We start from the raw sequence: 72,089 nt of genomic DNA, 5'->3' as shown, positions 1-72,089 counted from the left end.
AGAAAATATGACTTAGACATGTTTGCATGCGTTTTTCCGACTTTACCCTCGAGCACCAACATCAGCATGAAGTTCGGGAGGCTCTCCAGATCGCATCTGATCTCCAAATTTTGCGTTCTTGTAGTCATTAGAAATTCATGGAAGTCTAGTTTCCAAAAAATTTTGAATCATCTTAATTGGACTTCTGTAGCTCTCGAAATCATCGAAATACTATACAAAAGTCTGATTTGTCAAGGCCCAGGCTGGCGGTTTAGGGAAACCTAATTTTGCAACCTCATAACTTTCTCTTTGGAGCTCCAATTGATCTGATTCTTGATGCATATGAAACCTCAACATGTATACTTCATCCCCACCAAGTTTTATTTTATTCGGACTGCAATGGGATATTCAATCTCCTTAACTCCATTCCTACAATAAAATCACCAAAATCAATTAAGACTTGGACACTTTGTGAAGTAAAGCTCAGATTAGAAAAATATTATAAAAATACCTAATCATGCTTAAGTCTTAACAATTTAGCCTAAAGTGGTAGTGTTAAAAGGTACATTTTCATGCACCTATCACACGTGTAGTTGCATGCCACTCTCTCATTTTTTTTTCTTTTTTGCAGCACGTGTAGTCACATGCGAGTTCCTTTTTTTTCTTTTTTTGGACCCGGGTTACCGGGTTGTGGGTAACGGGTTTAGAACTTACCCGTTTACCTTGACTCTTCTTCATCCTCTCGACAGTTCGGGAGGGCGTCGTCCTCTCCGAATGGTGTACGGGCAGAAGTGAGGAGAGCTGGACTCGAGGTAGCGAGCTTCCGTGGGGCTGCGGCGATCCCCAGTGGCGAGCCGAAAACATGGGACCGAGAGCAGCGGTGCTCCTCTCTTCGGATCCGACTGAAGGGCGGCGGAACCGTGGGATGGCGGGGTGGTGTTGGGGCCCTCGGAAGGCATTGCAGGCGGGTTGGACGGCGGAGCACTTGCAGTGGGTTTTCTTCTTCGCCGGATCATGAACGAACGTGGGTTTGGGCCTCCTCCTTTCTCGAGAGCCGGTTGGGGAGGATATCCTCTCCTGTTCTTAGGAACCACCGAGAAGGAAGAAGTAAGTATCTTCGGCTTGGGTAACACCCACGTGAAGAAGGAACAAAACACCCATGTGAACACAAGGCGTTTTCAACTTGGAGAGAAAAACAAACTCTTTAGACTCTCCCCTTCATGTGAAGAGAGGGAAACGAAAGCGAGAGAGAGGAAAAAGGGGGAGGAAGATGATGGGGTCGGAGATGGGCGTGGGCACAACCTAGGAGGCGGTGAAGATCCGGTGATTGGTGTAACAGCGCGAACCATAGGGCCGCAAGATCGAGGAGCTTTGGCGACGGAGGCAAAGCTCTTGGTCTGATACCAAGCTGATGGCGGACCACTGCAAAGGAAAGAGAGAAGAAGAGAGAGGAGGAAAAAGAGAAGAGGAGGAGGAAGAAGAAGAAGCAGAGAAGAAAGGAGGCTAGGGTTTTATTCAATCATTCAATTGCCCTAATTCATGGGCGGGGTGGCCCTTATATAGGCCTTACATCATGAATTGACCATGTCAAATAATTAACAACTAACCAAACTTGGACCCTTCAAGTAATTTACTAAGTCAATTAATTGATTACATACCAAATTAAATCTTACTAACATTAGACCATTAAACCAATTGATCACATCCAAGATTAGATCTTTATAATTAGATCTTACATTAATCAATTGATCGAATAACTTGACTCAACAACCAAATCGACTCCAAAATAACAGAAACACAACCAAATCAACTCTAACAAAAAAAACTAATGAGGCAATAAAAGAAACATGACACAGACTCAAATAGAGTCGATCTGGGCCTGACTCAATTCGGTGGCTCAGGATACTCTCATGGCCATAATGATGTCATCCTCTGGTGCGGGTGCGAGTAAGCGGCTCTGTTGGCTTGATCATCTGAACAAACTGCTCTGATGTCCCCATCACCAACCCCTCGGAGTAAGTAAGAGCTTTGAGTCTTCTCGAGAATTAACTACACTCTACTAGCTGTTGAGGAGATGACTCGCACTAAATGACGAGTTGCTTCTAAGGCGGCGGCCAGCCTCCCAGGTCAACACCTGGAAGCCTTGCTCTCTTTAATTGAAGCTGACCTTTCTCTTTCTCCTCTTCATTGCTTTGAAATCCCTCTTCTCCCCGTGATTTATCGAGCAAATCTGTTACGTGTTCTCTAGGATTTCTCTACTCGCTTACCTTCACCTTAGCATCTATCCCTTTATCTCTCTATAACCCCAAGAAAGATGCTTCCTTAAAGAAGAAAGAGATCAAAGTAGTTCGAGGAAAGGATAAGGTTGCCCAGTTATGCAGCCAAAGAGGCGAGGTGGGGGGGGGGGGTGTTAATTGGATTTTTCAAAAAGCTTTAAATAATGCAGTAGAATTGAGTCCTTTGTAGCTAAATGATGATTTCAGCAAGTAAGCAATAAGCAAGTATGCAAGAAACTAAAAGCAAGGAAAACAAGCACCGTAGACACACAAAGGTTATAAGTAGAATTATAATAAGCTTTGGAGACTCCAGACTTGTGAGGTACAAAACGTATATTCATTAAATTTAGAAAACTATTGCTGATCATAAGTCATTTGAATCCACATTTGGTATTTGAGATATTCTTGTACATTTTCATTGTAGCATGTCACATAGATATATAAGCAAAGATCATTTTAATTAGTAAGTATGCTACAGTAAACAGATGTCATTTTAATAGAAAATTTCATTAAGTCAAAATAGTTTAATTACAAGTTAATCACTTGAGTAGTAAATTCCATCTAAGGAAGATGAGTCATTCAAGTGAGTAGGCATGCTCGATGAAACACGATCCCAACAACTCCTAGTTCTACTAGAGGTCTAGTACTGGTGTTAAAATGAAAGGGTCTAGGAGAGGAGGGTTGACTGGATTGTGCATGAGGTCTGGCAAAGGTGGAGGCTCCAGGGATAGAAGATGAATTCCCAAGTTGCCCAATTAGTCTTTCTATGGCCTAAAGAAGAAATATTACTATGAAAGAAACAACAGTTGAAGTCCCATGAATCTCTTCTCCAAATTGTTGGCTTCCAAACTTAATTCTTGCTTTGAGTCTTCCAACTTCCAAAGTAAGCTCTAAAATCTGCACAATATCTTCATTTGAATCTTGACCTATTATTTCATGATTAATCTTTTCTTCCAACAACACCATCCTTTCACTTAGGTTGGTAATAGAGTTCTGAGTCAATGATAGTCTTGCACTCTGCTCTGTCAATAACTGAACAAAGTTAGATGTAGCTGCAGCTTGAGGATCCCTCGAGCTATCTCCTAGTTCAAAAATCCTAGCCACTAGAAGAATTGCAGCTACGGGATTAAAGATAATCTTCAGCTCGTCTTCATGCAGCTGAATGTAGACATATTGGTTTCTACTAGCTAACAGAATATCAGAATCTTGTTCTTCAGCAGCAGGCTACTTCTAAGCTTCTCCTTTGACAGAGGAAGGCTCAGCTGTGGCTTCATCTCTATTTTCTAATTCTTCAGGTTTGGCTTCTTTAGTTCTCACCCAACGACCATCTTTCTTGTTGTATCCCATGTGATGTAGAGAGTGTTCATTATAGATGTCAGAAAAGAATAGCTCACTGGTTGTTTCACCAATTAAGTTTATAATTAAATTCTTGAAGATTTTAGTGAGCATCAGATTGTATGGAGTGGAGCTTTTGTTCTTAGACAACTTCATGCATCCTCTGAATTATCAAGACTGAAAGGTTAATGGGATTCTGCTGATGATGTGGAACATGATGCATGCTTCCATTCTGATATGATCTGAAAACTCCCAAATTTTGGATAAAATATCTTGCCGATCATATGATGCAGCAATCTCATTTATATATTAAGCAAGCTTCCTTCAATTCTGGCATTCATTTCTACATTTTGTTTCTCCAGAATGCACTGCAGGGCTGTTTGCCTATCTTCAACCTTGTCTATGATAGCACCTTAGTTGGGCATCCAAAGGATTTGCTCGAGAATATTATCATTCAACTCAATGTTGACATTTCTGACAATAAAGGAGGCGCTTCCCAATCCAAACCTGAGATTTTGCTAGAATTCTTGAACAAGATCTGGGTAGATAGGTCCCTTGATTTTGCATAAGAACTCCAAACCATGGTTTCTAATAAGTTCTTCGATTGTGAAGCCTTCGTTCTCCTGAACATGAAGTCGATATTCCTTCCAGGCGCTATCTTTCAAGTGGAGAGGGGTACTGCACTCGGAATCCTTATAGAGGAGCTTGATATAGAGAGCATGGAAGAACGATTCTGCTACTCAATTCGAGATTTTTCTTTGTCGTCCTTTCCTTTGTTTTATTTCTGATCTCTTTCTTCTTTGAGGAAACATCTTTCTTGGGGCCATAGAGAGATAAAAGGCAAGATGAGAAGGTGAAGAGAGGAGAGCAGATTGATTCAAGGGAAGATGGAGCAGATTTGCTAGGTAAATCAAAGAGAAGAAGAGAGATTTCAAAGCGATGAAGAAGGGAAAGGAAAAAGTCAGCTTCGATAAAGGAGAACAGGGCTTCTAGGTGTCGACCTAGGAGGTCGACCGCCGCCTCAAAGTCGACTCATTGTTTAATGCGAGTCAGCTCCTCAACCCCCAACAGAACTTTGAGTTAACTCTTGAGTCGACTCAAGGCTCCGTCTTATTTTGAGGGGTTGACCCATAAGACTTTAAGTCAACTCCTCACATTAAGAGTCAGCTCACATAGAAAGAAAATTCAAGATTTTCAATAAAAAGCAATTGTGTTAAGATGATAATCAGAAAATTAACAGAAGGAGATTATCAAAAAGGATCACAAACTTCTACTATATTTCTAAACTCTCAAAAATTTCTTTTATTAATGGTTTTGTAAAGATGTCAGCTAATTGATCATACAAATTCAATTATTATTATTTTGCATAAGATTTCTTGGGACAATCTTCACACTTTATGAGATAGTTTTGAATATCATGAGTTAATGTTTTGTGTCTCACTTAACACATCCAGAAATTCTTCTTGCTACAGTTTAAGGGTGATTCTTTAATATTAGACTGATATTTAGCACAAAAGTACACATTGAATCATGAAATCAAGCTTATTAGCAGTTAAAAATTCTATTGTACCATTATAAAGTTTTCGCTCAATGCTATTGTCATGCTCATCTAATTTATATGAGGGGTCTATGGAGAACAATATATTTTGCATTCTCCAAGCCAAAAGTCATCAGGATTTCCTTGTTTTCATGGCACATGATAGTATATGACCTATACCATGGAACGGAAGACAACCAGAGTATCAATTGCGAAATTTTGAAAGTTCGATGATCTGATTTTACTAAATTGAAGTTAAGAATATGAATAGAAAAAATACATAAGTTTTCAAATTTTTTGGCATGATTAATCCTTCAAAAACAATATATTAAACTTGTGGAGGACGGAGGGGCACATCTCGAGTTTGCTCTGCAATAATAGAGATAACAGCCAAATCCTTAACAAGACCTTATTGTACCTACAATTAAAAAATTACCACCTAACATGTAATGGATAATGAGTGCTGTTCCAACGCTACAGATATCAGTGGCATTACCAAAAGCAGGACGTGCAATCTTAGAAACCTAAGATTAAAGCCAAAGAATTGGCCTCAACAAATGCAATCCGCTCAAAAGGCAGAAATGAAAAAGCATTCTATCTTCCAGTGATGCCTTGGACGAGATGGAGGAAGGGAATCTTTCGCATGATAACACGAAATCAAGAAAAGAGCTCAAGAATAAGCTTAACAAGAAAGAATTCTATTGGTTGCAAAGATTACGGATACAGTGGCTACGAAAAAGAGACAATGATGCTTCGTGTTTCCACAAAATTGTCAGCGCACACGATTAGAAATCATATTCATTCTTTGCAATCAGAGGATGGAGTCATTTCTGAGCGATGTGAACTCTTACCCTATTCTACATCACTTTAAGTCCATCTTCAAGGAAGAAGATTCTTCTCCTATAGATCTAGATCGGGTATTCTTTATTTCATAGTGCAACTCGCTTCGAATTTGCTCCTCTTGTTTCCCCATTTACATAAGACATTTTTTTTTTAAAGATTTGCAAGGGTTAATCTCCACTTTCTACTCTACACCCACCCCATCCCTTAAGGGCTAATATCATAGGATTTTTTTTTTTTTTTTTTTTGAGATTTACATAAGTCATTTGAATACACCACCCTCTTACCTAAGTGGCAAGGGATGATGCTATCCAAGCAAGTTCTCGGTGGGCAAAAGAAATTAACAGTGCTATTTTCATTACAAGATGATTAGCCACTGAGACTAGGATGAATTTTAAATCAAAGATACTAGAAGCAGTTTGAAAATGATTTTATTGTTGTTTTCAACAGCTTTCATTTTGCCAGCTTGGATATGGCCATTTAAAGGGTAGTTCTATATACACCCCCCCTATTGCTCAGGACACCCCCCAAAAACCAAAAAAAAAATACCCAAACTAACCTTTAGTGTAATTACCATATTGCTCTTGAGATTTTCTCATACACCCCCCCTTCCTCCTCCTCCGTTTCATTTGGAAAAGAAAAAAAAAAAACCCCCTCAAACCCCCCTTAAACCCCTCGATCCATTTACATCGTTTAGGCGATCTTTGAAGGAGATTTAAGCCCCATTCGAAGCATGGACAAGCAACTAGTGATTTGGGACGAAGAATCGGCCGCAAAGGTACGTGTTCCACCTTGTTTCGAAATTTTTTTTTTTTCACGGTTCGTGCTCCGTTCGGCACTGGATCGCCGAACAAAAGGCTTCTGTTCGGCTGAACAGTGCCGAACAGAAGCCTTCTGTTCGGCAACCCTCAACCGAACAGAAGCCTTCTGTTCGGCTGCACGGTGCCGAACAGAAGCCTTCTGTTCGGCTGCACGGTGCCGAACAGAAGCCTTCTGTTCGGCTGCGCAGTGCCGAACAGAAGGGTTCTATCCGGCTCTGTGCAGCCGAACAGAAGCCTTCTGTTCGGCACTGTGCAGCCGAACAGAAGGCTTCTGGTGCCAAATCGCGTGCCGTGCTGAATTTTGTGCCGAACAGATCCTCTGATTCATTAATTCTTGGTGATAAATTATTTTATATGTAGGGCTATGCTACAACCGAATCGAGTATAATTGGATCAGAATTTGTACTGGATTATACAAGCGAATTTACAACTTACGAGGTATTATAATGTATTGTGCAATTTTGTATTAGTTTAGCGAGCTATTTTTACAACTGTGTACTTACATAAATTGTTTAATGTATAGATCTTCAAGAGTAGAGAGGACTTGTGTAATTGGTGTCGTGAAGCTGGGAGGCGAAATGGTTTTGTTGTTGTAATCAAATCATCTGATGCAGGTACCATTTCTAAGAAACCCAGAATTACGTTAGGTTGTGAGAGGGGTGGGACGTACCGAACCAAAAAAGAAAAGCGAATAAAGACTGCCTGTGGGACAAAGAAGTGTGGATGCCCTTTTGCATTAAGAGGAAAGAAATTGGATACTGCGGATGATTGGATATTACTGGTCGTATGTGGAGTGCACAATCATCCCGCTGCAGAGAATCTGGAGGGGCACTCATATGCAGGGAGATTATCTGAGCAGGAGACGGAATTGTTAGTGGATATGTCGAAGAGTTTGGTTCGTCCAAAGGACATATTATCCACATTGAAGGAAAGAGATGCCCTCAATGTTACGACTATCAAGACTATCTACAATGTACGTCAACGGTTTAAGGTTGCAGAGAAAGCCGGGAGGTCTGAAATGCAACATCTATTAGGTAAATTATCAGAGGCTAAATATATTGAGTGGCATAGGAATTGTACTAATATGGATGTTGTGCATGACTTATTTTGGGCACACCCTGGCAGCATTGATTTGTTCCGTGCATTTCCCCGTGTGTTGATAATGGATTGCACGTACAAGACGAATAGGTATCGTCTTCCGCTCTTAGAGATTGTGGGGGTGACATCTACTGACATGACATTTTCAGTTGCTTTTGTATACTTAAATTCTGAGGGGGAAGAAAGCTATACTTGGGCATTAGAGAGATTGCGCAGTGTCATAGCTGATGATGTTTTGCCTGAGTTGATTGTTACAGATAGAGACTTGGCTTTGATGAATGCAATTCATAGAGTATTTCCTACTGCTAGACATTTATTATGTAGATGGCATATTAGTAGGAATGTTTTGGCCAAGTGCAAAAAATTTTTCGAATTGAAGGAGAAATGGGATAAATTTATTATGAGTTGGAATGTACTAGTGCTGTCCTCCACGGAAGACGAGTATAATGATCGCTGGAGTGCACTGCAGAGAGAGTTCGGTACCTATCCAGATGCACTACAGTATGTGTCAGATACTTGGCTGAGCAAATACAAGGAAAGATTTGTTGCGGCGTGGACGGATACATGCAGGCACTACGGAAATGTGACGACAAATAGGTATCACAAATAAAGACTCATTTAATTTTAATTTGCCTCAATTGTTATATCTAACTTTCATTTGTTTACTAGGGTCGAGAGTGCACATGCAAAGCTCAAAAAGCAGCTTGGATCAAGCCAAGGAAGTTTCGAGTCATCTTGGATTAGAATACATGGATTGATTGAGTTGCAGCACAGCTCCGTTAAAGCCTCATTGGAGAAGAGTTTATTGGTAGTGCAGCACAACTTCAAGCCAGCTGAATTCAAAGAGTTGCGAGGTTTCATATCTATAAGTGCGTTAAATCATGTCCTCGCCCAATCGAAACGAGCCAATTCAGTTGGGTTTGATGATTCAAATTGTGGGTGCGCTATTCGACGCACACATGGTATACCATGTGCTCACCAGATTGCGCGGTACAGGGTGGAAGGTCGGCCCATTCCTCTCGACTGCATAGATCCTCATTGGAGGAAACTTGATATTCTGCCTACCCCCCCCCCCCCCCCCCGTGCAGCCAATTCAGTTGAGTTGTGATGCAGAGTTAGATTTGATTGCGCTACGATTCAAGAAGTTAGATGGGGCTTCTCAATTGCAGATGATCAAGAAGTTACGAGAGATTGCAAGTCCAGATAGTACACCTCTTTTAGAGCCTGCAAAACGGAAGACCGGTTCACGTGGGCGCACTTCAATGAAGGTTGATACGTCTACTCGACGTGACCCGTCTGCGTTTGAGTTGGTTCTATCTGGACAGGATAGTTATTCACCTGGTGTTGAGAAAGTTACCATCCGCAATCCATCTACTCAGATTCAAAAGAGGCGGCCCAAGCAAAAGGTAAGTACCAAATATTTATTTCCTTACAATAGGTATCACAACGTCTACGGGACGGTCCGTGCCGTGCCGGTATGTCATGTGCCGATACGGGACATGTCGGGACGTGCCGTGCCGAGATGTGCCGATACGGGACATGTTGGGACGTGCCGTGCCGAGATGTGCCGGTACGGGATGTGCTGAGACGGATAACTATTTGGATATTTCTGCCATTGTTACATATTTTCTATCATTTGATATTATTTACAGGTTTTTCGTACTAGAGCCCAGTCACATACGCCCATTATCTATATTGATGCTATTCCTTCTGCCTTGAGACCATACATCCAGCATATCAAGGATGTAAAAGCTGATGGGAATTGCGGATTTAGGGCAATAGCTGACTTACTGGGATTTGGAGAAGATGACTGGGTGCGTGTTAGGAAGGATTTATTGCAAGAGTTGCAATGTCATTCGGACCACTATCGCACATTATATGGTGTGGAAGGGACGATTGCTGAGATCACTCATGCATTATCATATTATGATGATTGTCCATCATATGACAGATGGATGACTATGCCGGACATGGGTCATCTTATAGCATCCTGCTATAATGTTGTTCTATACCATCTCTCGTTGCAACAATGTCTGACCTTCCTACCTCTCCGTTCTGTGCCAGTACCTCTTCTATCCCGCAAAGATATCGCTATCGGATTCGTAAATGGAAATCATTTTGTTGAGGTACTACGTTCACAACATTTTGTCGAGGGATGGTCTGAATACGACCAAACTGTCTAAGAACCCTTTCTGGATGATAGGGTTCTACGATATCAAGGCACTTGATGGAGCCACTAAAAAATGCGACGGGTATATATGGGCGATCTCCCCGAAGCCGATGATGGGGATCCCAAATAACCTGCAAAACAAAAGGTCCATTTCAGTTTTATACTATATCGCATATTAAAAGTACTGACAAACACAAGCAAATGGTAATATGATACGTACCTCATCGATGCTCAAAAGGTCCAATGACTCACGTAGAACCACTAAATGGTCCATTGTGGTACGGGATGGAGTACCGGGCATCCAGCGGTGCACGCGGGGACTGGCATCAGTATACTCGAGCGACGGGTGAGGACTGAGTGCTGGAAAATGCTCATAAATCCATGCCTGCAGAAGCGTCATATAACAACTGATCTGTCTCACTGATGACCTCGACGCAATCCCCAACTGCCGATACAAATATGCTAAGGCAGCTGTACCCCAGGCATATGTGCTCACCCTATCCAGATCCCGCAGTAAACACAGATACGCTATAGGCACCCTGGTCCCACTCTTATCAGCAAAGAGTGTGCAGCCTAACAAAAATAACAAATAGGCTCGTGCTGCACACTCTATCCTCTGCTGCCTGTCTCTATCAGATACAGAGTGAAACTGAGTCCTCAGCCACTCCATCCTCACAGACTGACCGCGCGATGACAGTACCTCCTGACGCGCGTCTCCAGCTGACACCCCCAACAACTCCACAAGTAGCTCCTCAGCATCCCGATCACTCATCCTCTCAGGAGAAACTGATACTGAGGAACCTGCGACAGGAATCCCTAAAATGGCGGATACATCATCCAACGTGATAGTGATCTCGCCAAATGGTATATGGAAGGTGTTCGTCTCGGGCTGCCATCTCTCTACGAAGCCCGAAATCAGAATCTTATCGATGAATCGATAAGAGCACTGTACTAACTCTACGAGGCCCGACTGCCTCAATAGTGCTCTGAACCTGGTATTTGGTTGGTTTGAAGACCACCACTTCCATTCACCAACCTTGGCAGTATGGTTCATGTACTTTAGTGGAGCTCGTTCCTGTAATATAAATGTATAATTACTACTACTCTATAAAACATCAATAAACAAAATATAATGCTATAACAAATAAACAATACCTGTTGCCTCCAGATGGAAGCTGCTATATGCGTCCTGAAACTGATCAGGACGGACTCATCCTCTGGACCTCCTGGACATGGTCCAACGGACTCATCATCTTCGCCCCTAGCGGGCATATCATCATGCTCTGACTCAGGAGAGTCCGATGGCATATGAGCAGGCTCGGGAGAAGCAATCCTAGCACGACGTCTCCTAGCTGACGCCGTAGGTCTAACTCTGGCGGGACGGGGATCCATGTCTGAAAATATAGAAATTCAATGTTAGGCTATATCAAAGAAAATAATTCAATTGCATACATAAATGTTCGGCACAAAATTCAGCACGGCACGCGATTTGGCACCAGAAGCCTTCTGTTCGGCTGCACAGTGCCGAACAGAAGGCTTCTGTTCGGCTGCACGGTGCCGGACAGAACCCTTCTGTTCGGCACTGTGCAGCCGAACAGAAGCCTTCTGTTCGGTTGAGGGTTGCCGAACAGAGGGCTTCTGTTTGGCACTGTTCAGCCGAACAGAAGGGTTCTGTTCGGCGATCCAGGGCCGAACGGAGCACTGGAGGCGGGGGGGGGAGCTACCTCGAGGTGGTCGTGGAGGCGCCGGCGAGGTGCTCGTTGCTCGGGAGATGGCCGGGGAGGTGGTTCCGGGAGAAGCCGGCGAGGTGGTCGGAGATCGGGAGAATGCCGGCGACGAGAGGGAGAAGGGGGAACGGGGGGGTTTTGGGCGTTGGTGAGGTGCACTGCACCGACCGGCGACGAGAGGGAGAAGGGGGAGACGGAGGGGGTTTGGCCGCCGGCGAGGTGCTTGAGGCTGGTTTTTTGGGCGGAAGGGTTACGGGTGTTTTGGAGGGGAAGAGCGGGGTGGGGGGGGGGGTTTGGGGGGTGTAGAGAGCAATTTAGGTGAGGGGGTGGGGAGGGTGGGGGGTAATTTAGGTATTTTTAATTTTTTAGGGGTGTCCTTAGCAAATGGGGGGGTGTAGAGAGTATCTAATTTTTTTTTAATTTTTGGGGGGTGTCCTGAGCAATAGGGGGGGTGTATATAGAACCACCCCCATTTAAATTATACTTCCATGGCTTCAGTTCCAATAAAAGGGCAATTTTACCCCTTGACTTTTGTCCTATTCAAAGTCTCCTTAAAGGCTAGAGTCTTGGTGTGTAGGTTAGCTCTATTTTTAGATGTTGGGGTTGGCAAGTCCTCGATAATTTCTTAAATGCATGTGACATTTTTTATTATTGTATAAAGAAAAAGAAGGATGGTTTTCTCTAGAAATTGGACTTTGGAAAAGCTTCTGATAAAGATAAAAGTGAACCATCATCTGAATCTATTTTTCTTATCCAAATCTATCCAGCTATGGATAAAAATTTAAGCATTTGACTAAAAGTCTATATCCATATCCATATCAATCAAAGAAAAACAGATATGAATATGGATAGACAACTATCCGATCTGTTTCCAAATATTCGAATCTATTTGTAATCTTATTTAGTTTTATAAAGCACTCATAAACTTTTGAAAAGAATATATAAAATGTTAATAATTTGACTTACCATCTAATCAGTAATATATCTAATCTATAGTTATAAAATTTAATTATCCGACTTAGATCCGTATTTATATCTATACTTCTATATTTCGATTAGTATCTATATCCATCTAAAATAAATATGGATATAAATTTTTACATCCACCTAATATCCATATCTGTATAACTATTTATTTACACATAGATATGAATATACTAGTATCCGATTATGTTTGCAGCCCTAGATTTTGATAAGCTAAACTGAAAAGTTATTCTAATAATTCCAGAGATAAGATGCTTCCCAGCTGCATGGTTATGTTGGATTCAATCAATTATCAGTACCAGCAAGGTAGCTATTATTTCAGATGATGAAGCTGGCAATTGGATATCATGTGAGAGAGGTCTTCATTATTGCAAATGCTGAAGATTCTTAACGGAGCCAGATAACAAAATGTCAAAATTTAATTAAAGAACTAGACCTTTTGGAAGCCAAAGAAGGAATTCCTAGCCAGCACCATGCAGATGACAGTCTTCTCTGTGCCTGTGAAGCAAAAGAAGACTGTAACTTCCATAAAAAGCTCTCTCATTTGCCTTGGAAATGATCAATTACAAGCACGGACGTTTTAATGCTCAATTGCAGATTAGAACAGCTCCCAATCAAGTACTTGGGCCTAACTTTCGTAACAAAAGACCCTCCAAAGATCAATATGAATTTATCATTGAAAAAGAAGGCAAAAGGCTGACCAAGCTGGAAAGGTAAATTACTCAGCATTTGACATAATTACTGTGTCAACTAATCTTCCCATCCACTATGTCTATTTTCAAGCTTCCATCATGGGTAATGGAGAAAATAGATGGCTTTAGAAGAGCTTTTTTGTAGAAAGGTCCCAACTCTGGTTTTGGCTTCTCATGGCTGGTTAATTGGGACGTAGTTTGCAAGTCAAAGAAGGAAGGTGGTACTAGAATCAAGGCCGAATTCAATGATGCATTGCCAGTAAAATGGGATTGGAATTTAATTCTAACAAAGAATATATATGATTGAAGACAGTGAAATGGTCCTATTATAAAACGAGGAGATTTGGTATGAGACCAAGCTACTCTTCAAGATTATTATCACCTGCATGAAAACATATATACAAAATACTTAACCATTCTGGTGTTTGCTTTGCAATTACTCTAGGAGAAGGGAAGAAAGTCAAATTCTGGGAAAATTGGGCTGAATGCTTACCACTCTGTTCTCTATGTCCACAACTCTACCAAGCAGTGATAAAACCGAACTTCTCAGTTTCTGTTCTTTGGAATAAGAGAAGATACTCATGGATGATACTTTTTCAGAGGAAAACAAAACTATGCAGAACATGTTGAATGGCTGCAATTCGGGAAGATTTTGACGCTATAAAGCCCCGATTTAGGGGCCGATAACCCATGCTGGAAGCTTGACAAGTATAGAATCTATAATGTCAAACTACTTTTACAGCTTCATTTAATTTGGAGGACTGAGATGCACCTCTTACCATTTCCTCTGGAGGATGCTGTTCCAGAAAATATTAGTCTGTGTGTGTAGAAATTAACAAGGAGCTTTTCATATAGCGAAGTTCTGGCAGAAGGATGGAATGTAAGCAATGATTGCTGTTTCTGCAGCAAAAATTCTGAAATTGTCAGTGTATGGCCCCTGGTTAAAGCCTGGATTAAATCAAAGAATATGTGCCTTCACTTGGTTTCTCATTATGGACTAATTGGAGTAAAAGAAATCAGAAAACAGGTCAGGCGTGCATGGGATCATTGTTGAAGAATAGTAGAGTTCTCATAAAGAAGAACAGGACTGCCGAGGCTATTGCCAGAAGAGGACTACCTCTTCAACAACTAGAGTTCCTGGGAAATTGAAAGACTACGGAAACTTAATCCAAGCTCTGAAATGTTTTATCTCATTCTTCTGTAACTTGATCCTTTTGCGGTTTTATTTTTCTTTATCCCTCGACCCTCACAAATTGTTTCTCTTAATACAATTGGGTGGGCTTTGGGCCACCTGTTCCATTAAAAAAGAAAAAGAAAGCGCATACAAAAGTCTAGAACCAGAAACTACAGTTCTAAACCAATTTGAATTTGCATCATCTTGGCCCGATTTCTGTTATCCAAGATCACAGAAAAGCATCATCTATATCAACTCCAAAGCATGTTCGACATTAATTGTTCTTTTCTGATTCAATTGGGAAAAAAATCAACCATTTAATGAAGCAATCGTATGCATACCGAAGAGTATGACTTGCATGAACGACAAGAGGAAATTAGATATGCAGCATATCAGATTGTTGGTTATTTGTTGATCGCATATGCAAGACCATTCCAGTACAAAATTTAAAGAAAGTATAAACTAGAAGCAGATAACCTCCATCTGAATAATAAGTTCGTTAACTCCTTCTGCAAAGGTGATCTTCTATCAGCTTGGGTCATGATCATTGATATCAACATTGACATTCATCTGAGTTTCTATTAGAGGTTTAAATGCAGAGCAAGTTCTGACCACTACCATCTTTTGCCTAATCCTAATAAGAATTTACCTTTTATTGACTTCCATCCTAATCATTGTCCAATATGCAAAATTATGCATAAAACTAAAGCAAATTTAAAATTTGTAAATGAGATCTGATTCACAATAAAGTATAATCCTTGGCCAATTGAAACTTGGTACCGAGTACATTACAAAAACCATAACATGCTAATTTACTTCTCAAGAACTGAAGCAGGTTTAGTTTCCCAACATTATCTAATTGATAAAAAAATACCTTAACTTCTTTTATGTTAGCTTATGAATGGTTTTCATGTCCACAGCCTCCTGAAGAGTGCCTTTTTTGAGATGGTCCCACCATTTCATAAGAAAGTTATCGACAACCAGCCTGAACCAAGGGGATAGCTTCACACCATCTTCCCCAGCATCTGCTTTCCTCAGCAGCTCCTTCAACTGATCTTGATTAACGTATTTAACATCGGCAACTTCATCAGGATTGGGAAGCAATTTCACATCACGAACAATAAAAAGCAGATAATCAACTGAAATGAAGAAAGATATATTATAAGCTTAGTATTAGGGAGGCCATGCAACAATTCATGAATGAAGCTCTGTAGTGGACATACGCTCATGTTCTCCCCACTTTCCATCAGATGGGGCCTTATATAGAATGCGTCCAAGAGGAATGAACTGATCAACAGGTAAATCTTCAGGTGGTATGCCCAGCTCATCCAATAACTTCCGTTGAGCCGCATTCCTAACCCCTGTTTAAGAAATTTATATTTAGTACTAACCATTTACAAGTTAGAAGACAATAAGATTCTTGAAATGGTTTTACAGCTAATGAAAAGTACCAAGGTAGTTTTCCTCTATGAGCTCAGATTCACGGTAAAGAGGATGGCTGCAGCAGGTGTTTGTCCATACCAAAGGAAATGTTACTTTTGTTGCAGATCTTTGCTGTAACAAATATGATGAGGTATCAATATAATCCCCTCCCTCAAAAAAAATAGAAAAAGAAAATTCAAAAGAAAATAAGTACAAACAAGGACTACAAGCAGCCAAAATGAAGCAAGACAATGAGCATGTCAGGATAAGGGGTTCAGATAGGATATAATTGCAGATCATAAGATTCTTTTCCCAATTACCTTCAAAATTTAAAAAATTATAAAAAATGTAAAAGTGAAAAAGAAGAGTTAATTGTAAAGTCAATGAATGAAAATAGAAAAGAATTTCATATAAACAAAGAATGCTATGTTGCACCACCAGAAGGCACATAAAATGTCTAATGAAACAAACAACAATTGCCAATAAATTATATTAGTTTATCAGGAAGGATTCTTAATTAGATTTATCAAATAATTGCAAGGATATGAATATCCCTCCATGAAGTCCAAAGACTTCCATATTTACGTGCTTGAAGTTGAAAACCATTATAGGCACTCTAATATCATGCGCTCAAGGCTTACTATTACAAATAATTCTAATGGAAACTCCACTTGGTTTAAAATGAAAACAACATGATCAAATTGGATTTTATAATACAGATCTGGGTCCTCCTAATCTTCTTTGGTATCCAAGGATGTGATATAAATTATTTAAGGTCATTTTGATATGGACCATAAGAACCAGGTTGTGGATGATAAGATTTGGAGAACAATGAGTTATATCAAACCTTCAAGACATGACATAACTTTATTCCATTATGACAGGGACAACATGAGCATAACCAATGATACCACTAAAATCATAAGCACATGGTAAGTAGGGTTGTATTGAGAGTGCTTATTGATAACAGGTCAGATTAAGATCATACATGTAAAGACAATTTGGTTATGTATTGGAATGATAAGGTTGATATAAAAACACTTTTTATCAAAAAAGAAGACACTGCCTATAACTATTTTTTTTGTAAACCAAATCTAACTAGCGTTGGATGTAAAAAGAGGAGAATAGCAAGGATAGTGGCAAGTCCTCTGTCTCACTCAGATTACCCCTTTTTCCAATTCTTCCCATCTTCTTCCCAAACTTGACACCTTCTTGTGGGAACAGTCACAACTGTTATGGTGGGTGACCACAAGTTCTAGTCAACGTTCACCACTCAGGACCAGACCCCGTGGTGCCACACTAGCATTGTGTCGGTATGCCAGCCATACCAGGTATCGATACTGAATTGGTACAATATGGTACACCTTATATAGTCCTGTTTGGGCCGGTATGGCGAACTATAGTTTTAGTTACTGTTATGCTCATCTCATCAAATATTCGAATAGCAAAGCATGGGTTACTTTTTGTTACAACATTTTCCACACATATAATTGTTAAGGGAGAGAATACAATTCTTAGTGGCGAGCCTTAACCTTGACCTAACCCACAAATCTAGCTTGGCATGGCCAGCTAGATAGATGGGCAAGCATGGAGGCTTTTGCCAAAAGGTGTCTGCACACAACCAAGGAGGGAAGTGGTTAAGCAAGTATATGAGGCATCTTGTTTGAGACCGAAAATCATGGCAATGTAAAGTACAAACAAACACAAAACACCAAATTAACCCACCATCACAAAAAAGATATGCAAAATCACCAAAGGAAATATCCTTAAGAACAAGGTCCACAGTACCGGAACCGGCACTCATGCCTGTAGGCCGACGGTATGGTACGGTAGGCCGGCAGTATGGTGCGCCCCCATGCCATGCCGTTTCAGCATGAAACGATAGGAAAACCAGCAAAGGAGAGGGAGAGGGAGAAGGAGAGAGGGAGAGGAAGAGGGAAAGGGAGAGAGCGGAAGAGCGTGGCGGAGAGAGAGAGAGAGAGAGAGGCAGAGGCAAGGTGAGCGAGAGAGCGAAAGAGAGAAAGAGAGAGAGAGAGAGAGAGAGAGAGAGAGAGGAAGGGAGGGAGAGCGCATCACTCATCAAAACAAGGCCAAGGGAAGGGAGACAAAGGGCTCTCAAAGCCCCCTCTCCTCCGTGTGTTGGAACAGGGGTGGAGCCCCTATTTCGAAAATTCCACCATTGTTCGACATAGGAGTTTCGGTCCCTTTTTTATATTTTTCTTGATCTTTTTAAGTGGCTTCCAACTTTACTTTTCTTTTTTTTGAAATTTTTTACATGAAGTTGGCAGTGTGGTGTCGACTTCACCTAAAAAAAAAAAAAGGACCGAAGCCCTTGTTTCACTTTGAACCCCCATTCCAACGCACAGAGGAGAGAGGGCTTTTGAAGCCCTGTCTCCCTCCTCCTTGGGCTTTGTTTTGGTGAGAGATGCCTCCTCCCTCTCTCCCTATGTTTCTTCCTCTCCCTCTTTTTCCCTTTCTCTCTCTTCCTCTCTTTCCTTCTCCCTCTCCCTCTTTTGAAGTCCTGTTTTGGTGAGAGATGCCCCCTTGGGTTTCTCGATTTCATTGCAGGAACTATCCCGATCTGCCGCCGATATAGCTCGATACGCCTCGAACCAGGACGTTTGGGAGAGCTCAGCCTTTTCCTTAATTAAGCGGTGTTTGCTGGCACCAATTCTAGAATTTCCAATAATGAAGATTTGTTTCTATTATTTAATCTAGACTTCTCCAAACAGCTGGGACAGGCTTGATGGCTATCAATATGATTATCTAATTTAAGCTTGAATTTTATCCCGTATTCGTTGTGCCCCTAAACAGACAACTTTTCTCATATAAGCATGCAACTTTTCTCGTATAAACATGCCTTGCAAAGAAAGCAACATCTACTTTCTTGTTCGGTTCTTCTAGCATCTCTATGAATCTCCGAGACACTATATATATTATATACCTCATCCAAATCATGGACAATACTTCAAATAGCAAAAAACCCCTCAAACAAAGAGCAAACACATATTGAAAAAAAAGTTCTTGGTAAAGTCTTTAATGCAATGTTTTGCATCTTAAGATTCTGAACACAAAAAAATTTTCGTCTACTTATTTCAGCAACATGTATTCACCAAACAATTAGGATCAAAGGTTTCATCACTTTTCCTTAACATATGCACACTGCGAATTATTTATTGACAATTTTTGTGCAATAGGACTATTGCATTAGCTAAACACGTGGAAGAGATTTCTATCTAAGGGTAGTCACTACACACCTCAATCCCAAGCCTACAATCTAACTTTTCTCATTTACTTTTAATTATTAATTACACACTTCCTAAATAAATGAAAAGTTGAGTTTGCACATTTCAGCTGTTGTTAAGCTTACTCATCCACCTAAGATTCCATAAGGATGAATAAAATCTATGATTTCATTGGATTTTCTAAGAACCAAATAGATTCAATACAATCCCTCAACTACCAATCAAGAATAAGTATGTTGGTCCTTGAATTAATATAAAAAGCAGATGAAAGAACATCCCCTGGAGGTGTTGAACAGTTGAAGTTTGCATTCTAAAGATGATGCCGGAGCATGATTTTTAAATTATATGTTGGTGCTGATAGTCATCAAAGTTGTCAAGAACATTTATAACTTCAATATTAGTTATGATCATCAATTTTAATTGGAAGAATAAGAATAATAATGGTAGGGCCTGATTCAATGACACGTGTACAAAGAGATGCTAGGATACATTTTTGACTAGGAAATGCAACGGTCTCGAAGAATTTTTTGCATGGATACAGACTGTGTTATCTTCTTGGGGTGCCTACATAGCTGAAACATTGAAATACTGTTCTGTCAGGGAGGTTGATGAGTTCGAACATCTGGAGCAGAAGTTGCTAATGTTGCTACATTATGCATGTTTTGGTTGGCTAGTGTCGTGTACAATTTTTTATTTTTTCTTACGCACTTTTCTTGGTCCAAATAATTATGATGGATTTACCATCATCTATAGCTGAAACATACAGTCTTAAACTTCCTTTGATCTGCTTTCAATTGTTTGGCATATAATTATGATGGATTGTGCCACCAGATATATTTTCTTTGATGTATTTCCAGGTGGTCTTCTGCCACTTACTTCAAGAGAATTTATATATTTTCTCATTTCATTGTGAGGACCGAGGCTTTAAGTCCCAGCAGGATCGGGGGTGTCTCGGCCATCCCATCCTGTTCCTATGAGAAAATGGGACTGGGATGTGGTTGGGACTTCGAAACCCATCCTTGCATAGAAAGAAGAACAAAAAAAGAAAAGAAAGGAAGGAAGGAAAGAGGAAGAATAAGAAAAGTGAAAGGGGAGAAGAAGAAAATTGAAAGAAAGAAAGGAAGGGAGAAGAAAAACAATAAAAGGAAAGATGGAAGAAAGAAAAGAGAAAGAAGAAAAAAAAGAAAAGAAAAAAAGAAGCAAACGAAGGGATAAGAAAAAGAAAGAAGAAAAAGGGAAAAAAAAGGAAGGTAAGAAAAAAGAAACGAAAGAAGGAAGAAACGAAAGAAAGATGAAAGAAAAGAAAGGGAGCGAGATGGAGCGTGCCTATGGGACCCTCCACCAGAACTACCGTCAGGACGAGGTGGGACACTGGGGCATCCCATTCCATAGAGAAACTAATGTAGGGTTCAAACATGTCATGTGGGGCAGCGGAAGCTAGGGATTTTAAAATTTTCTTAACAAAATTTCTTTACATGAAACCCTATTAAGCCAAGATCACCTTAATGGTAACAATCAAATAATATAATATAAATGCAGAAATAGAAGAATACCTCTAACGCTAATCCAATGTGCAGAATTTCCACTAGGTGCCCAAATGTTCACCCTCCAATGGTGATCCACACGGAAACTTGATTCAAAACTTTAGCTCCAAAGACTTTTTGATCCTTAATGCTGAATCCTTCCAAAGGATTTAATTGGCTTGCTTTCTTTCCTCTATTTTTCTTTTACCTTCTAAAATCACTTCTAAACTTTTTGTCCTAAAGAAGACTACCTTGTCAAGGCTTAGGACACACTAGAAGCAATGCTAGAAAGAAGGAACTAATGTAATAAAAAAAGAAGAGAGGAGTGCGGTGGAATGGGATTAAGAAATACGGTGGAATAGTTTCCCTTTTATAGATGGCGCAGGGATGCATGCATCCCATCCTTTCATTCATGAAAGGAGGCGTGGGATCCAAAGGATGTGCCTCCTGATGAGAAGGCATATCATAGGATGGGGCGCTATCAAAAATAGGGAGCCATATCATGAAGAGATGTGATAAGGATGAGAGAGAATGCTTCATCCTTATCCACTTATAACCTCCACGTATTCTCTCTCCTTGTATTTCACGCCACAAGCCATCACGCCATCATTCATCACGTCCTCCTATCAAGCCCCATCATGCTACCAGCCTATTATGTCCCCATCCAATGGTGGACATAAAACTCAAGGGCTATGATTGAAGGTGCCATCAAAAAAGGAGTTATATCATCATCCAACTGCTTGATGATGATCCAAAGGCTCTAATTCAAGGCGGCTCATCATGATCTCATTATGTCTTCATCCAATGGCTGATGAAGATCAAATGGTCAAGATTAAAGGCCTTACCTAACCCAATCCAATTGGGTTCAAACCACCTCACCATTATGTCTTCATCCAACGGTAGATAAAGATCTAACAGTCTAAAATGAATAATTTATCAAATCTAATCCAATTAGACTCAAAACATGCCAATTAGGTGCCAACTCTTGACTAACCCATATTAGGATATGATCTAATCAAATTAGATCAATTAAGAATCAGATTCGAATCCGCTTCGAATCAGATTCGAATCCGCTTCGAATCAGAAGCTAAGGTTTGCAACACTTGCTAGGATGTTTATCTTGCAAACATGATCTAATTCAATTAGACCCTTGATCAGTTTTCTTGTGTGTGACCTATTGGATTCCATACTTAGCCAGCAGTAGGTGTGGGCTCGAGTTGACCTAACCTGATTAGAACTCTTCTAATTGATTTAGGTCCAAACTGCGCGAACCCGAACTTAACAATTAGAATCCTTTCTAATTGGCGATCGAATTAAACTTTTTAATTCGATCAAACCTACAAGACAAGATTGACGTCTAGCAACGTGTCATATCTACCCGAAAAATATGAAATTTGGTGGAAATACCAAAAATACCCTTCAGTGGCAAGTTACCGTGCAATTCAATCCTTTAATCAAACTGCATCCCGAATATGTATATGAGTATGAATGTATGTCAAACTTAATTTCATATTCATATTTCTCTTAATCTTCTAATGATAATTCGAATCATGAAACATTAGAAACTCTTTCTAATTTTTATTCTGTTTTGATCAAAAACTCCCTGAATTATCATATGATTAGAATAAATGGGATGCGATTTTCTCTTACTAGAAGTGATTGATTCCTTGTTGACCTACTCATAATCTTCGTACACAATCCACCATATCCAGAAGACCTCGTACACAACTTATTGTCATAAATGAGTGTAAACCAAAACATGGATTTATGTGCACAAGATACCATGGTGATCTCAGATCATAAGATCAGTTGCACAACTCCCACTAAGAGAATCATCTTTTGAAATGTAAGTAAGATTTCATAAGATTTCTCTTTGCAGGTCAATTCAGTGAACTCATTCCTCTAATGAGCACCCACATCTTTGTATTAGTATCTCCACACAAGTGATTGTGAGATCAATCACCCTCTGCATCGAGCATACGGTAGCATTGATCCCCGACTCAATGTACCAACAACTGGGAATACTTAAGATTAGGATTTTAGGATTTTAGATCTCACTAGTATGATCTCATCATAGCCCTAAAACCATTGCCCTAATCTAAGAGTTTTATCACAAAATAATAAACAGCATATGATGAAACACAATGCCTTTATTCATAATTAAATATCATGTACATAATTTGGAAAATCAAAAGAAAAACCTTTCGCAATACATATTGCGATTAGCTTGTAGGGCATCTATTCTTTCAATCTCCCACTTGCACTAAAACCAATCGCCTTTATATTTCATCCCCATACAATCGAGGTGGCGATCGAACTGCTGCTATGGTAGAGCTTTAGTGAACGGGTCTGCTAAATTGTTCTTTGTGTCTACTCATTTAATGACTATGTCTTGTCTCTCGACAATCTCTCGAACGAGGTGGAAGCGTCTTAGAATGTGCTTGAATTTGTGATGAGACCTTGGTTCCTTTGCTTGAGCAACTGCTACAGTGTTATCACAATAAACTGAGACGGGTTCAGCAATCTCAAGAATTACTTCCAACTCAGAGATGAACTTCTTCATCCAGACAGCTTCTTTAGCGGCTTCACTCACAGCAATGTATTCTGCCTCAGTAGTTGAGTCAGCTACAGTTTGCTATTTGGAACTCTTCCGGCTCAATGCACCACCATTTAGAGTAAAGACATACTCTGAAGTGGACTTGCTATCATCTGGATCTGACTAAAAACTAGAATTAGAAAATCCTTCTAGTTTCAACTCAGATCCTCCATAAACTAGAAAAACATCTTTAGTCATTCTCAAGTACTTAAGAAAATTTTTCACAGCTATCCAATGATCCTCCCCTGGATCAGCCTGGAATCTGCTTGTTATGCCTAAGGCATAAGCAACATCAGGCCTAGTACATAGCATAGCATACATAATCGATCCTACTGTCGAAGCATAGGGAATAGAATTCATTCTATTCCTCTCTTCAGATGTCTTAGAAGATATCTTCTTAGAGAGACGTATGCCATGACTCATAGGTAAGTAACCCCTTTTACTTCCTTCCATGCTGAATCTTTTCAGCACATGATCTATATACCTAGACTGGAACAAGCCTAGCATCCTTTTAGATCTATCCCTATAGATCTTTATACCAAGTATATAGGATGCTTCTCCCAAGTCTTTCATGGAAAAGCTTTTGATAGCCAAGTCTTGACCGATTGTAATATAGGAATGTCATTTCCTATAATTAGTATGTCATCTACATACAATATTAAGAAGACAATGGCACTCCCACTAGTCTTCATGTACACACATGGTTCATCCATATTTTTGATAAAACTAAACTCTTTGACTGTTGTATCAAAACGGATGTTCCAACTCCTCGATGCTTGCTTTAATCCATAAATGGATCTCTTAAGCTTGCATACTTGATTCGCTCTCTTACTTGAGACAAATCCTTCTGGCTGTGTCATGTAAACCTTTTCCTCAAGATGACCATTAAGGAAGGCGATTTTAACATCCATCTGCCAGATTTCATAATCATAGTATGCAGCTATTGCAAGCATAATTCGAATAGATTTGAGCATAGCTACTGATGAAAAAGTTTCATCATAGTCAATTCCTTGCTTTTGCCTGAAACCTTTTGCCACCAATCTAGCCTTGTAGGTTTCTACTTGCCATCTGCTCCAATCTTTTTCTTATAGACCCATTTGTCAGAGTAATTAATCATGACAGCCTCCGAATAGGTCAGAGGATCATTGTTCTGAACGATGTGGGCTTCATCATTCTCAATGATAAACCCATACCTCTCAGGTGCATTTCGCACTCTATCTGATCTTCGGAGAGGAGATGTATGTTGTGGCTGTACCTCATTTATGGGTACATCTGGTTGAGGAATGTCTTGTGTCTCTGTTTGTAGGTCTTGAACTTCTTCAAGTTCTATTCTTCTATCCTTACACTTTTCAAATAAAAACTTTCTCCATGAAAGTGGCATGCCTACCTACAAAGACCTTTTGTTTGGTAGGATGATAGAAGATGTATCCTATACTATCTTTAGGATAACCTACAAAAAATACATTTATCTGATCTAGCACTTAGCTTGTGTCCAAAATTTTTTTTGATATAAGCTTGACAGCCCCATATCTTAAGATACTTAAGATTAGGCTTCTTCCTCTCCATATCTCATATGGAGTGCTAGGTACAGAGTTAGAAGGTACCCTATTTAATACTAGTGCAGCAGTCTCTAGGGCAAAACCCCAGAATGAAATAGGAAGATCTGTAAAGCACATCATGGACCGTATCATATCTAATAGAGTACGATTCCTCCGTTCGGCTACACCATTTAATTGTGGCGTATACGGAGGCGTCCATTTAGAGAGAATTTTCTTTTCTTTAAGATGATTTAAAAACTCACTAGAAAGGTATTCACCTCCTCGATCTGATCGAAGGATTTTAATATATTTTTCGGTTTATTTTTCAACCATACTTTGATACTCTTTAAACTTATCAAAGGCTTCGGATTTATGTTTCATAAGATACACATATCCGAACCTTGATAAATCATCAATGAATGTGATGAAGTAAGAGTATCCACCTCTAGCTGGAGTTGTCATAGGACCACATACATCTGTATGCACAAGTCCTAATAACTCACTTGCCCTTTCTCCATGTCCAATGAATGGAGATTTGGTCATTTTACCCATAAGACAAGATTCACAAGTTCCTAATGATTCAAAATTATAAGGATCAAAAAACTTTTTTTTGTATAACTTGTGTATTCTTGACTCACTAATATGACCTAGTCGGCAATGCCAAAGGAGGGTATTATTCACCTCTTCTCTCTTTCTTTTATTATTTTCATCAATATGAAATATATTGTCATTAAGAGATAGAACAAGAAGACCATTTTCCATAATGCCATTGTAATAGACTTTATTAGAAAAAGAAATTGAGCAACCATTGCTCTTTACATTAATTTCAAATCCTTTCTTTAACAACAAAGGAATAAAAATTACATTTCTAATAATCTTGGGCATATAATAACAATCTTCTAATTTCAGAAACTCTTCCGAAGGCAACTCCAAATGGTAGGTTCCAACAACTTCAGCCTGGATAGACTCTCCTCCAGCGCCATAAAGCTCGAAGTCACCTTTCCCCAAATTTCTAATTTTCTGTAGTCCATGCAATGATTTGCAAATGTGAGAACCCCAGCCGGTATCCAATACCCATGAATTTGAATTTGAAAAACTTAATGACAAATTGGCATGTAACATAAACATACCTTTTGATGCAACTCTTGCATTAGGCTTTACAGTTGAAAAAAAACTCTTGCAATTCCTTTTCCAGTGGCCTTGCCGCAGTGGAAACAGATACTTGATCCGGAGATTTTCTTTCCTTTCTTCTTCTTGATCTTGCTACTATTAAGGTTCAACCTTTTCTTAGAACCCTTATTGCCTGATTTCTTCCTTGAGCCCTTATCAACAAGAAGGATCGGACCCTTTTCCTTCTTGATATGGGCCTCAGCTGTCTTTAACATATTTAACAGCTCAGGCAGGGAGGCGTTCAGCTTGTTCATGTGAAAATTCACAACAAACTGAGAGAATGAATCAGGTAGTGATTGCAAGATCAAATCCTGACTGAGCTCACTGTCCATAGCAAAACCTAATTGACTTAATCTGGTGATCAAGTCTATAACCATAAGAACATGGCTTTGCACTGGAATTCCTTCATTCATTCTAGCATGGAACAACTGCTTGGATATCTCATATCTAGCAGTCCTGCTTTGCTCTCCATACAACTCTTTTAAATTTAGAAGTATGGATAGAGTGTCCATGCTTTCATGTTGCCTTTGTAATTCATTACTCATAGAGGCAAGCATGATACATTTGACAGTTAAACTGCCATTCTTCCATATCTTATGTGTGGCAACCTCCTCTTCAGTAGCATTATCCTCCGTATCTCCAAAATCAGGGGTTTCAAGTATTACAAAATTTTCTCCTGAGTGAGTACAATTTTTAGATTCCTCAACCAGTCCACATAGTTTAGACCGGTCAACTTGTTGGCATCTAAGATGCCTCTTAGTGAAAGTGAGATGCCATTTAATAATTCTACATAAGCAAGAACAAAACTAACATAAGCAGACCAATCATGGTGACATGTATACAATTAAATAAGAACTTTTATCTAATCGTCTGCTACTATTTTTATCGAATTTCATAGCCCTCTCCTATGATAAACGAGAAAACCTAATTTTTCTTAGTAGGGTTGAGATCCTAATTCATCATAAAAGCCTTGTGGTTACAAAACAAATCCTTATGAGTTCAAAGGTAGGAAACTCTTTCCAATTGCATCTCATGCATTTCTCAACTTTATCTTGTCCTCTTAAAATACTTATAGCCTTGTGGTTGTACAACAAACTATAATATTTTAGTTAAGTCAAACCCTTCATTTCTATATAGTCATATTCGAATAATATTGCTCTTATAGTTACACAACAAAGCAACATATTAAAATATGCCATAAGCATCTCTATGCACCAAGACAGTATAACATCAGTCCCCATTGCAAGCCTTGTGGTTGCACAACAAACTAGCATAGATCTTGACATAATACTGTCGAGGTATGAAGGAAGGATATCAGTAGTGTTTTATCAACATTAAGCTTATCCATAATAGGCAATCAAACAATTGGCCAGGTAAGCAGGTGGGAGGCTCCCCTTACTCAGAGAGTAAGATCCTAATTAAGTAACCACCTTTAGTGCTTTCCAAGACACCAATTAGATTAATTGTTCTAGAATGGGTTAGCTCAAAGTTTTTCAATACTATGACTTAATATAATTTTTATTGAGGATTTACTAGTCTCAAGCACATTCTATAATTGTAACATATTTATCATGTCTATGTATATGCTACAATAAACTATATTTCTATCTCATAGCATATATAAATGAAAAGTAATTATCATACATCATAGCTATCTCATAGCATGTACAAATTATTACCAATTGATTGAATCAATTAACATGCTTCAACATATCTTCATATGAAAAAATTCATATCATGACATTTTATTATATATCATATCATATAATTCAGCATTCTTCTAAACATATGACATTACTATCTCATAGTAAATTAACAATCATACATCATGCATAATCATTTGATTGAACCAATTAAGGATGGCTCTGATACCACTGTAGGGTTCAAACATGCCATGTGGGGCAGCGGAAGCTAGGAATTTTTAAATTTTCTTAACAAAATCTCTTTACATGAAACCCTATTAAGCCAAGATCACCTTAATGGTAACAATCAAATAATATAATATAAATGCAGAAATAGAAAAATACCTCTAACGCTAATCCAATGTGCAGAATTTCCACTAGGTACCCAAATATTCACTCTCCAATGGTGATCCACACGGAAACTTGATTTAAGACTTTAGCTCCAAAGACTTTTTGATCCTTAATGCTGAATCCTTCCAAAGGATTTAATTGGCTTGCTTTCTTTCCTCTCTATTTTTCTTTTACCTTCTAAAATCACTTCTAAACTTTTTGTCCTAAAGAAGACCACCTTGTCTTGGCTTAGGACATACTAGAAGCAATGCTAGAAAGAAGGAACTAATGTAAGAAAGAAAGAAGAGAGGAGTGCGGTGGAATGGGATTAAGAAATACGGTGGAATGGTTCCCCTTTTATAGATGGCGCAGGGATGCATGCATCCCATCCTTTCATTCATGAAAGGAGGCGTGGGATCCAAGGGATGTGCCTCCTGATGAGAAGGCATATCATAGGATGGAGCGCTATCAAAAATAGGGAGCCGTATCATGAAGAGATGTGATAAGGATGAGAGAGAACGCTTCATCCTTATCCACTTATAACCTCCACATATTCTCTCTCCTTGTTTTTCACGCCACAAGCCATCACGCCATCATTCATCATGTCCTCCTATGAAGCCCCATCATGCTACCAGCCTATTATGTCCCCATCCAATGGTGGACATAAAAATCAAGGGCTATGATTGAAGGTGCCATCAAAAAAGGAGTTATGTCATCATCCAACGACTTGATGATGATCCAAAGGCTCTAATTCAAGGCGCCTCATCATGATCTCATTATGTCTTCATCCAATGGCTAATGAAGATGGTCATGATTAAAGGCCTTACCTAACCCAATCCAATTGGATTCAAACCATTTCACCATTATGTCTTCATCCAACGGTAGATAAAGATCTAACGGTCTAAAATGAATGATTTATCAAATCTAATCCAATAAGACTCAAAACAAACCAATTAGGTGCCAACTCTTGGCTAACCCATATTAGGATATGATCTAATCAAATTAGATCAATTCGAATCAGATTCGAATCCAATTCGAATCAGGAGCTAAGGTTTGCAATACCTGCTAGGATGTTTATCTTGCAAACATGATCTAATCCAATTAGACCTTTGATCAGTTTTCTTGTGTGTGACCCATTGGATTCCATACTTAGCCAACAGTAGGTGTGAATTCGAGTTAACCTAACCTGATTAGAACTCTTCGAATCGATTTAGGTCCAAACTGCGCGAACCCGAACTTAATAATTAGAATCCTTTCTAATTGGCGATCGAATTAAACTTTTTAATTCGATCAAACCTACAAGACAAGATTGACGTCTAGCAACATGTCATGTCTACCCGAAAAATATGAAATTTGGTGAAAATACCAAAAATACCCTTCAGTGGCAAGTTACCGTGCAATTCAATCCTTCAATCAAACTGCATCCCGAATATGTATATGAGTATGAATGTATGTCAAACTCATTTTCATATTCATATTTCTCTTAATCTTCTAATGATAATTCAAATCATGAAATATTAGAAACTTTTTTTAATTTTCATTTTGCTTTGATCAAAGACTCCCTGAATTATCATATGATTAGAATAAATGGGATGCGATCTTCTCTTACTAGAAGTGATTGATTCCTTGTTGACCTACTCATAATCTTCGTACACAATCCACCATATCCAGAAGACCTCGTACACAACTTATTGTCATGAATGAGTGCAAACCAAAACATGGATTTATGTGCACAAGATACCATGGTGATCTCAGGTCATAGGATCAGTTGCACAACACCCACTAAAAGAATCATCTTTTGACATGCAAGTAAGACTTTATAGATTTCTCTTTGCAGGTCAATTCAGTGAACTCATTCCTCTAATGAGCACCCACATCTTTGTATTAGTGTCTCCACACAAGTGATTGTGAGATCAATCACCCTCTGCATCGAGCATACATAAGATTGATCCCCGACTCAATGTACCAACAACTGGGAATACTTAAGATTAGGATTTTAGGATTTTCGGTCTCACTAGTATGATCTCATCATAGCCCTAAAACCATTGCCTTAATCTAAGGGGTTCATCACAAAATAATAAACAGCATATGATGAAACACAATGCTTTTATTCATAATTAAATGTCATGTACATGATTTGGAAAATCAAAAGAAAAATCCTTCGCAATACATATTGCGATTGGCTTTTAGGGTATCTATTCTTTCAACTAAGACACCCCCGTTCCACAGAATTTGAAACCCAGTAAGGATATTCCAATATTACATCAATTTGCATTTTTTGCATGTCTGTCAACTAAGTACTACTCAATCTAATCTTATCAGTGGATTCCAGCAAAACTACGGAGTGCTTGGAAAGTCGACCCTTATGAATGGCTTGCACTTGAGAATGAATTGAGAGTCATGGTAAATCATGACACGTTCTATAATAATGGTTTAGCGGTCTGCCTTACTTCAAATGGGCACAATTACTATTGTGAGTTTCAAGATCTTTTGAAGAAAAATGCGATAATGACATAGTTTACATGTGTTCATCTGTTACTTATTGCACTTTTACTAGCTTTTCTTGCTTTGGCTCTGTTGTCTTGAGAATCCAGCACCGAGGTGCACATAGGTAGGCCCCTCTTGTTAACCAAGGTTTTAAATCCCATGTAATAGAGGTGTCCTGATTTCTCCATGAAACGGGATAACCCGCTGTCTCGCCCCCTCTCGATGGTAGTCCCAATCAAGCATCCGAGTAGATACCCTCTGCCAATCTTCCCTTCTTCTTTCCTTCTTTCTTTTTCTTCTCTTCCTTTCTTTCGTTCTGTTTCTTCAATTTCCCTTTCTTTCCTTTTACTTCTTTCTTTTTCTTATCCCTTCCTTTCTTTCTTTTTTCCTTTTTCTTCTTTCTTTTCCTCCCCCCTTCCTTCCTTTATTTTTCTTCTTTCTTTCTTTTCCTCCTCCCTTCCTTTCTTTTTCTTCTCTCTTCCTTTCTTTCCTTTTTCTTCTTCTTCTTTCCTTTCGCTCTTTTTCCTTTATTCATATTTCCTTCCTTTCTTTCTTGCCTCTTTCTTCTTCTCTCCCCACGTGGATAGGTTCAAAGTCCTAACCCATCCCGATCCTAATTTTCACGAGAATAAGATGAAACAACCAAGACACCTCCCATCCCATCGGAACTTAAAATCTTGTTCTTATCTTCCCTGAAGTGGGATTAGACTATGATGGTGCAGTGGGCCTATATTTAGCTTAATAAAAAAAATTGTCAAAGCTTGGGCCATACATAATAGGTCCATCAGGTTTCGGAGCTTTCTTAAAATAGTTACCCAAGTAAAACCACGCTATTATATTATATAAGTATTATTTTGGGGGGAAATACAAATAAATATTACTTTTGAAAGAAAGGGAGGATCTTATCCAAAAAGGGGGGGGGGGGGGGGGAGAGAAAGGGAGGGAGACGCACCTACACTATAATTACCTAGGCCCAAATAATTGGAAATGGTCCACTCAAGACTCAAACCCAAAACCTCTAGTTGTTAAGTGGAGAGGTATGACTGTTGGGGTTATGCCCTAACCCATAGATGAGTAAGTATTATTAGAAGGTAGCACTATACATGGTCCTATTTTCGCCACAACTGCCCATTTTGATATTTGGAAAACAACTATATCGAGCCATAGTTAGGTCAGGCTGAGATATACACGGGCCGGCATGTTGGGTGAAAGAAAGGCATGGCTTGGGTTTATGTGTGTCTAAGCCCTAAAATCTTGGTCCACATAGGCTAAGATGCCAACAACCATAAAAACAATTAGTTGCAATTACCAATGAAACAAGCAAGGATAGTTATCTTATCTCGACAAGAATATGATGAAATGTTCTTTCAAAATGGCATTATATAATAAGTATGGAGTCTTTCCCTCGCCAATGTGAAGTAAATGAGCAAACTGTCAAATGCATAAGGTGAAATTCATATACTAAGTTGAACAAAATAATTATATAATAATGCTTTGGAGCAAGGACAACTACATCGCCCCAATAACAATTCAAAGTAATAAATGGTTATCGAAATCCTACTCAATCAAAGAGAAAGAACTCATTCATCATATGCATACCTGAAGAAGCAACTCAAATTTTGAGTTGAACAGGAAGGTGCTAAAAGCCCTATGCAGCAAATTCTCAGATTCAATTTTTTCCATCAGATGGCCTAATCATTAACATATGAAATCATATATTACAACTTTGATAGCTTATAGCATGTTGGAAGATCACAAACATGTGAAATCTTGGTTACTAAAGCAATTATTATGAAGTAGCAACTAGAAAATAATAAATGCATGATTTTAAGGATTGAGGAGAAAGATAAACCAGAGTAATTAAGTATTTGATAATGTTGATTCTTAATCCCTTCATTAACTAGGTATGAATTTCAACATATTCTACATAAGACCAGAAATTACACTGTGATGTTTACTCTCTGATCTTTCATTAAAGAGAAATCATGGTCTTGCATCATTCTCTCCTATGAAAGGTTTATTGTACTTGGTTAGACTAAGTTCTAAAGATAATTAAGACAATAAGAAAACTTTGCACTTTTGGTAAAAAAATCAGTTTAAGCAGGGGCCTTGCCTATGTTAATTGATAAAAGAACTTTCTCTTCTGTTACTTGTTAAACTACAAATGCGATTATTTTTCCAGATAAAACTTTACCCGTCATGATGTCCCTGAATGAACAGGACTGATTACTGGGCATGGCCATGTAGAAGCACATCCACAAAAACATGCTTCCACACATGCTAAATGGCCATACATACAAGTGGGCTTGAGAAATGCACATGCACCAACCACACAATACACCCATGTGCACATACTCAAATTAAACAAATGGACATACCCCTCTCCTCCGAGAATGCATAGGTGTTCTACAAGACAAGCAGATTACATTCATGATTTTTGTTTTTCATTACATATTGCACTTGGCAGAATTTGCCTTCAAGGGCATGAAAAAAATCATTTAGACAGATGTAAACATGCAAGATGTATGATAATGATCCATTCCACTGTTCGTGGATTTGGACAACTTTTGCGTCCAATTAATACCAAGTTTAGTTCTTCCTGCTTGCAGCCACCATAAATCATCACAACTGCTAACAGCAGATCTTTCATTATCCACCATGAAAGTCCACAATATAGATAAGAAAATGTGATTTAACAAATTAAATAGGTTCCAGTTCTCTTGGAACTCTAGCAAATCAAGAAAAACAAGATTTGACTCTGTAAGCTGGATGACAATAAGGAAAGGTAAACAGAACACCCTACAATACAAAGCACGCATACAATGATGAAGAAGAAAACTCTACTTAAATTAAACCAGAAAATTTTTGCTAAACCCTAATGCAAAATATACATGTAACTACAGTCTGCATATAACAATCAAGCCTTGTCCCAGCCATGCCAGAAAGGTTTTGTGAATCCTCATCCGCAAAGCATACAGTTGATGTTTCCAACTTCTCCATCTCCCTTCTCACAATTTCCAGTTATTTTACCTTATGTCTTCCCTTATGCTTACTACATCTTTCAACAAAGAGAAGAGTACCCATCCTTTACTGAAGCCCCCCTCAGATGTTCGTTTAACATGCCATATTATCCTAACCGATTCTCCATCAGCTTGTCGTAATTTATGAAACTCCTGCCACTTATCTAATATGAAGGATACTTCCTATTTTTACCACAAATCAATATTAGTATTTTTACTTCAGCTAATCTTATTTTCTTGGATGTTCTTTATTGACTAATATTCTGAGTCATCTAATGAGAATGCAGGTCATACTGACATTCTATAAATTTTTCCTCTTAAGTTGTTAATGGTATGGATGGATCAAGTAATACCCCAAAAGCATCTCCTTACTTTGTCGAGAAAGCATTAATTCTATTACATGGGTTCACCTATCTTTCTATTATTTTTGTACAACAAATCTTACATAATGAAATGGAACACTCTGTGGTCTATCTTGTCCATCATTCTTAATTAAGACTTATCTCCATTATTTTACTTTCTTTTTTTCTTCATGCTGATTTTTAAACCATATCCTCTGAAGTACAGTAACTACAATTTCAGGTGATAAATTATCTTATTTCTAGATTATAACCATCAGTGTTTGTAGGACTTCTTTGCTTCCCTAGAAATTCTCTTGATCTCATTATATCATTGCATGCTTTTAGCCCCACTCTCATTCCTGCTGCTTGAATGTTGGCATCAGCGTAAAATTTTTTTAATCACCATGGATGACAATATCTTTAATTGTCTTACTATATATCAGTAATAGACAGAGCAAGGTTTGCCATACTAGTTGGTACCATACCGTACTGGATGTACCATACCAAACCGGTATGCAGTCTCATACGATACCAACACTCAGTGCACCTTGCCATCTCGTACTATACAGTGTATCGACACTATAATAGGATGGTACCGGTACGAAGTCTGGTATCGAGACAGCAAACCCTAAGACTAACATTAATTACAGTTGAAAAGTTTCTGGTAGATGCAATGTCATAATTGCATTTGCCTTTTAACTCTGAAAAATGAAATTGGTAAAGGGCTTCAAAGATGACTCTATACTCTCTGATATTATAATCATTTCCTTATTAACATCATCTAGGATATCATAAGAAAAAAAATATTAATCATTGGTTTCTTATTAACTATCCAGAGCAGTCTCACTAAAGGTGTAAAGACCTTTATGACTAAACTCACCTGATAACAAATTTTTGACCCAGGATAATTGCTTATTGGATGAAATCAAAAACTTTAGTTTATCCTGTTTGTTCATGATATCGCAAGTTAAGAGGTCATGAAAATAAGGACTACAGGTGTAACAGTATCTCTCTTCTGAGTGCACTATCAAATCATACTCAAGTGTCCTGCATGAGTGTAAATCAAAATGGTGATGATTTTCACATTGTCAATTTACATAATATATTTAACCATGAAGTCCATTAAAAAGACATGACATACAGGTAAAAATAACATGAAGCACTTGTCTAATAATCTTGTAAATGCTAGGTTGATGGAAGCATAATACTAACAGCATATTTACCTTCCCATATTCTTCATGTATTCATTCACATGCACAACACGAAGCTTGCAGACTGCTCATAATCAAATAATTAAACAGATTTCCTATAACTTGCACCAAATAAATGACTGATGCAAAAGTTTTATGATCCTCCAGCTTCCTTATGAGTCCATGCATCCATCGTAAGGATGAGTAGTTCCATTCAGGGCACCTCTGTGGCCTTGGGGGTATTCTTTCTCCTTCTCCACTTACTTTCTTCAGCAAGACTCACTGAGCTCACAGATTCATATAAGGTTTTACACCCATAGTCTAACTATGTACAGCACAAATTGACTTCAACATCTTTGCAGCATGGCATAACTCCCCCATACATCCTATGTCAAATTCTAGTAAACTAACATTGCTTCCCTGGCAATTAATTTGTTTCCAAGAAAGGGGCTATCAAAACTGATTTCTTTCAATCCAGAATTTCAGTTATTTGGCTTGGAGAGAATGAAAATGTAGAAATGTCTTATACAGAAACCATGAGAAGAAATCAGTTATATGGTTTCCACCCAAAAATTACCATGAAACAAAAAAAAATGTTTTATTACCTTTTTTCCATAGATTCTAGTAAACAAATTCTAGTAAACTAACATTGCTTCCCTGGCAATTAATTTGTTTCCAAGAAAGGGACTATCAAAACTGATTTCTCTCAATCCAGAATTTCAGTTATTTGGCTTGGAGAGAATGAAAATGTAGAAATGTCTTATCCAGAAACCATGAGAAGAAATCAGTTATATGGTTTCCACCCAAAAATTACCATGAAACAAAAAAAAATGTTTTATTACCTTTTTCTCCATAGATTAAATTGTAATGAATAGAGAAAACTTTGGATTGTTTTTGTTGTATATATTTGTTTACAAGAAAATAAAGGAATACAGAAAACCAGTTTAATCTATATTAAAAGCTGCAATTTTCAACTTCGATCTAACAAAACTGGAGAACAAAAAATAAATTTTCCTGAAATGCTGAAAACACATAATTTTTCTTTTTTTTTTCAAGCCATTTAATTTTCTTAGTAAATAGCATCTCCGGAATTCTTATACTTTAAGGACAAACTTTAATGTTCTATAGAATGTCCATGCAATAAAACATACAAAAAAAAACTTGGGATCAACAACTCCTTTCTTTTTGAGAGAGAAAAGAGGGGACATCCTCCCACTCCCAATCTATAATTATCCAGGTCCAGATTTTTGGAGACGCACCACCAAGAATCGAACCTAGAACCTCTAGTTGCTAGGCAGAGGGATGTGATCACTAGGGCACGCCTCAGTTTACAACATTAATGAATCCATAGGTTATCTTTAGCGGCCTTTTATTCCTATATTCTCTGTTCCCAAACATTGTGTTTTCATTCATTACAAAATCATACTATTATCCCATTTTCTTCCTTTTCACCTAATATGCTCTTTAATAACCTTCTTTGCTTCATCAGTAGATTTAGGCCACAAAACAACATTGCCCTGAATATGCAAAATTTCATTGGAACCAACTGGTATTCCCTGAGTAATTTTATCACTACAAACAATTTATTCTAATTATGTTATTGTTGCTTAGCTGACATGCATATCTCCAATCTGGACTATATGACTAGGTGGCATATAGATGGTGAAACATTAGACCCAATAGAAGATTTGCAATAACTAAAGTAAAATTCTAGATAGCTTGCAAAATATTCAAGGATTCACCTATAGGCACAAACAAAGAAACAATATTTTCAGAAACAAAATTATTACTAAATCAATCATCCATTTCTAAAGAAGATCGATTACAAGCATAACAAGTCTTCCCATCCAAATAAGCAACTGGGACATAAAGATTATCCTACCGCCCATCCACCTACTGCCTGTGGATATAGATTATTCTCACATTGTGAATGACCCACACATGTATCGATACCCAGTCATGCGTTGTTACTGTGGAACCCTCACAGTTATGATGGAAAGCTCAACATCATCATCATATCACTGAATACAAATCAACTTTCTAGATGCCAATAAAATTAGTGGCGATAAAATCACAGTATCTAAGACTAATGAACTAAACATCGGTGCTAACAACATTGAACCAGATCTGAATCATTGACCTGTGTTCATTATGTTGGACATAACAAGTAGTGATATTAACCACATTAAATTGAGCATGACAACATAACTTCATACCAGCTAATAACTCTCATAAGGAATCAAAAAACTAAGGTCCTGTTAGGATACACGAAAATCCTGTGGTATTTTAAACCAGAATTGCACCACCCACCTATGGGTCTATTTAGGCATCAATGAGGTGACCAGGTAGGTGAAAGGGACTCAATGGGCCCTAAGCAAAATAACTGGGACTCACCTCAACCTAAAGGGCAAATCAGCCATCCTTCTAAATACTAGGGCTGTTTAAAACATAAGCCTACCCATGGACCAAAACACAAGCAAGTTGGAATTTTGATTAGATAAGGATTGAATATTATATTATTCCTCTGCATCTAAAGTATATCTCCTTGCAAAATTATGATTGAAAATTTGTAGGTTTTCAACATTATTATGAGATGTTGATGCCCGTGTTAAGATTTTTTTTGACGTAAGGAAAACAATAAATATTTGATTTAGTAAGGTGGGCACAAGATCTTGACAGAAAGAGACATAAGATTTGTTCTTCAATAGCACTCACATGCTTAAACATGGTTCTTCACTGGCATCAAATTTGATGGATTGAATGACAAATTGGTCATGGATGCATAACCGGATCCAGACATCAATTTAGTTTGGTTGGCCAACAATCGCCCAATGACCTACAAAGCCCAACTTATACCCAGTTATTACTGAGGTGGACCAAATTATGCTGAAGTAAGCAGTCCTATTTACCACCCATAATCTAGCAAAGGTCAAAGATAGCTCTTAAGTAAAGTGAGTTAAAAATTGAATGTCAATAGAACAGTAAAGACCAAAAAGACTCAATATGTAAAAGTCAAAAGAAAAACAAAGACAGTTTTTTTATTTTTAGTGATTTCCCTTTGGATGGAAATAAATACATAAATTTGGCCCAAATGTGCATCCTCAAATAGATGGAATGATGATTCCCGGTATACAAAGTTACATTATTGACTCTCTTAGTCGTTAACAGTGAAAGATCTATCACATAAAATGACGCTGTCCAAACTGGACAACTGCAGCCAAAAATTTTTCACTGGGACAGAAAATAGCAAAGCTCAAAAACAAAAATAATTATAGGTGGCAGCGTAGTGCAACAACCCAAAGAAGGCAAAGAACAAAATATATGGGGGGAAATGTCACAACTCCATGATGCATGAATCAACCTTAAGCTTGAAACTCTAGAAAATCCATGCAGGAATATATGTGTGTCTGTGTGTGTGTTCCTAGGAAGGCTGATGATCCTTTCATCATGACATCATGAATAAGCCCCTCTATAGCCAATAAAGAAAATCCTTACTTGTGCTACTTGGACATTCCAATCTTTAGGTTTCTGGAAGTATCAGCACTTTTAGAGACCTGAATATGACACAACACAGCATGGATAGAAACTTCCTTTTGAGGTTTCCCGCTCACTTTAAAAAGTGTGTCAACACTTTGCACTTTTTTGATGTTTCATGCAAGGAATTCGCAATTTCAGCTAATAAATGCTTGAAGTGAAGTGTTATTAGGTTATTAATATTAAGTTTTGACAATTATTTATCAATTTAAGTTTTTTAATATTAAGTTTTGACAATTATTTATCAAATTAGGTATCCTAACACATCTTAAGAAACCTCCAATGTACTAACAATATGATGTCTTCTTACCACAAGATCTGATATCTATCTTTTTTTCTCATGCTTCAGATCAGTGACCGCTGAACCATCTGAACCAGACAGTTCAAAGCGTACCGAACCAAACCAAACAATTATCAAGATGGTCCCGCTCGGCTTGGAAAATCCTTTTTTTATATAAAAACCTCCACACACTCTCTCTCGATTCTTCTGAGTTCTCTCTCTCCCAATCTCCCATCCCCCCCTCCCTCCTGATCTCTTGATTCTCGATCTCTCCACAATGACAAGGCTTCTGATGGCTAGGGTCAGGGTTCCATGACTGAGGTACAATTCTCTCACCCCCACTGTCCCAATCTTCTGACCTCTTGACTCTCCTCCCTCCCTCCCGATCTCCCAATCTCTCCACAACGATGAGGCGCCCAACAACTAGGATTAGGGTTCCATGACCAAGTGTGCCTCTCTCTCCCTCTCTCTCTCTCCCCCTACCTCTCCTTCGCCTTCTCCCCCTCTCCCTCTCCCTCTCCCTCTCTTTCCTAGTTTAAGGACACCTCGGCTCGATACGGTACATACCATTACCATACCGAATCGGTCGCCAACTGGTACATCCTCTGTTACTAATTCAGTGAAGATTTATGGATTTAGCGCTTCGAGCTTCTTCATGAAGATAGGTTTTAGGTACTTTTCATTAAAATTATATTTCTCAAATATATGCAATTCCATGGTCGATGCCCCTTTTCTTTAGGACAGCATATATATGTCTCCTTCCCCTTTTTCAATTTCCCTTTCTTGTATAAGCAATGAAGCATCAAAGTAATACGCACATCTTATGTCCCCATGCCTAGATTTTTGGAGGTTTCCACGCCCAACACTTGGAGATTCTTTGATATTTAGCTCGCATGCCAAGTGTCTAGGTAATATTGATCCCTCCTCCCAAAGTTTCCCCTATACTTCAAATCTTATACTCTTATTAGCCATAAAGGTCCAGATGGCATTAAATAATGCTGAGAACTTCTACCTAAAAGAGAAAAAAAAACATACACAACAGATGCATGAAAAACAAGAACAATATCAAGCATGCAAGAAATATTCAAGTTTACTCAAGAAGCATAATTCTTCATATAGATGCTCAAATATATTTGGAAATATTGACCAACAACTTACAATTATATTTAGATTCATGTCCAACAACATTGTCCTGCTCATCCACCAAAATACATCTGCATGGCAAAACAAGCAATTTATTTTTCAAGTAAATTAATGAATAGGTGCAACATCTTAAGAACTTAATAGAAGAAATTCTATTAATGTAGTGATCAATGAAGAAATTGTTTCTATAGACCCTATCATACAAATTAGAACCCTAATAATGGTATGTCGTTCCGGCCCGAACCGAACGGTACAGAGTGTACCATACCGTACCAGTTCGGTACTGGTACCAGGTACGCCAAAAAAATTCTATACAGTACTATATCATACTGACACTGTGCTAGTGTGGCACCATTATAGGGTCTAGTACCGAGACGGCGAATCTTAACCCTAATAATTAACATTTATGGACCAATACAAAGTTTGCAATAGATTAGGATGTTTAAACATTATTAAGATACAAGATGAAACTACCTGAGCAACAAACATAATAATGAATAATGAAGGAATAAAATTATGACAGCCAACCTAGGAACATGGAGAGCTAATTGTGCAAGAATCCAAATATATTCTCAGCAGATGAGACAAAGTCGGCCATCGAAAAAGGCTCCTCTAAGCCTCTAGAAGCTCGATCAGACAAATGTTGAGCCACATGCTCATCATCTGACGACCTCTCCTACATCAACCTTGTCACTTCTCTCGAATAAGAAATAAAATAAGGAAAAAGGCTTAGAACAAGGAAAAGTGACTAAGATAGAGAACCAAAGAGCCCTACTGAAAGCTTTAAGTGAAGAAACTCCAGAGGAAAAATAGAAGGATGAAAGCCGACGGCGGAGATGAAGAAAACCCTAATCAAAGATGAAATAGAGGGACAATTTTGGGGGTGCAATGTTGGTTAACCCTTGGCGGCTCTTAAGATGACTGGTTGCACAAACTTTGAAGCGAAGAGAAGCATAGATAACAGGTATTATATAGAGCCTCAGGTGGCTCAGATCAATGTGATCATTCAAACCATCGGTTCGATCTCCACCATGTGTCAAACGGATGTTCAACTCGAAACCATCATCAAGATCGCTATCGGCAAAGCGTCCACCCATCGCCCGAGAAATCCTACCACTTATGATTTCGGGAGGGGCAAACGCCAGCATGCAATTATAAATGCAGTCTCTAAAAAACCTTCGAAACTGACAAGATAGTCCCTGTTGATCAACTTTGCAGCTCGTCTTTACTGATTGGTTTCACTCGAGAAAAGTTACTTCCTTTGCCCAAGCCGATCAGGTCATTTCGGCCTTGGAAGTGGGGAGTAAGTGATATACCTTGGAACTAACTTCTACTGACAAAGCAAATCGACTAATGAAAGTTCGCCACCTAACTGCGAGCTGACAATTCAAAACTTGCCACATGGCCAATCCAAAACACGCATGAAGAATCCTTTGTATTTCAAACTTTCCAACAGCTAGCAACAACTCGGCCGTGATCACTATCTGTTTCATAACAAACACGATACCCAAGCAATTCCTGCGAACGAGAAGCACAAGCGAGATTCATAGACAAGATACATGGTTTATTGCTTTATCAACAAGGGTATAACCCAAACTACTTAGCGACAGGCTTCGATCTTCGTCTATATATTGTGTTCCTAAAGATCGTCTAAGTAAGTTCTCTTTCGACTCTCTTATGCTACCTATTTATCTCTCTCAAACCTCCTATTATCGGAGAGTCACATCTGGCTTAAGCATTAGAGTGTCTCTCGTCGGACACGCTCCGGAGGATAGACTTCTTTGTTGTTTCGGGTCGGAGCTAGCATTGAAGAACTGTCGGAAGTCATTTCCTCGCCATCCAACACTGATTCGTGGGTGCTCAACAACAGGATCACTGTTGATAGAATGCAGTAGCCATCAAAAAATCGCCGTGGAGACGTGCAGTGATCCCATCTAATCTCTCTGATCCGAACAATAGATGAGCCGAGATCTCCAGCGTCCGCCACCAATTTGGTGCCTGCAATTTTACATCTACATCTATATGTTGCATAGTTGTTGGAATTGGTTTATAATTGCTGTTCGGTAAATTGTGTTCTTGCATGCTCGTGATGTGTGTGCGGTGGTAGCCACGTTCCTTGACTATATCATCAGGCCAAGGGAGTTACATGATACTTCCACATCCTGCATCTACAAAAGCTCCACTTCCCCGCCCCCTCTTTCAGCTCTCAAAATATGGAACAGCAAGCAACCAACATATCGCACTTTCTCTCAGTTCTAGTATGAATTCCCCAGCTAAAGCCCGAACTGTTTCTGTTTTAAAGGCGATTACCTAATCAAAACCCGAGAAAATAAGTAGACCATGTGATTCCAACCTTCAAAACTATGTCGAGGTTTCAACCGAAGGATGACACAAAATAACCCAAAAAAAAAAAACTCTGCTATTATAAGAGAGCGTAAGCAGTCCGCCAAATAAACACATTCTTCGGGGAAAAAATATGTATCGATTTAAAAATAGAGAGAAATAGATGGCCAGAACTTACGCATGATCTGGGAAGAGGAACTAAATCAGACTCCTTTGCCAATAAAACAGAGAACAGCAGAGACGACGCTATATGTTAACTATAGATCGCAGCGAAAGAAAAAAAAAAATCTTGGAACACCAAATAAAAAGACAATTTTTAGTTAAAAATTGGCCTATTGATATTAAAAGAGAGAGAAGGATTGGATCCTCACTCGTCATCGAACATGAGGCGCCTCTGGACGGCATCCATGGCAGAGTCAGCATCGACGGCGGGGGCGGCGGCGGAGGCATCCACTTTCCTCATCGTGGAGGCGGGGGCGGCGGACACCGAGCGAGAATCGGAGCGGAGGACGAGAGAAGGGAAGGGGACGGGGGAGAAGAGGCGATGGCGATGAGCGGAGGGGACAAAGTCAAGGGCCTTCGCTGCTGCGCCTCGGTATCTGAACGCAGACGAGATGGTGGAGGGGATCAGCGACAAAGAAGCCGACATGGAGAACTGAGAATCTCTCTCTCTCTCTTCAGCGAACTTCTGTGGAATACCAAGTTTTTTTATCCTTCTTGGCACCCACTCTCGCCCAATCTCCAACGTAGTTTTTTTATCCTTCTTGGCACCCACGCTCCCCCAATCTCCAACGTTCATAAATATTTGGGACGGGGTTTAAGTGGGTCGAATGAACACGTGATATGACCCTGTGACCCAACTAGTTTAGGTCCAAATTAATTTATATTAAAAAACTCATTGGTCAGAATCTAAAATAGAATTTATTTTATTTTTTGAACTGAGTCTAAATTTATTAAATTCAGATCCAGCCTATCCTAATTCTTTCGATTTTTAAGATTAGATCTGAATTTACTAAATTCGTATCCCATACGACTCGACCATCACAAAAATTAGTAAAAGGTGATTTTAGTGCTTACATTGGGGGCCATTTATGTCAATCAAGTGGATGTTCAAGAAGTGGCAGCAGCGACGAGCAAGAAAAGAACTCATGTCGGACACAACAACTGCTTTAAACCAAACCTAAGAAAGCTGCAACACTGACAAAGCACAAACTACCTTGTCATATCATCACAAAAATCCATCGTCCGACTTTTCATGGATTTCCCATTATCTCGTGAAAGAAAGAGAAACAGCAAACACAACAAACTAAAAATTTAGCTAATGTAATGAAGCACATTCACAGATGTTTTGACATTTTATTCTATAAAAATGCTGCAGAGGCATCTTAAGCCGAGAGTTCCGAAAATCTGCTTCTCTAGACCTTCAATCAGGGATGGAGCTGCAGTCCTGAGACCATAATAAGAAGAAGGTTACAAACAAGAGGGCAGTCTGAGCCCCGCATCACTCGTCTGTGGGTACCTAGAACCAAAAAAGAACCAAAAAAAAAAAAAAAAAAAACTAAAAGCAATCTAGAAGGTTAGGGAATTAAACCTCAAAAATACCATAAAATAACTAGGCAATGAGCAATCCAAATTATCATATTGGAAAATCATTTTCTGCTCCAGCTATCCTTCCAAAAAATTTTATCAGATCCGACCCGAATTCGAACCGAACCCAAATTTTTTGGGTTGGGACTGGATTATACATTTATCTGATCCGACCCGACCCGATCTTCTATGGAGTTAGGTCTGGGTCCAAAATTAAAATCCGAATAAGAAACCAAGTTGGGTCGGAGTCATTCATAATTTAGTCCAGTCCGACTCATTTGTATCCCTTGACGGGATACCATTTGTGAAACACGGCCGCATTTATCCCGATAGAGCAATGAGATGGTAAGGTAAAAATAATTGGTCCTAAATTTTTAAAAAAAAATTAAGAACGCATATTTTCAAATTTATTATAATAAAAATATTATTTTTTTTTACTATTCTGACTCTAGTTGACTGAGAATGCTGAGATAATAGTGATGGTCGAGGTGGCGGGCGATCATTGGCTCCATCTGTAGCTGATGCAGCTGGATATAGGTAATAATTTTTCGTTCCTCCTCAAATTTAATTCTATCACCTACTAAGAAATAAAATTCCGCAAGCTACCGAAGAGTTATTTCCTCACCTACTCCTTTGGTGGTGCCGTGGCGTTCCCGAGACCTGTGGGGTCGGGCAATGACATCTTTGCAGGCAATTGCTTAAAATATGTTGCCACACCCAGCAGATGCTGCACGTTAGTGATCCGTACTCGATATGCACGCATAAAAATATAAGTAGGGCCAATTCAAGCGAGACTGATCTTGTTTAAGCTAGGCTAATTTTGTATTCGTGATAGTTTATTTAATTGATTATAGAAATCTTACAATAATCCTGAGTGCATCTAATTAGTAACATACAATCAAAAGATCCGTACCTAAGATAATCAAAAATAATGAAAAGTAATTTGATTGAGCATGATATGTTTGCAAATGGAGTGCTTGATTTCAAAATAAGGAAAATTCGGGCTAATCTAAGCTTACCATGATACCAAAGGTTAAATCTGTGACGGGACTTCTTTTCAAAATCAAGCTTCAAATTTCCAACTAGCCTGGATGTGAGTATACTCTAAGTTAAAAGAAAATTAAATAAATTATTGTTGGAATAAAAAAAGAAATCATATGCATTATAGGAAAATAGAGCATGGTGAAGCTTGAGTATATTTCTAGTTTAGATAGAGAAAATAAATGCCAGAATGGCCCAAATCAGTACGAGAGACAGTCAGATTGATATTCTCATTATTTTTATAACAATCAAAGTAAGTCTATCAGGATTACATAATCACTAGCGGACTCGCTTATTATGAACTCACCTACTTATGCCAAGTGTGGGTTTGTCATTGAGACTTGTAATCCTATATGTAACTTGGACACTACGTACACGTAACTTAAATCCTTAGACCAATACATAATTCGAAATCTTTGACCTTTTTTTTTTAAAGAGAATTTATGAAGATATTGTTCATTATAGCTCTTTACTAGTGCATAAATCATCAATTTTGTTATTGTAATTATCAATTTTTTGGATCAGTTATTTTGCCTTTGCATTGGCGAACATAATCTTGGATGGAAATAAATGGTAGAGAATTAAGAAGAAGGGAAAATGCGTTTGACAAAGCTAGATAAATTTTCTAGTATATTGGTAGATAAAAATAGTTATGACAAACAATGTTTGTTCCATACGTCTACTTCTACCCGTTTACGTGTAGCCTTTCCCTCTGAAAAAAATTACAATCACTCATTCATAGAAAATATCCTTCTTCATCAAACTTGACAACTTTATTAAAATTTGACTAGATGCAGTGTTGGTGCTTCCAAGCTATCCATACATGACCTCCCCTAATATAACTACTCACTGATGAGTTGGAATTAGGAGTAGGGAGATGTAAGTGCTTTGTTTGTTTATGATTGGAGTACTATGTATAACATAGAGTTAAAATAAGATAAAAGTTATATTTCTAAATTTTCTAAATAATTTAATATAGAATAGAAGACCTTATGACTTTCTTCATATTTGATGTTATGTGTTGCCCAGGTATGCAACCCAAGAGGAAAGATAAATTAATTCTTTTAGATTTTAAAATAAGATGCGGTGGATGGGCGATAAAGTTGCACTGATAAAACATTAAGAAACAATAAACGAATACAACAAACTAAAAATGTAACCAATACACAAACAGAAAAAAGATAATCAAAAGTAAATGGATGAAGATTGTTAGATGTATGCCCTAGAAGCCAATCTGGCGGATACATTATTAATTCTGGGACATAAATTTGTACTTGACTTTATTATTATTGAATAATAAATGGGCATCTTTTCATTCATATTGTTTATGTGTTTATGAATCGTCCAAGAAATTAATAAGATGATGATACATATTCTCAAGAGTTGAGAATTTGAGCCATGTATCATTGGTGATTAATTTCTAAATGCTCCTGATCAATAGATCATCACGAGAACGGTGATCGATCCGATCAGTGAACAGATCGCTTTCCTTATGGATGGACGAGACTCGAGTCCACAGTGTAGGGACACTGAAGTGATAGTGCAGGTGCTTGTTAGAGAACAAGGGTACTGAGCGTGACCAAAACAAGAAGTCACTTGGATGTCTATCCACTCGTCAGTGACTTACTGGATGTTGCAGTAGTATGACTGGTCCTTTGACCTGCGGTGCTTCGACTACTCACAGTGAGGTTATTGTAGTTTAACTACACATACACATGGTCTCTAGTCATATGGATCCTTGTAGTGTAGATTGGCTACAGTAGGTTCACTGTAGGAGTAGGGTATCCACCTATATGGAATCTATCGATCTTGATAGATGAGGAGAGATCCTATGTGATTTATAAGACTGAGTTCTAAGACCTTGGCCAGGGCAGAATATATAGTGGAAAAGAGTTTTCTACTCTCGAATTCAAGTCGAATAAATCTAGACATATGACAGACGACGGGGTTTGACGAGTTATCCATGACCTCCGGTCTGTAGGGATCCACGATAGAAGGACTGTATCATACGATAAATGCACCTAGAGGTTCATCATTCTATTCTACTGGGTGGCCACTACATACTGCTAGGTGTCACTGGTGGATGGTGAGACTCACAGGGATCATCTTAATGGTCAATAATCCCTGGTGAGTTGAGTTGAAATTGTTTCAACCCATTGAAAGAAGTTTTCAATAATATTGTGATAGAGATCGCAATATATCTCACAACCAGTCAGAATAGAACCTATGGGGTCACACACATTAGAGGTATTGACCGATCCGATGGTTGAATGTGATTAGGAATCACAAATAATCAATTAGATTGATAAATTGAAAACCCGCTAAGAGTTAGTGGTTAGAAGAAGGAATAATTGCAATCGGATTGCAATTTAATTTAATTAATTGGACTTGAACATGAGTCCTACTTAGAGTGGGATTCATGAAGTCCTAATTGGATCAGGATTTCAAATTAAATTAGAGTCCTACTTGGAATAGGATTTTTAAAGTCCTAATTGTCTTAGGGCTGAAATTTGAACAAGTCCTGATTAGATTAGGATTTTCTTAAGTCCTAATTAATTTTAAATTTAATCTAATTAATTTCATGACTCCTAATTGGATTAGGATTGAAGAGTTCAATAGAGTCATGGTTCAATTAAATCCTAATTAGATTAGGATTTGAAGGAAATTGAAATGGGTGCATAAAATCCTATTTTGATTAGGATTGGACTCATGCAATAGACCCAAATTAAAAACACCCTTTAATTTATTTAAATGGCAGATTTAAATGGATTTGAGGGAGGGGCCCATGCCCCTCCCTTTGGGGTGTGCATGGGAGAAAGAGGAGGGGCGTACGCCCCTCCTTGTTGGCCAAACCAAGAGATAAAGATGAGTTCCTAGAAAATAGGAACTCATCCTTATCTCTTTAGGGATTAAAAGAGGAGGCGTGTGACCCCTCTTCATCATCCTTTCCTTGGGCATTTCGGCAGCAACCATCTCCCTCTTCCTTCCTCCTTTCAGCCGCAAGGGAAAAGAAAAAGAAAGGGAGGCGTGGTGGCCCTTCTTCCTCCCATTCTTGGTTCCAACAAAAAGAAAAGGGAAAAGGCTGAAATTGTTTTGTTCTTGTTCCCTTTGATCCATCCTTCTTCCTCCTCCTCCCTAGGCATTCAAAAGTTGATTGAAAGGGAGGACTTCAGCCATCAAAAGACACCTCTGCAAGGGAGCTAGCATCCCGGGGAGATACGAAGGCTTCGATCGGTTCAATACTTCGTGTGGATACCCGTAGAGGCCGGACGCGTGTGCGGCTTCCACTGAGCCTTGATCAAATACCACGTAAATCAGATTTGTGGAGACCATCTATCCACACAAGGTGAAGATCTGATCTTCTTAATAATTTTAAAATGGTTTAAAATAATTTAATTCTAATCTATCTACAAACGAAAGGTTTTAAAACACGTTCATACGATGAACGGATCCCACATATATTTTTCCGCTGCAATCTGAAAATTATTTCGAAATTTTCATGGCATATGAGGGATGCTAACAGTGGTATCAGAGTCATGGTTATGTAGATTAAGATTAGAATTAAATTTTTCAAGGCATTTTAGATCTGAAATTTAAGGGATTATGCTTGCTGAAATTTATGTATGCAGAATTTTCAGCTTGCTGATTTTTCTGCATACTAATTATTAGATGCTTAGATTAATGATTCTAATGCTTTGATAATGTGATTACAAATATTTAGAGTCAAATCTAGCATGATCAGCAAGTCATGAAATGGAATAATCAATTAAATTACAGATCTGAAAATAATTTTTATGCATGTGATGCGTATGGTGATGATCATGGATGAACCCTTTGAATGTGCTGAAATATTCTGCGATGTTCTGTGATGCATGTACTTTTAATTTTCAAATGCCTGCGTGCATCTTAAATTCATGTATTAGAGACCTGCGTGTCTCATGAAAAGGGCTGTAATTTATTCTTTATTTTTATTTTAATTTTTAAAGCAATCTGGGATGTAATCTGTGATGTGTGTTGCACGTCGATGGTTGATCGATATGTACATCAACAAGCTCAACATGCGCGGATCGAGATCAAGGGTTGATTGAAGATGGATCAAGGAGTTGATCACAATTGGACCTAGGGGATCAAGATCAAGTCAAGAGTTGAAGACGATCAAACCAATTGACGTGCATGTGCTTGTAAAATGACCCCATCCTGGATCCATGATCATCACTATTTAATTTTATTTTTGATAAATGCCTAGATGTTTAATGCTTATGTTTATGCGGGTAGATTTATATTTGCATGAGATGTGAATACGCGATCGAGTGAGACCTAAATCGAAACCTCCCTAATCAGTCGAGGGTGAACCAACATGAGTTAGTCATATTAGATTAATTGATCTAATTGGTGTCTAGGCAAGCCTAAAAGGTGGTTACTTAATTAGGACCTTACTCTCTGAGTAAGGGGAGCCTCCCACCTGCTTACCTGGCCAATTGTTCGATTACCTCTTATGAAGAACTCAAGTTGCAAACACTAAGACATGATTATGCAATATTAAGTCTATAGGTCTTCCACCGTAGTAGAGCTGCTAAGGTCTTTCCGGTGTTGATTTGTCTCGGCTGGACACAGTGGGCAAGTTGCATCGGAGGACTGGACCTCTCTATTAGACATGAGATGTTGTGGGGTAAAGGTGGGGTTGGGCACCAATAATTATTACGTGAGGATCCAATAACGACTTTATTTCTGCGGTTATACGGTGGGTCTGACTTAACTAAGTAATGGGGCCAATAACTGTTAGGTGAGGGTTTCATTACTTAGAGACCAAGTACCACTGCAATATGCTTGAGAAGCATTGTACAAGAGTTGTACACTCATCCATTTATATGTCACCAATAACTGTTAGGTGAGGCAGCAGGTAAATCGGTGAGACCGCAGTACCCACTAAAAATTCTAGTCGCGTAGGATTTCCGTTTCTCCATCAGGAAAGTATGAGGGATTCGAGAAAATAGTAGGAGCATATTTGTTTTAAAAGTTCCTAGAACAAATTAAGTTCAAGTACAAAGTCTAATTAGAATCTTTACTCTCTACAGATCACAATGTCAGCTTCAAACCCTTTGACCCGTATTCTTGAGACCAACCGACTGACCAGAACTAACTACAAAGACTGGCTTAGGAACCTGAAAATTATTCTAAATTGTGAGAAACTAGGGTATGTGCTCGAAAATGATATCCCCAGGTTACCAGCACGTCCTACTGATGATCAACGTGAGACGCATCAAAAGTGGACAGATGACGACATTAGGGTCAAGTGCTACATCATGACATCCATGACAAATGAACTTCAATGCGAGTATGAGAACATAAAGACTGGCTCACCTGCAAGAGTTGTATGGTGAGCAGAGCCGCACTGCACGTTTTGAAATGTCCAAGAGACTCTTTAAGGCAAAGATGCGCGAGGGGCAGTCTATCCACGATCACTGTTTGACTATGATCAAGGACCTCGAGGAGCTTGAGAAGCTCGGTATGTCCATGCATAAGGAACTGCAGATAGATCTGATCCTGCAATCCCTTCCTGATTCATTTGGGCAGTTTATAGTAAACTACCATATGAATAAGATTGAATGCACTAAGACCGAATTGTTGAACATGTTGGTAACTGCTGAAGGGGCCTTGAAAGGTTCAGGGGGCTCTGTTCTAACTGCTGAGCTGACTTCTAGTTCCAAGAGAAAGTCTACTTGGAAGAAAAAGAAGCCTGCTAAGAAGCAGAAGAAAGACAAAAAGCCTAAGAAGGAAGTTCATAAGAAAAAGGCTGATGACAAAGAAAAATGTTTCCACTGCAACGTCAACGGCCATTGGAAAAGAAACTGCCCTTCATACCTCGAGAACCTGAAGAACAAAAAGGCAGACACACCTTCTAAAGGTATGTTAGACTTGCTCATAATTGAAACTAACCTTACGGTTTCTTCTACTTCTAGTTGGGTTATAGATTCTGGTTCTAGTGCTCATTTGTTCACTACTATGCAGGGTCTAAAGAAAAGTAGGAGGCTGGCGGAAGGTGTAGTAACCCTTCGAGTTGGTAACGGGGCAAGAGTTGCTGCTGTAGCTGTGGACACCTATCCTCTGCAATTACCGTCTGGATTTAGTTTACTACTTAGAGACTGTTATTATGTCCCTGCTGCTAGCAGGAATTTGATTTCTGTTTCATGTTTAGCACAGGATGGTCATGTTTTGACCTTTGACAAAGACTGCTGTTCTATTTATTTCAAAAATAAATTAGTTCCACGTGGTTTCATGATTGACAGTCTCTATCACTTGCATGTTGATGTGTCTGTGAATGTGTGTGAGCAAGTAGTGAGTGCCATAGGATCTAAAAGATCCAGAGATGAGATAAACCAGAAGTATTTGTGGCACCTCAGGCTTGGCCATATTGGAGAGGACAGAATGAACAAAATGGAGAAAGATGGGCTTCTCGGCCTATTGACTTCTGAGTCATATCTAGTTTGTGAGTCCTGTCTTCAAGGAAAAATGGCTAGATTGCTCTTTGTAGGACATGAGAAAAGAACCACTGAAATACTAACCCTAGTACACACTGATGTGTGTGGCCCATTTGATGTGCTAGCCAGGGGTCGTTATTCGTACTTCATTACCTTTACCGATGACTATTCACGATATGGGTATATGTATCTTATGAGATACAAATTTGAGTCTTTTGAAAAGTTCAAAGAGTTCAAAAATGAAGTAGAAAAATAGACTGAAAAAATCCTTAAGGTTCTTCGATCAGATCGAGGAGGAGAATACCTTAGTGGGAAATTCCGGGACTATCTCAAGTAGAATGACATAGTCTCACAATGGACGCCTTCGGGCACACCTCAACTCAACGGGGTGTCAGGAAGGAGGAATCGGACTCTATTAGATATGGTCCGATCCATGATGAGCTTCACTGATCTACCTATGTTTCTTTGGGGAGATGCCTTATTATCTGCAATTTACTTACTGAATAAAGATCCCTCTAAATCCGTTCCTACCACACCTGATAAGTGCTAAATAATGTATAAATTAATCTATTTTTCATGGCACTTATGATTATTTTTATACATATATTTTTAGATTTAAACATAAGAAAATGTTTTCCCCTTCATTACGGCATTATTAAAAATAATTCGAGTTTGCTTAATTTTACTGATTGAGTCTAATGTATGCAGGTTGAGTCAAGTTCATTAAGGATTATTTCTGGACCTAAACCACATGCACCCCGCAAATCAAGACCCTCTAATTCAGTCACCTAACTTTTTTTCCATATGATCCAACTCTCCTATTTTAATCTCAAAACAATAAAATCTCTTCAATTATTTATCCCTCCAATCTCAAAGCATACCAACATATTTGCACAAATCCTAAAGCTCCATTCACTCCTCACGCTCCAACCATCTCCCCAGCTCCCGTGACTCTCGATCTCCCAACTTTCGTTACCAAACTTCATCCGTGAGCATCTAAAAAAATCAACCGAGATCCTCCTTATCCCATGGATAAGCCTAAGCCAACTTCTTCAACCTCCCTCCGGAACCATCCCTTCCCAGCTCCCATGCATTGAAGACATTCATCTAAAACCTTGCCTCAAAACAGAGTTCGTTCCCAGCATTCCGTAAATCCCAACTCCCCTGTTCTATGATATTCAACCAGAACCGAGTCCATTCCGTGTTCATCTTCCACGACACCTCCTCCCAGATTTCATCTGCATCACCCAAAGATCTCTTCCCATTCCGTGAGCATCCAAAGATCTTGTTCTCAACCGAATCAAGTTCATCCTCCCGTGATCCACTCATCTCCCAGCTTCATCTCTTCTGAATCAAACCAAGTTTCTTCCATTCCCCTGTTTCGGGGATAATCTCTTCCGAATCAATCCCAACCGTCTTCCTTTCCTCCCGTATCCCATGAACGAAACCAACCTCTCTCGCATCCGGATATCTCGTGTCCAGCCGGGATGAGCATCACGAACGGATCTCAGCCTTTCAGCCGAAGCATTTCAGAATCCCAGCAACAAAACAACATCATCTCCTCCATGTTTGTGATCTATCTTCATCTCAATCCAACCAAACTCCCAGCGTCCGGATAGACTTCATCTTCCGGATTCTTCACGTCCGCAGATCACAGCCACCAGCCATCCGCGATTCAAGGTTTCTTCCGCATCATCTCTCAGCATGATTCACCGAATCAAGTGTTGGGAACCCGCCCATGCCGCTGATATTTCAAAAATTAAATCAGATGGCAGCGGAATCGGCATGCACGGGTTCGACGTTCATCGCATGAACGTTGTTTCGAGACCTTTCGTAATTAGGTAAGAATTAAAACTTTTAAAACTAATAGGAAGATCAAATCTTCACCTTGCGCGGGTAGATGATCACCGCAAATCTGAATTCGTGGTTTTTGGAAGAGGGTTCGCTTGAAGCCGTTCAAACGTCCGGCCTCTACGGGTATCCACACGAAGTAGAGGACCGATCAAATCTTTCTTGTCTTCCCGGGGTGCTAGCTCCCTTGCAAAGACTTCTTTTGATGGCTGATCTCCTCTCTTTCAATCAACCCTTGATTGTGCTTGAGAGGAGGAAGAAGAAGGATGAAGATGAGGAAGAAGAAAGAACCCCACGCAGCCTTCTTTTGTTCCTTGCGTTGGATGAAGGAAGGGAAGGGGAGGAGGCCGCCAACACTTGGAGATCCTTTTCCCTTGCTTGCGGCTGAACTAAGAGAGGAGAGGGGCTGGTGGCGGCAGCAAGAGGGGGAAGAGAGCACACACCTAGGGCGCCGGCCCTAGGTCCCTTTTTATAAGCATCAAGGGCTCCTACAAGTTAGGAGCCCTTGACAGCCTTCCTTCTTTGGAGCGCCGGCCACCTTCTCTCTTCTTGTCGCCCTAAGCAATTGGAGAGGGGCTGATGCCCCTCTTAGTTGGTTAACCTAATCCTCTTCCAAAGAGGATTAGGTGCCTCTCTCATGGTTTCATCCTAATCTAATTAGGATTAGCCAATTTTGGGTTCAACTATGCTAGTCCTAATCCAATTAGGACTTGGATGAATCATGACTCAATTGAACTCTTCAATCCTAATCCAATTAGAAGTCATGTTGATTCATTAGATTATTAATTAATTAGGACTTAAGGAATCCTAATCCAATTAGGATTTGTTTAATTCTAGTCCTAATCCAATTAGGACTCTAATTTGAATCCAAAGTCCTAATCCGATTAGGACTCTAGGAATCCTACTCCAAGTAGGAATCCAATTTTGATTCAAAACTCCTAATCTCATTAGGATTGAGGAATCCTATTCCAAGTAGGAATCCCAGTCCTACTCCAACTAGGATTCCCAGTCCTAATCCAATTAGAACTCTGGGTATCCTACCCGAAGTAGGATTTCTTGTTTCAAGTCCAATTAATTAATTCCCTTTCCTTCTTCAACTTCTTATCAATCAAATTGATTTCTTGTGATTCCTAATCACGATTTCAACCATTGGATCGGTCAATACTTCTAGTGTGTGTGACCCCATAGGTTCTATTCTGACTGGTAGTGAGATATATTGTGATCTTTATCACTATATCATTGAAAACTCCTTTCAATGGGTTGGAACGATTCCAACTCAACTCATTAGGGTTTATCGATCATCAAGATAATCCCTATGAGTCCCACCATCCACCAGTGACACCTAGCAGCATGTAGTGGCCACCCAGCAGAATGGAATGATGAACCTCTAGGTGCAGTTAACGTGTGATACAGTCCTACTATCGTGGATCCCTACAGGGCGGAGGTCATGGACAACTCGTCAAACCCCATCGTCTGTCATATGTCAAGATTTATTCGACTTGAGTTCGCTAATGGAAAACTCTTTTTCCACTTTATATTACTGCCTTGGCCAAGGTCTTAGAACTCAGTCTAACAAATCACATAGGATCACTCCTCTTCTATCAAGGTCGATAGATTCCTTATAGGTGCATACCCTACTCCTACAGTGAACTTACTGCAGCCAATCTACACTGCATGGACCCATATGGCTAGAGACCATGTATGTGTGCAGTCAAACTACAATAACCTCACTGTGAGTAGCCGAAGCACCGCAGGTCAAAGGACCAGTCACACTACTGCAACATCAAGCAAGTCACTGACGAGTGGATAGACATCCAAGTGACTTCTTGTCTTGGTCACGCTCAGTACCCTTGTTCTTAACAAGCACCTGCACTATCACTTCAGTGTCCTTACACTGTGGACTCAAGTCTCGTCCATCCAGAAGGAAAGTGATCTGTGCACTGATCGGATCGATCACCATCCTCGTGATGATCCATTGATCAGGAGCATTTAGAAATTAATCACCAATGATACATGCATTAAATTCTCAACTCTTGAGAATATGTATCATCATCTTATTAATTCCTTGGACGATTCATAGACACATAAATAATATGAATGAAAAGATGCCTTTTATTTATTCAATAATAAACAGTCAAGTACAAAATTATGTCCCTAGAATCAACAATGTGTCAGCCAAATTGGCTTCTAGGGCATACATCTAACAATCTCCTACTTGCACTAAAGCCAATTGGTCATATATCTTAGGCCCATCTTCTTAAGGTGGGCTTCAGTCTTTTGCTGACTCAGCTGCTTAGTGAACGGGTCTGCCACGTTATCCGCGGAGTCTACTCTCTGCATTTCTTCTCAACATAGTCGCGTATGAGATGGAAGCGCCGCTCTATGTGCTTGGACTTCTGATGAGACCATGGCTCCATAGCTAGTGCTATGGTGCCAATGTTATCACAGTAAAGTGTTATGGCATCTAATGACATTACACCTAACTCTGCAATTAACTTTTAATCAGAAGGTTTCCACTGCACCCTTAGATACGGCTTAACATTCAGCTTCTAAGGTAGAATCTATAATGATCGGTTGTTTGGAACTCTTCCAATTTACTGAACCACAATTGCACATATTCTGATGTAGACTTTCTATCATCAATATGTGTGCATCCTTTTACCTTCAACTCTGATCTTCTCCCAAAGATCAAGAACATGTCCTTAGTTCTTCTCAAGTACTTAAGACTGTTCTTTCACAGCTATCCAGTGCTTCTTGCCTGGATCCGACTGATATCTGCTTGTGACACTCACAGCAAGAGCTATATCAGGTTATGTACACAGCATGGCATACATGAGGCTTCCCATTGCCGATGCATAGGGAATCTTGCTCATGTGTTGAATCTCTTCAGATGTGTTGGGGCACATCTTCTTGGAGAGATGAATTCCATGCCTTAGGGGTAAGAGACCCCTCTTGGAGTTTTCCATGCTGAACCTCTTCAGCACCTCCTCTATGTATATTTTCTGTGACAGGCTGTAATAACCCCAAAATATTTTTTTTTAATATAAAAAAAGGATAGAATAGTCCTTTAAAATTGATATAAGGGGTAAAATTGGAAGGAATCAAAAGTTAATGGCATAATAGTAGATGCGTTGAAGTGTTAGGGGCAAAATGGGAAGGAATCAAAAGATAATGGCATAATTGCAGATATATCGAAGTGGCAAGGGCAAAATGGAAAATTAATAATATTAAAAAAAGGGTGAATAGTGTTTTGATGTGATTTAATTGGAGGGTTTGAGCTGGCTCACGGGAGTGAAACAGAGAGAAGAGGGGAAGGGTTCTCAGACGACACAGAGAGAAAGAAAAAGAGAAGAAGAAGAAGAAAAAAGAAGAAGGAAGAGGGATTCGAGGTGGAAGGGAGTCCCGGTTGCACTTCCAGCTGAAGGGAAAAGTGTAGATCTCCTTCTTCTCTACGCAAGGACCTCGATTTCCAAAAAGAAAAAGGTAAATATCCGTCCCTATCTAGTCTTTTGATGACATTAGGCTATACAAAGGGTGGATATAGTCTAGAGGGGTCGGATAAGGGTTGTAGAGGTGGTTAAAAGAAGAAGAATCGGATTTTGACAAATTTTTCCGGCACTACGGAAAAACTGTGTCGAAGTCCCAACTTCGGCAAATTATTTAGGGGGTCAAACGGCCTCCGATGATGATGCATGTTTCTCTTTGGAATCCTCTGTGAGTGTAGAATGTTAGGTAAAAATTTCATCAAATTTGGAGTCCTGAAAGTGGATCAAAACCGGGATGAAGTAACCCACTGTCAGTTCGGGTTACTGTTCATCCGGGTGGAAAATAGGGGATTTCATGCTATAATAGGGTATTAAGCCTAGATCAAGCTAAAAGGGACCTTGTACTCATGCAAGGGAGTCCCTAATACATATAAATGGTAAGTTAATTAATTAAAAAGGAAAAGAAGAAAGAAAAGAAAAGATTTAGGGAACGGGGGAGTTGAATCAATTAAAGTTCCCTATATTATAAATGGCACGTAGATTATGGCCCTTGATACAAGACTAAATGTATTGTAAATGCATGTCACAGTTGGGCAAGAAGCTAGGGAACAAGAGGAAGAAGTTCCCCACTGCCTGCTGTAGATTTTTGGAGGCGTATCAGGGCTGTGCCGGATTGACAGGTGAGTGGGAGTCATGTACTTTGCACCATGAGCATTCTTAATTCATTTTCATGAATGTCGCCAAGTGTGAATTGATTCCACTTGTGCATATTGACTGATATTGTAGTAGATTCCTCTATAATCTTGATTCTCCATGCTTGATTATTCTGTACATGCATTTGAGAGAACATTGAGAGGAATTACGAGAGGTTGATGAGTAATCAAATTGATTCCGAATTGTGAAATGATTTCTTTTGTAAATTGATTTCATTTCCTCTATTTCAAAGATTTGTAGAGCCTTTTTAGTGGTATATTGAGTTGTATTGCACTTTTTTGACCCTCACTTCTAACCCTGATGTTAGTTTATGATTGGGTCATGATCAAGTGAGTGGTAGTCTTGATTATACTCCTTTTTAGTAGAGTATTGGGAGGGTGCATTATGGCATTTATGCATGGCTTGACAGTATCTGCAGGACACCTATAGTCGATGGGGGTTGAACATCGGCCTTTGTGCACATAGTAGCCTTCTGGGTGGGCGGAGCCCAGTCCCTTCCTAGGGGGGACACGGCCCTAGGCGTAGGATCGGCCGGTCCTACGACTTATATTCTGCTTGCCGCCGGGCATAGTAAGACCCCGCGAGGTGCAGTATGGCTTTCCGCGGATGTAGAATTCCCGCGAGGTGCCGTTTAGTATGTAGATGTGAGATGGATTTCTGTTCTGGATACTGGCCAGCATTTACATGATCAGTGTGGTATCTTATCCTGCATATGCATGTGACAGTGGGGAGTTGTTGCTGGTTCGCCTGGGGCGTAAAACCCACCTCCCGATAGCTGTCTAGCATTTACATTATCGATATGGTGTCTTATCCTGCATATGCATGTGACAGTAGGGAGTTGTTGCTGGTTCGCCTGGGGCGTAAAACCCACCTCCCGACAGCTGTCTAGTGATGATTTACATATTGGTGTGGTGTCATATTCGATATATGCATATGGCAGTAGGGAGTTGTTGCTGGTTCGCCTGGGGCGTAAAACCCACCTTCCGATAGCTGTCTAGTGATGATTTCAGCATATTGACACCTGATTTGTATGTTCCAGCATTATGATCTGTTGAGCATATTCATGAGTAGCATATATGTTTACTTGATTATTCCATATATGCTTCAGATGAGTTGATATTGATTGTGGTGATATTGATGATTTACTCCATATTCTCTATGTTGAGATCATGTTCATCTTGTTATTGATCTTGAGATTTCATCTCGAGCCATGATTATATTCTGTCTCATGTGCATAGTACTCTCTACTCCACTCACTGAGTATTTATATACTCACTCCCCAGTTTGGTGTTTTTGATTGCAGGGCAGGTATTGTATAGAGAGGAGCAGGGTTAGAGATTGCCTGCTAGCTGTGCCGCTCCATAGTATAGTATAATGTAGATAGAGGTTTATTCCCTTTTGGTGTATTATAAACCTTCTGTTGTATTTAGTGTATAGTTACAGTCATAGATCCTGTTGTGGATATGGGTTTGACCATGGATAGAATGGGAACCAGATTTTTATACAGTTGAGTTATATGCCTGTGATGATGTATTGATATATATTGTCCAGGTTCGTTATGTGACAGGTTATGTGATTGCTGCTCTGACAGGTAGCGTTGTTGTATGTAATGAGATAATCCTGACAGGTCACCATAGGAAAGGTGATCATTTTGTGCATGCATCATGCCAAAATTTTCAGAATTTATTGATGATTAATAGGTAGTAGGGTTCTACGTGGTGGCTGGTGGCCTTATGCCTACCCGCACCCTAGGACCGTCGCGGCGGCCCGCCGGGAACGGGGCGGGGGTCGTGACAAAGCTTGGTATCAGAGCAAAGGTTAAGAAGAGTCCTGTCAGAGCAATAGGATGAGTCAGGATTAAGTATAGGATTATACTATGGAGCATAGGATTTTTCTGTATGCTATTTTATGAGTCATTTACAACTCAGTAAAATATATCATGACTCAGTGTGTAACGACCATTCTCTCTTTTTGACTTTTTTAGAGAGATATAAAGAATACCTCCAAGGAGAGGACCTGCTCGTCCTGGAAGGAGGATGGAGCCAGATATAGCATTGGATGCGGGTTCTGCACATGTCGAGCCCCAAAGAGAAAAACCTCCTCCTACTGATAGACGGAGAGTTGATGATCAAGGAGATGTAGGAAGTAGAGATGCATTGATGGAACAGTTACTGGCGGAGAATCAGGCTCTGAGGGAGCAGATTGCTCGGGGGAAATCTCCTGCCCCGTCAGTAGTATCCATCCCACCTCCTGTACCTGTGCCAAGAAGTTTGGCCAGGCGGGCTCTAGATGATGAGGGGATTACTGTACAGGAATTTCTTAGGCTCAGAACCCTGGAGTTTAAGGGGAAAGAAGGTGAAGATCCTCAGAGATTTCTGGAGGAGACTGAAAAGATGATACGGAGACTGCCCTGTTCTGATGCAAGAGCTATAGAACTTGTAGGGCTTATAATGAAGGAAGATGCTTGGGACTGGTACCAGAGACAAGTGGAGGACAAATTGTACAGTAGGAATCCTCCAACCTGGGAAGAGTTCAGGCAAGCAGTGATGGATGAGTTTTTGTCTCCGGTTGAGAGGCAGAATCGGGCTCTTCAGTTTGAGAGGCTGAAGCAGATGCCCGGAATGAGCGTATCTGAGTACGCTCGTGAGTTCACTAGATTGGGGAAGTATGCTCCTTACATCATCCCCACTGAAGCTGCCAGGATAGAAAGATTCAGGCGGGGTCTGATTTCCCCGCTTTATAATGCAGTGCTGGCAGTAGAGGTCCCCACCTTGTCTAGGCTGATTGATAAAGCAAAACAGTGGGAGATCAGAAACAAAGAGGAAAGAGCTGAAAGAGAACAGAGGAAAATGAGTATGGGAAAAGGGCAAAGCAGTAGAGATAGATCTGAGGGAGTAGATCTCTCGGAGGGCCCGATGGAGCAGTCTGTACGCTCAGCTCCACCTGCCCCACGTAAGAGGAAATGGAGGGAAAGAGGTCAATCACAAGATACTTTTCTACCATCAGTACCTCGTCCTCCAGTCACTATGGCCAGAACTGAATCTAGGTTCCAATCATGGCCAGTATGTGGCATATGTGGGAAGCAGCACCCTGGCAGATGCAGAATGGGTCAGGGAGTGTGCTACAGATGTGGACAGCCGGGTCATTTTGCCAGAGAATGCCTGCAGGGTGCCACCCAGCAGTTTGTGCCTTTGGCATCCTACCCTTCTGTGCAGATGGACAGGCCTAGTAGTAGGGGGCCTGTAGGCAGAGGCAGAGGTCAGACACCAGCATCACAGCAGAGTGTTGGACCATCTCAGCCATCAGCTCCAGTAGGTAGAGGGCAAGGAAGGGTGTTCACGGTAAATCCACAAGAGGCACAGGCATTAAATGTAGCTGTGACAGGTATGCTCCTCATTGATAAGATTAAAGTTAGAGTATTATTTAATTCTGGAGCTACCCATTCATTTGTGTCCCTTTATTTTGCTAAAAAGTTAGCTAAGGATAAGATATTAATGCATATTCCCTTAGCTATTAGTACATTTGTAGGGGATAGTATAGAAGCGAAGTATGTGTATCCTACCTATGTGGTAGAGATAGAAGGTAAAACACTCCCAATTTATTTGATTTCCAATACCACACCGAGCAGAATATGAAAAGCAAATACATTCACCCCTTTGAGTAATTAGGTAATTTACTCTTTTAAATTCGAGGACGAATTTTATATAAGGGGGGGAGGATGTAATAACCCCAAAATATTTTTTTTTAATATAAAAAAAGGATAGAATAGTCCTTTAAAATTGATATAAGGGGTAAAATTGGAAGGAATCAAAAGTTAATGGCATAATAGTAGATGCGTTGAAGTGTTAGGGGCAAAATGGGAAGGAATCAAAAGATAATGGCATAATTGCAGATATATCGAAGTGGCAAGGGCAAAATGGAAAATTAATAATATTAAAAAAAGGGTGAATAGTGTTTTGATGTGATTTAATTGGAGGGTTTGAGCTGGCTCACGGGAGTGAAACAGAGAGAAGAGGGGAAGGGTTCTCAGACGACACAGAGAGAAAGAAAAAGAGAAGAAGAAGAAGAAAAAAGAAGAAGGAAGAGGGATTCGAGGTGGAAGGGAGTCCCGGTTGCACTTCCAGCTGAAGGGAAAAGTGTAGATCTCCTTCTTCTCTACGCAAGGACCTCGATTTCCAAAAAGAAAAAGGTAAATATCCGTCCCTATCTAGTCTTTTGATGACATTAGGCTATACAAAGGGTGGATATAGTCTAGAGGGGTCGGATAAGGGTTGTAGAGGTGGTTAAAAGAAGAAGAATCGGATTTTGACAAATTTTTCCGGCACTACGGAAAAACTGTGTCGAAGTCCCAACTTCGGCAAATTATTTAGGGGGTCAAACGGCCTCCGATGATGATGCATGTTTCTCTTTGGAATCCTCTGTGAGTGTAGAATGTTAGGTAAAAATTTCATCAAATTTGGAGTCCTGAAAGTGGATCAAAACCGGGATGAAGTAACCCACTGTCAGTTCGGGTTACTGTTCATCCGGGTGGAAAATAGGGGATTTCATGCTATAATAGGGTATTAAGCCTAGATCAAGCTAAAAGGGACCTTGTACTCATGCAAGGGAGTCCCTAATACATATAAATGGTAAGTTAATTAATTAAAAAGGAAAAGAAGAAAGAAAAGAAAAGATTTAGGGAACGGGGGAGTTGAATCAATTAAAGTTCCCTATATTATAAATGGCACGTAGATTATGGCCCTTGATACAAGACTAAATGTATTGTAAATGCATGTCACAGTTGGGCAAGAAGCTAGGGAACAAGAGGAAGAAGTTCCCCACTGCCTGCTGTAGATTTTTGGAGGCGTATCAGGGCTGTGCCGGATTGACAGGTGAGTGGGAGTCATGTACTTTGCACCATGAGCATTCTTAATTCATTTTCATGAATGTCGCCAAGTGTGAATTGATTCCACTTGTGCATATTGACTGATATTGTAGTAGATTCCTCTATAATCTTGATTCTCCATGCTTGATTATTCTGTACATGCATTTGAGAGAACATTGAGAGGAATTACGAGAGGTTGATGAGTAATCAAATTGATTCCGAATTGTGAAATGATTTCTTTTGTAAATTGATTTCATTTCCTCTATTTCAAAGATTTGTAGAGCCTTTTTAGTGGTATATTGAGTTGTATTGCACTTTTTTGACCCTCACTTCTAACCCTGATGTTAGTTTATGATTGGGTCATGATCAAGTGAGTGGTAGTCTTGATTATACTCCTTTTTAGTAGAGTATTGGGAGGGTGCATTATGGCATTTATGCATGGCTTGACAGTATCTGCAGGACACCTATAGTCGATGGGGGTTGAACATCGGCCTTTGTGCACATAGTAGCCTTCTGGGTGGGCGGAGCCCAGTCCCTTCCTAGGGGGGACACGGCCCTAGGCGTAGGATCGGCCGGTCCTACGACTTATATTCTGCTTGCCGCCGGGCATAGTAAGACCCCGCGAGGTGCAGTATGGCTTTCCGCGGATGTAGAATTCCCGCGAGGTGCCGTTTAGTATGTAGATGTGAGATGGATTTCTGTTCTGGATACTGGCCAGCATTTACATGATCAGTGTGGTATCTTATCCTGCATATGCATGTGACAGTGGGGAGTTGTTGCTGGTTCGCCTGGGGCGTAAAACCCACCTCCCGATAGCTGTCTAGCATTTACATTATCGATATGGTGTCTTATCCTGCATATGCATGTGACAGTAGGGAGTTGTTGCTGGTTCGCCTGGGGCGTAAAACCCACCTCCCGACAGCTGTCTAGTGATGATTTACATATTGGTGTGGTGTCATATTCGATATATGCATATGGCAGTAGGGAGTTGTTGCTGGTTCGCCTGGGGCGTAAAACCCACCTTCCGATAGCTGTCTAGTGATGATTTCAGCATATTGACACCTGATTTGTATGTTCCAGCATTATGATCTGTTGAGCATATTCATGAGTAGCATATATGTTTACTTGATTATTCCATATATGCTTCAGATGAGTTGATATTGATTGTGGTGATATTGATGATTTACTCCATATTCTCTATGTTGAGATCATGTTCATCTTGTTATTGATCTTGAGATTTCATCTCGAGCCATGATTATATTCTGTCTCATGTGCATAGTACTCTCTACTCCACTCACTGAGTATTTATATACTCACTCCCCAGTTTGGTGTTTTTGATTGCAGGGCAGGTATTGTATAGAGAGGAGCAGGGTTAGAGATTGCCTGCTAGCTGTGCCGCTCCATAGTATAGTATAATGTAGATAGAGGTTTATTCCCTTTTGGTGTATTATAAACCTTCTGTTGTATTTAGTGTATAGTTACAGTCATAGATCCTGTTGTGGATATGGGTTTGACCATGGATAGAATGGGAACCAGATTTTTATACAGTTGAGTTATATGCCTGTGATGATGTATTGATATATATTGTCCAGGTTCGTTATGTGACAGGTTATGTGATTGCTGCTCTGACAGGTAGCGTTGTTGTATGTAATGAGATAATCCTGACAGGTCACCATAGGAAAGGTGATCATTTTGTGCATGCATCATGCCAAAATTTTCAGAATTTATTGATGATTAATAGGTAGTAGGGTTCTACGTGGTGGCTGGTGGCCTTATGCCTACCCGCACCCTAGGACCGTCGCGGCGGCCCGCCGGGAACGGGGCGGGGGTCGTGACACAGGCCAAGCATCCTTTTAGATCTATCTCTATAGACCTTTATTCCCAAAATATAGGATGCTTCCCCAAGGTCTTTCATGGAGAATTCTTTTGACAACCAGACCTTGACCGAGGTTAGCATGGGAATATCATTCTCTATCAGGAGAATGTCATCTACGTACAGTACGAAAAACGACCGTACTCCCACTAACCTTTTTGTAAACACACGGTTCCTCTTCGTTTTTGATGAAATCAAACGTTTTGATTGCATCATCGAAACGAGTGTTCCAACTCCGAGATGCTTGCTTTAGTCCATAGATGGACCTTTGCAGCTTGCAGACCTTGTGATCTCCATCACTGGAAGTGAAACCCAAAGGCTGTTCCATATAGATATCTTCATCAAAATATCCATTCAGGAAAGCAGGTTTCACATCCATCTGCCAGATTTCATAATCATGAAATGCTGCAATGGCAAGCAATGTTCGGATGGATTTTAGCATGGCTACAGGTGAAAAGGTCTCCGGATAGTCAATGCCTTGTGCTGACTATACCCTTTCGCCACAAGCCTTGCCTTATAGGTCTCTACCTCTCCATCCGAACCTATTTTTCTTTTGTAGATCCATTTACATCCAATAGGTACAATACCTTCTGGTGGATCTACTAAGGTCCAGACTTGGTTGGAATGCATGGAGTCTAACTCTGACTTCATGGCTTCCAGCCATTTCTCGGAATCGATATCAGATATCGCCTCGTTGTAGGTTTTGGGATCCTGTATGTGATCCCTATCTCCCACTAGGAACATTTTCTCGGTATCCTCTTCTAGTATACCTAAGTATCTATCGGGAGGATGGGAGACCCTACTAGATCTACGAGGTGGTCGAGGGACATCGTGTACTGGCTCTGTATGAATGGTTTCAATAGGATCCATGACTCGTTGCTTTTCAGAGACTTTCTCTTCAAGCTCAATTTTCCTCCCACTGCCTCTATCAAGGATAAACTGATTTTCCAAGAAGATGGCATGACGGCTCACAAACACATTGTGATCCTCTGAGACGTAAAAATTGTATCCTAATGACTCTTTAGGATATCCTATAAAACGAGCACTTATGGTCCTAGCCTCTAACTTGTCTGCCTGTAGTCGCTTGACGTGGGCCGGACATCCCCAAATCTTGAGATGACCCAGACTTGGTTTCTTACCATGCCATATCTCATACGGTGTAGTAGGAACGGATTTAGAGGGAACTCTATTCAATAAATAAATCGCTGTGAGTAAGGCATCTCCCCAAAGGAACATAGGTAGATCAGTGAAGCTCATCATGGACCTGACCATATCCAATAGGGTCCGATTCCTCCTCTCTGATACCCCGTTGAGTTGAGGTGTACCCGGAGGTGTCCATTGTGAGACTATGCCGTTTTCTTTGAGATAGTCCCGGAATTCTCTACTAAGGTATTCTCCTCCTCGATCTGATCGAAGAGCCTTAAGAGGTTTTCCAGTTTGTTTTTCTACTTCATTCTTGAACTCTTTGAACTTTTCAAAAGATTCAGACTTGTGTCTCATAAGATACACATACCCATACCGTGAATAATCATCGGTAAAGGTAATGAAGTAAGAATAACGTCCCCTGGCTAGCACATCGAATGGGCCACATACATCTGTATGTACTAGGGTAAGTATTTCAGTGGTCCTCTCCCCATGTCCTACAAAGGGCAGTCTAGCCATTTTTCCTTGAAGACAGGACTCACAAACTGGATATGACTCGGAAGTCAATGAGCCTAAAAGCCCATCTTTATCCATTTTTGTTCATTCTGTCCTCTCCAATATGGCCAAGTCTGAGGTGCCACAAATATCTTTGGTTTATCTCATCTCTAGATCTTTTGGATCCTTTGGCACTCACTTCTTGCTCGGTAATATTCACAGATACATCCATATGTAAATGATAGAGACTGTCGATCATGAAACCACGTGCGACTATTTTATTTCTTAAATAAATAGAACAGCAGTCTTTGTCAAAAGTAAAAACATGACCTTCCTGTGCTAGACATGAAACAGAAATCAAATTTCTGCTAGCAGCAGGTACATAATAGCAGTCTCTAAGTAATAAACTAAATCCAGACGGTAGTCGCAGATGGTAGGTGCCCACAGCCACAGCAGCAACTTTTGCTCCGTTGCCAACCCGAAGGGTTACCGCACCTTCCGCCAGCCTTCTACTTTTCTTTAGACCCTGCATGGTAGTGCACAAATGAGCACTAGAACCAGAATCTATAACCCAACTAGAAGTAGAAGAAACTGTTAGATTAGTTTCAATTATGAGCAAGTCTATACCTTCTGAAGGTGTGTCACCTTTCTTGTTCTTCAGGCTCTCGAGGTATGAAGGACAGTTTCTCTTCCAGTGGCCTTCGACATTGCAGTGGAAACATTTTCCTTTGTCGTCAGCCTTTTTCTTTTGAACTTCCTTCTTTGGCTTCTTGTCTTTCTTCTGCTTCTTAGCAGGCTTCTTTTTCTTCCAAGTAGACTTTCTCTTGGAACCAGAAGTCAACTCAGCAGCAAGGACATTGCCCCTTGAACCTTTCAAGGCTCCCTCAGCAGTTACCAACATGTTGATTAGTTCAGTCTTAGTGCATTCAATCTTATTCATGTGGTAGTTTACTATAAACTGACCAAATGAATCAGAAAGTGTCTGTAGGATCAAATCCACTTGTAATTCCTTGTGCATGTCCATACCGAGCTTCTCTAGCTCCTCTAGGTCCTTGATCATGGTCAGACCGTGATCATGGACAGACTGCCCCTCGCGCATCTTCGCTTTGAAGAGCCTCTTGGACACTTCAAAATGAGCTGTGCGACTCTGCTCACCATACAACTCTTGCAGGTGTGCCAGTATGTCCCTAGCAGTCTTTATATTTTCATGCTGGCATTGGAGTTCATTAGACATGGATGCCATCATATAGCATTTTACTCTAATGTCATCATCCAACCACTTTTTATGCATTTCACGCTGAACATCAGTAGGACGTGCTTGTAGTGTGGGGATATCTGAATCGAGTATGTAGCCTATCTTCTCACAGTCCAAAACTATTTTGAGATTTCTAAGCCAGTCTTTGTAATTGGTTCCGGTCAGTCAGTTGGTCTCAAGAATACGGGTCAAAGGGTTTGAAGCTGACATTGTATCTGCAGAGAGTAAAGATTCTAGTTAGACTTTTGTACTTGATCCTAATCTGTTCTAAGGTCTTTTAGAACAAATGTAACTCCCACTATTTTCTCGAATTCCTCACACTCCCCTGGTAGGAAAATGGAAATCCCACACGACTAGGGTTTCTAGTGGGTACTGCGGTCCCACCGATTTACTTGCCACCTCACCTAACAGTTATTGGTGACACATAGATGGATGAGTGTACAACTCTTGTACAATGCTTCTCAAGCATGTTGCAGTGTAACTTGGTCTCTAAGCCATGAAGACCTCACCTAACAGTTATTGGTCCCATTTCTTAGTTAAGTCAGACCCACCGTATAACCGTAGGAATAAAGTCATCATTGGGTCCTCACCTAACAGTTATTGGTGCCCAACCCCACCTTTACCCTACAACATCTCATGTCTATAGAGAGGTCCAGCCCCCCGATGCAACTTGACCACTGTGTCCAGCCGAGACAAATCAACATCAGAAAGGCCTTAGCAGCTCTACTACAGTGGAAGACCTATTGACTTAATATTGGTTAATCAGGTCTTAGTGTTTGCAACTTGAGCCCTTCATAAGAGGTAATCGAACAATTGGCCAGGTAAGCAGGTGGGAGGCTCCCCTTACTCAGAGAGTAAGGTCCTAATTAAGTAACCACCTTTCATGCTTTCCTAGACACCAATTAGATCAATTAATCTAATATGACTTGCTCATGTCGGTTCACTCTCGACTTGATTGAGGAGGTTTTGATTTAGGTCTCAATTGGGTTTGCTACATCACATGTAAACCTATCTACCCGACTCGCATTCACATCTCATGCAAACGGTACATCACAGGCAGTTATAATCGCAGCATCAAATAAAGTCAAACTTTAAATAGGTGATGATCATGGATTCTAATTAGGTCGTATTACAAGCACATGCACATCAATCGATCAAGTGGTCTTCAACTCTTGAATTGGTTCTAAGCCTCCTTGATTCGATCCTTGATCAACTCTTGATCCCATCGCCATCAACCGCTTAGATCACCTTTCATCTCATGCCTTTGCTTCAACTTGATCGTTGATGTACATCACATCACAGAAATACAACCAGATGTAAAATAAAAATAAAAATAATTTACATCTCCTTTTAGGAGGCACGCAGGCCTCTCAAAACATCAAACAAGATGCATGCAAGCATCTGAAAAATTACATGACATCGCAGATCACATCGCAGGTCATTACATTTGATACCAAAAGGGTTTGAATCCTATGATCATCACCGTATGCAACAATTATAATTTTCAGATCTGAAAACTAACTGATTGTATCATGACATAGGTCGCTGATCATGCTAATCATGATTCTAAACTTTGTAATCCCATTAACAATGTATTTAGAATCATCTTTTTATCACATAAAAATCAGCATGCAAAAAATCAGCACCCCTGAAAAATCTGCATGCAGAATTTTTCAGCATGCATGATCATTCAATTTTCAGATCTAATATGCCTTTAGATATTTAATTCTTACCTTAATCTACGAAACCTGGCTCTGATACCACTGTTGGGAACCCGCCCATGCCGCTGATATTTCAAAAATTAAATCAGATGGCAGCGGAATCGGCATGCACGGGTTCGACGTTCATCGCATGAACGTTGTTTCGAGACCTTTCGTAATTAGGTAAGAATTAAAACTTTTAAAACTAATAGGAAGATCAAATCTTCACCTTGCGCGGGTAGATGATCACCGCAAATCTGAATTCGTGGTTTTTGGAAGAGGGTTCGCTTGAAGCCGTTCAAACGTCCGGCCTCTATGGGTATCCACACGAAGTAGAGGACCGATCAAATCTTTCTTGTCTTCCCGGGGTGCTAGCTCCCTTGCAAAGACTTCTTTTGATGGCTGATCTCCTCTCTTTCAATCAACCCTTGATTGTGCTTGAGAGGAGGAAGAAGAAGGATGAAGATGAGGAAGAAGAAAGAACCCCACGCAGCCTTCTTTTGTTCCTTGCGTTGGATGAAGGAAGGGAAGGGGAGGAGGCCGCCAACACTTGGAGATCCTTTTCCCTTGCTTGCGGCTGAACTAAGAGAGGAGAGGGGCTGGTGGCGGCAGCAAGAGGGGGAAGAGAGCACACACCTAGGGCGCCGGCCCTAGGTCCCTTTTTATAAGCATCAAGGGCTCCTACAAGTTAGGAGCCCTTGACAGCCTTCCTTCTTTGGAGCGCCGGCCACCTTCTCTCTTCTTGTCGCCCTAAGCAATTGGAGAGGGGCTGATGCCCCTCTTAGTTGGTTAACCTATTAGGTGCCTCTCTCATGGTTTCATCCTAATCTAATTAGGATTAGCCAATTTTGGGTTCAACTATGCTAGTCCTAATCCAATTAGGACTTGGATGAATCATGACTCAATTGAACTCTTCAATCCTAATCCAATTAGGAGTCATGTTGATTCATTAGATTATTAATTAATTAGGACTTAAGGAATCCTAATCCAATTAGGATTTGTTTAATTCTAGTCCTAATCCAATTAGGACTCTAATTTGAATCCAAAGTCCTAATCCGATTAGGACTCTAGGAATCCTACTCCAAGTAGGAATCCAATTTTGATTCAAAACTCCTAATCTCATTAGGATTGAGGAATCCTATTCCAAGTAGGAATTTCAGTCCTACTCCAACTAGGATTCCCAGTCCTAATCCAATTAGAACTCTGGGTATCCTACCCGAAGTAGGATTTCTTATTTCAAGTCCAATTAATTAATTTCCTTTCCTTCTTCAACTTCTTATCAATCAAATTGATTTCTTGTGATTCCTAATCACGATTTCAACCATTGGATCGGTCAATACTTCTAGTGTGTGTGACCCCATAGGTTCTATTCTGACTGGTAGTGAGATATATTGTGATCTCTATCACTATATCATTGAAAACTCCTTTCAATGGGTTGGAACGATTCCAACTCAACTCATTAGGGTTTATCGATCATCAAGATAATCTCTATGAGTCCCACCATCCACCAGTGACACCTAGCAGCATGTAGTGAACACCCAGCAGAATAGAATGATGAACCTCTAGGTGCAGTTAACGTGTGATACAGTCCTACTATCGTGGATCCCTACAGGGCGGAGGTCATGGACAACTCGTCAAACCCCATCGTCTGTCATATGTCAAGATTTATTCGACTTGAGTTCGCTAATGGAAAACTCTTTTTCCACTTTATATTACTGCCCTGGCCAAGGTCTTAGAACTCAGTCTAACAAATCACATAGGATCACTCCTCTTCTATCAAGGTCGATAGGCATACCCTACTCCTACAGTGAACTTACTGCAGCCAATCTACACTGCATGGACCCATATGGCTAGAGACCATGTATGTGTGCAGTCAAACTACAATAACCTCACTGTGAGTAGCCGAAGCACCGCAGGTCAAAGGACCAGTCACACTACTGCAACATCAAGCAAGTCACTGACGAGTGGATAGACATCCAAGTGACTTCTTGTCTTGGTCACGCTCAGTACCCTTGTTCTTAACAAGCACCTGCACTATCACTTCAGTGTCCTTACACTGTGGACTCATGTCTCGTCCATCCAGAAGGAAAGTGATCTGTGCACTGATCGGATCGATCACCGTCCTCGTGATGATCCATTGATCAGGAGCATTTAGAAATTAATCACCAATGATACATGCCTTAAATTCTCAACTCTTGAGAATATGTATCATCATCTTATTAATTCCTTGGACGATTCATAGACACATAAATAATATGAATGAAAAGATGCCTTTTATTTATTCAATAATAAACAGTCAAGTACAAAATTATGTCCCTAGAATCAACAATGTGTCAGCCAAATTGGCTTCTAGGGCATACATCTAACATCAAGCTCCTCCCAACCTCCTTCCGTTCGTATGCATCCCATATTCTCGCCAGCAGGAAGATAAGCTTCAAGCAGTCACGGATAGATTCAAATCATCATCCACCGCGTCCAAGATCTTCTCCCATGCGTTGAAGAAGCTCGGTTCCTTCCTCTCATTCCCTGGATTCATGATATACTCCAATGCCGAGAATCACCCCAGCTTCAACCGCATTCTGTTTCATTTCATCCTTATCCCCTGCGTGATAACAAGGGTGTGAAAGCTATAAAAGGGGAAGCTCCACCGAGAGGGAAGGCAAGCTTTGGGGGTCCGGTTCCAGGATCTCTTCGGAACAAGGGAGAAGCCAAGTTCTCACGGGAGACAGAGAAGAGAGGAGAGAGCCGACGGGAGGAAGGAGCCAATCATTATGAAGTCCCCCTGCAGTGCAGCTGTTCAATTCTCCATGCAGCGCTGATCTCTTCTCTAGGGCTGGATGCAGCCCTAACACAGGGACATTGGTTTTATATTTTATTTATATTCTTGGGGTTGTATGAACTTAATGTTTTTAATGGGAATCTTCTTTTGAATCATATTTAATTTCTGTGATTTTAAGTATGATGTTCGTACAACTGTTCTTTATGATCACTAAGTAAATATAAGATAGTCCATGCTTAGGGAAGATGCGATGTGCTGCCACCTTAGATTAGGGTAGACATTTCATGCCTACTGAAGATGGATTATGCCCAAATTACTTTTGTGAATTTTTATTGAAATGCTTATT

The 72,089-nt window shown here is 39.8% G+C and overlaps 2 protein-coding genes across 2 annotated transcripts; one reads left to right on the top strand and one right to left on the bottom strand.

Moving 5' to 3' along the window:
• Positions 1-15,368: 15,368 nt before the first annotated feature.
• Positions 15,369-43,310, bottom strand: LOC103696624 (isopentenyl-diphosphate Delta-isomerase I-like). Its single transcript, XM_008778308.6, has 6 exons — positions 42,849-43,310; positions 40,150-40,205; positions 32,226-32,317; positions 16,085-16,187; positions 15,857-15,994; positions 15,369-15,772 (listed from the first exon to the last, which is right to left on the bottom strand). The coding sequence occupies exons 1-6, from the start codon at positions 43,274-43,276 to the stop codon at positions 15,519-15,521; spliced, it is 1,071 nt and encodes a 356-aa protein (XP_008776530.4). The 5' UTR covers positions 43,277-43,310; the 3' UTR covers positions 15,369-15,518.
• A 5,138-nt stretch (positions 43,311-48,448) lies between these two features.
• Positions 48,449-51,386, top strand: LOC148700207 (uncharacterized). The gene is made up of 2 exons (XM_088709985.2): positions 48,449-51,010; positions 51,115-51,386. The coding sequence occupies exons 1-2, from the start codon at positions 50,512-50,514 to the stop codon at positions 51,129-51,131; spliced, it is 516 nt and encodes a 171-aa protein (XP_088566111.1). The 5' UTR covers positions 48,449-50,511; the 3' UTR covers positions 51,132-51,386.
• Positions 51,387-72,089: the final 20,703 nt, after the last annotated feature.

The sequence above is a fragment of the Phoenix dactylifera genome, chromosome 13, assembly GCF_051530095.1.
Source record: "Phoenix dactylifera cultivar Ajwa chromosome 13, Ajwa_hap1_PhDact_Kaust_v1.1, whole genome shotgun sequence".
Lineage (NCBI taxonomy): Eukaryota > Viridiplantae > Streptophyta > Magnoliopsida > Arecales > Arecaceae > Phoenix > Phoenix dactylifera.
The sequence above is the reverse complement of the archived record's forward strand: the minus strand, read 5'-3'. Positions and strand labels throughout refer to the sequence as shown.

Coding starts and splice junctions, on each gene's coding strand:
- LOC148700207 (XM_088709985.2), top strand. CDS start 50,512: ATGTCCAAGAGACTCTTTAAGGCAAAGATGCGCGAGGGGCAGTCTATC.
- LOC103696624 (XM_008778308.6), bottom strand. CDS start 43,276: ATGAACGTTGGAGATTGGGGGAGCGTGGGTGCCAAGAAGGATAAAAAA. Junction 32,318..40,149: donor ACATGAATCTAAATATAATT/GTAAGTTGTTGG, acceptor GTTAATGATTAG/GCCATCTGATGGAAAAAATT. Junction 15,995..16,084: donor CATAGAGGAAAACTACCTTG/GTACTTTTCATT, acceptor TTTCTTAAACAG/GGGTTAGGAATGCGGCTCAA.